Source organism: Gadus morhua, chromosome 6, assembly GCF_902167405.1.
Source record: "Gadus morhua chromosome 6, gadMor3.0, whole genome shotgun sequence".
NCBI lineage: Eukaryota > Metazoa > Chordata > Actinopteri > Gadiformes > Gadidae > Gadus > Gadus morhua.
The window spans coordinates 3,481,844-3,553,932 of NC_044053.1; the positions used below are offsets into that span (position 1 = coordinate 3,481,844).

Here is a 72,089-nt window from a genome sequence, read left to right on the forward strand (position 1 = left end):
ACAGTGATTCAGAAGTTCGAATTCCATCACCTGAAAGGTATGTAATCTCTGTTATCGATTACTTATTGATTTGGTGTCAAATTGACGATCTATTTACCTTATTAGATATTATCTATCTATCGATCACCCTACTCACTCTACTCATTCCACACACTCACTACCGGTACTCTTATATTTATATTTATGATATTATTTGCATCAATTATCATTATCAATATTTTGTACATAGTTTATTTGATACTATCTCTATCCTTTCTTCTCTTTATTCCCTTTTGCATTGTTGAGAGGACTTAGCAAACCAAGCATTGCTGTGCAAGTGATGAATAAACTTGGATTTGATTTATTATCCTGCAATGAATTTAGTAAATGCACACACTCAAACTGGTGCAAACTGGATTGTTAGTTGACTTCCACAGTAGCCTACAGGTCTTGTTTACCCCAACATATTGTTACTTGTCTGTTTGGAGTCATTCTTTTCTTTCATCTTCTTGGGTTCCACAGTGATGATGATGCTGATTATGAGCCACCTTCATCGACTGCTCCTGCTCCAGCGTCAGCCCCCCCACCTCTGTTTATATATATATATATATATATATATATCAGTGGCGGCTGGTCGTTTTTAAAGTGAGGGAGGAAGGACTGCGCGCTTGGTTGCCATTGGCCTGCTTGCACTGTTGGTGTATGGTGGCATACGAATGTGAGACTCAAGTTGATTCAGGGTGTTTTGTTGAACTACAAAATAGAAGGGAGGGAGTTATGTGAACAAAATGTATACAAAGCCACCAGTGGCATCACTGTAATTTGAGAAGGAAAGGATGCAAAGCATATTAGTCAAATCAGGCCTACTATTGATTTGTAAAAGTCAATAAAAAAATATGGGCCTATCATTGGGCCTATTTTTGCCCTCACTGACTGAAGTTATTTAGCTATGTTTATTTTCAGTTACAATTGCTTGTAGTGCTACCAGTAAGTCATGCGTACCTAGCAAACCATGTAGCACTCACAACACTGACGTTGCCATTACTTCTGGTGACCTTGATTTTGGGAAGTGGTCTACCTCTTTCTTTGGTCGCTAACTTAGCACTGTAACTGAATGAATGGAATGCTTTTTGTAATAAGACGTTAATGTCCTCCGTTTCCAATGTTTCCATTGTGCATTTAGGATCTCGCTATCGCAGATTTCACTTGCTCTGCGTCTCTCAGACTGAGCACCGCGGCAACGCAGACCGGGTTTGTTATCAACAGCGTTGCCAGATTGGGCAGATTTCCCGCCCAATGATAATTCTTCCAGCCTAACATGGTTAAAAGTAGCCCAATTGGGTGGGAAATCGGACCAATCTGGCAACACTGCTCAACATCCAGGGATCCTGCTTATTGGTTCATAGCGCAGACGGATAGATTTTTGCGCGAATCAGACCCCTTAAGGTCCCACCCACTCAGAGGAGGATTTTCCTCCTCTCTCCCATTGAAACCCATGTTATCCACCGGCCGCCAGTACTTTCGGGAAAATGAATGGGAGTCAAGGGACGCGGAGGGAGGACGTTCCTCCCTGAAGTAATTGTCAAAAGGCGATAGGGGGTGCTAATGTCCCTTTACCCAGGGAAACGAACATTATATATTCAAAGGCAATAAAGTAGTCATATTTAAGGGCATTCATTCATTACAATAGTCTGGGCAATCTACATTTTTTATTCTCAACAATGTTAGGGAGGATCTTCCTCCCTCTCCTCAATGGAGAAGCCTCCACTGATATATATATATATATATATACAGGGCTGGACTGGGGAAATTTTTCAGGCCGGGCATTTTTAACCAAGAGCAGGCCACCACCAGGTATTGACGGGGAAAAATGTAAGCGCGCTGTGTGACAGTGTGGGTTTTTTCCCCAACTGCTTTTGACATGCGTACCCCTTAAGCCTTTTTGTCACACCATGAGTACCCCTTCACTCATGCAATGACTATGCTGCACACATTCGTTAATTTATCCACATATCCCCTGCAGTTTGCTTGCGCACCTATATGTATATGTACCATATACCCCTTGTTGGGAATCACTGCCTTAAACGATCAATGTGCACTAGGAGACACAAACATTTTAACACTATGAGAAGCATTATGAAAAGTTCTCCCAAAATACTGTTAGGCTTATCAAAAGTATGATCTATTGACCGTAGGTCACATTACTTTTTAGACATGTCATTTCTTTCAACCTTGTTACTTAAATTTAAGTAAAGGAATTATATTAAAAAATATTAATTAATTCATTTTAGTTAATATAATTATAATAAATGTAATACTGTAGGCTAAACTATGAATAATATATCATTACTTGTGTGATACAATGCATTATTAAAGCAAGAAATGACTGGATGACTGTACCAATGACTGGATGCAAAGGCTGACCTAAAATTGCAATACACAAAAAGGCCACAAGATGTTTATCTCACTACAAGCTACAAGTAACAGCAAGGATTTCTCTTATTACCAATTTGTGTTGCTAATCAACTGTCAATACAAAATAAAATGTTAGGTGTGTGAAATTATGCCAGGACTTGGAAAGAATAGGATTTTCATCCATTTAATTTTGAATATAAATTAAAAAGTGATGACACACATAACAATTTAAGTTAAACACTTATATTTACAATGAGTCAATAATTACTTAACTGTACAAAATAAAATACATTGCTTAACTTAACAAATCACTTAACTGTACAAAATAAATAGAAAAAATAAAGTAAATAAATACACAATTATACTGTGTATTAAGAATATGAATATCAATAAAACAAACATTAAAACGAAAAGGAATGGGTAACTTACATGCAGCATGCAAACCAATGAGAGCTTTCAAATGGACCAGAACACACACACACACACACACACACACACACACACACACACACACACACACACACACACACACACACACACACACACACACACACACACACTCCAACAAGTGGGAGAGATGCTGATGCTATCCCATCTGCCTCTTCTCAGCAGCAACACCCAGCACTCCTTAAGCATGGGAACCTTAAAAAAGATGAAAAGACAAGAAAGATAGAAATGTGAGAAAAATAACACAGGTGATCATAGTAGTGCATTTCAACTCTACAAAAACGTTCTAAGACTGTGACACAGTAAATGCGTATTCAGATCTAATGTTTTAATTCTAAATGACAGTGATTCTAATATAAGGTCTCATGTGCACTAAAGGTAGATACTGCTTTACATTTTCTCTGCAATGTACTTTGTGCAAGGACAGAGTTTAACTTAATCTGATCCACTATGAGTGTTTCAAGTCAGCGTATTATTTTACCTCATCACAAAAGCAGGTGCCCAGAAGTGAGGAGTGAGAAAATACATTAGTTCTGTTCTATAGAAAGGGACCGTCCACCCCATCGCTCAGTAAGACTGTGCAAAACAGCATATTTCGTAAGGCCGACGCACGACAGTCACACAAACAAAATAAAGAATAAAGAAGCAACCCCGCAGTGGCACAACAGTCACACAAATACAACGAATAAAGAATAAATAAACAACCTGGCTGCGGCAGCGTTGTAGCTAGCCATGCACACCATTTAACCTAGCCTAGCCTACATTGCTAGGCTAGGTTACATGACTGGCAGTGAGCAGCACCAAAATAATATCCGACGGTCCGACATTAATCCATATCTGAGTGACAAGGTTAGACAGCATTTAACTTCGACAGACGATCAATATTTCTTTCTCACACATAGATGTCTGATTTATAAACATTTTGCTGTTCATTAATTAATAGCTGAAGTTAACCTTGACTTACCGTCATGGCCGCCTCGTCCACCTGCTGTCGAGCATCTTCTCCTCCACTACCTGTTGATGCTGCTGCTGCAGATGTGGAGGCTCCATGTCCACGAGCAGCAAACATATCAGCTATTTTTAGGCATTTCGTAGCATCTGCCTGAAGGGCTGCTTTTTTCTGGTCCCTGGCTCTTTCAGCGCCACCCTTTCTTTTCTTCCCACTAGGGTCCATATTGCCCGTTTTCGATCTGCCTGCTAGCAGTGGCTAACCAACCAAGTCACCAACGGAGGCTGAGATGGAGGGGTAGGCGTAATTGGCCTGCCCCTCACCTCATTGGCCCAGGCTTCAATCAATCATGATAAAGGGCAGATCTGCCAGTTTAACTTGCATTAACTTGAATTGACGTTAATGTGGCCTGCATTGAAGTTAACGTGGCCTGCTACGTTAGACGCGAGTTTGGCATGAATAAAAAAATAAATAAAAGGCTTCAGGCCACCGGGCATATGCCCGCCATGCCCTATGCCCAGTCCAGCAGTGTATATATATATATATATATATATATATATATATATATACATATATATATATTAGAGCTGTCAAGCGATTAAAATATTTAATCGTGATTAATCGCATTAATGTCATAGTTAACTCTAATTAATCGTGATTAATCGCAAATTCTTTTTCTATGCTAAATATCCCTTGATTTTTTTGTCCCATAATTCTTCTCATTTTAATTCTCTTATCAACATGGTGAAGTGCATCGGCTTACCTTGTGCAAATGATTTTTTATTGATAACAACATTGGCATATACACTGATCAAAACAGGACGATACAACAAAAAGAGCCTTTAAACGAGTGCAATTAAACGACTGCTTTGAACAAATGTCATTTGAACATAGCAGTCAGGCTACTGCTTCTTTGTTTTGAGCCAAAAAAAAAAAAAAAAAAAAATTATATATTTTTTTTTTTATAAAATAATTGCGTTAATCGCGCGATAAAAAATTTAACGCCGTTAAATTTGGTTTGCGTTAACGCCGTTAAAAACGCGTTTAACTGACAGCTCTAATATATATATATATATATATATATATATATATATATATATATCTTTATCCCTAGTGATTGTAGTTTTTAGCTGTGTTTTTACCTTTGTTTTTACAGTTTGGTTTTATTATATGTTGTTCACAAATATATCTGCTCCAGTTGGAGTCAAACTTCATTTCGAATGTATGGTTTTCTTTGACTGTGAAAATGTATAGAGGTCTGGGTGAATTTTCAAAACAAGTCAAAACTGTTGATTTTGGATGGAATGAATACCTATAGTGATATGTCAGTGAAATAAAATTAGTTTTACAGTCTGGTACCTTTAGAAAGGTCAAATGGCACTGATGGTGCCCAAAAGTGCCCAAATGGCACCATTTAGTCCGTCTGGACCTACCTGTACTAAAACCTCTCTAAAATCACTTTATTCACTTTATTAGAATTTATCCTGGAACAGGGTACTCATCAGATGTTGTTATATGTTTCCCTAAAGGTTCTGGGCTACTATCCCATAGTTTCAAGGTGGTATTCACTCTAAATAATGTGTTTTCTCTAGGCGAAAATTGAAAATTGACATTTCTTGTTCTAGCTGAATTTACTCTGACACAGTAACATCTATATTGATTCTGACACTTCTGTAGCCACCTCACAGGTCTTACCTTCTTTTTTAAACCAACTTTATTCATATAGCCCTTGTAGTTGTGGAGGCATACTCTATTCATTATGGGCATGTCATTTCGGGCAGGAGGCCTGTGAAATAGGCCTAGGGCTTAACAGGTTAAATTAAAGAGCCTGTAATGATCCTTCATTTTGAACATAGACCATTCCCAACCTATCTGTATGGATAGTTTTCTTCTAAAAACAAAACATCCCTCGGAATCATCTTGGCTGTTAAGATAAGCCGTCCGTGTTGCCAGATTGGGCACATTTTCAGCCTGATTTGGCTACTTTGAATCACGTTAGGCTGGAAAAACGGGACATATGCCCAATCTGGCAACACAAACTAGGCATAGACCTACTCGCGCTCACACATGTGCTCGCTGTTGCCTCGTGGTTGCTATGACTACAGCCAGAGCTACAGCACAAAACAGCCCATCACAACTGTCCGACGTACAGCCAATCACAATGTACGCCCATTCAAGCGTACAGCCAATGATATTGTGTAACGTAATCAGCAGACGACGGACCCCGAGCCGATCTGGAAGCCGAGCCGATATGGTACTTACACCGGACTCGTTTAATTCCCCCTAGACTGACACTCGCTCAATCGCTCGTTCACTCATTCGTCGACTGATTTCGCTGACGTCACTCACACACACACACACACACACACACACACACACACACACACACACACACACACACACACACACACACACACACACACACACACACACACACACACACACACACACACACACACACACGCCACTCTTGTGACATCGGGAAGAGGCGTCCGACAGCAACCTGCTTTTAAGTTGTCATCCTCATGTGTGTAGCCTATCATGTCCCTCGGTGCGGAATAGTGTTGGCTCTGCGCGCTCGTTGCGCTCTTGTTATGCCACCACAGAGGCATATCAACGGTTTTGTCTCCAGCTACTTAACGTGCATCCGTTGTCACAATACGGATAAAGTCCGAGTGATCGATGACGATACAAACGGTAAGTTTTAAGCTTGGGGATGTTTCGGCGCGTGAACGACTTCATGCCTGTCTACGCTTCAAACTCATGCATGTTGCAGGAAATGGGCAACTGCGCCCCCAAGGGTCACACCTTTCGGTGGCTTCTCTCTCCATCCAAAGCTACAGTCAGTGTTTAATGACGTCGATTTACCTTTGAGCATTTCCTATTATAGGCTACTGTGTAAAATGCTGTTTAGAATTAACGTTTGTATCAAGAAAGAAAGAACCAGCGAGGGACGCTCTTACTCCCAATCTCCTTGCTTGACCGCGATCTAGCATCTAGGATCGATTGCTCTTCCTTGGGTCCCCGGATGTTAACACTGAATTTTCTGACATTGAATTTTCCAGCTGAATTTGCCATGTTGAATTTTTTAACGTTGAATATTTAAATTTGGAATTTTTTAACATAGAAAAATAAAGCTAAATATGATTTATTGAGTTAAATTCAGAGGCAAAAAATCCATATACTTCATTTCAATGCATAAATATTCAGTGCTTAGAATTCAATGGCTTTTTATTTTCAAAATCCGATGGCACAGATTTACTTCTGTCTACTGGCGGCCGGTGAAAAACATGGGTTTCAATTGGATAGAGTAGGAAAGTCCTCCTCTGAGTGGGTGTGACCTTAAGGCGTCTGATTCAGCAAAAATCTATTCGCACTGCGCTATGAACCAATAAGCAGGATCCCTGGCTGGTGAGAAGTGTTGCCAGATTGGGCAGATTTCCCACCAAATGGGTTACTTTTAACCACGTTAGGCTGGAAAAATTATCATTTGGCGGGAAATCTGCCCAATCTGGCAACCCTGTCGATAACAAACCCGCTCTGCCTGCCCTGCATTGCCGCTCTGCCTAATGCCGCGTTTCCACTGCAGGGTGCAGTACGGTACGGTTCGCAAAGGTGAGGTACGGATTGCGTTTCCACCGCCAAAAGTGGGCTTGACAAGGACTGAGCCGTACTCGTTTTGCACTCGTTTTCAGTACTCCTCCGTTGGGGTACTGAAAACGAGACGAGACGCCTGAAAGGGTACCGGAAAATTCGAGCTACACACCCCCTCCGTTGACAGAACCGTCACTTCCGGGCGACGTGGGGATAAAAACAAACAAACAGTAGGCTCGAGGTATTATTCTTTACAATGAACATGTCGTGTAAAACGCTTGCTTGGGCGAACAAGGAGGTGGAGACGTTCCTCCGCATTCTTGGGGAGGAAGACGTTGTTTACGCTATTGACGTAGCTGCATGGGCGATCGACATCCGGCCTACCATAAAGGGTACTGTCGGCGGTGGAAACGCGACCTCGGAACTGAGCTGGGCTATACCGCCCCCTCCCTCCCGGACTGAGGCGAACCGAACCGTACCACACCCTGCAGTGGAAAAGCGGCACAAGAGACGCAAAGCAGGTGAAATCATCTGAAGGATAACGAGATTCTAACATTTGCGAATAAAGTGTACAATGGAAACATTGGAAACAAGAGGACATTGTTCATGTTTAATTACCCAGAGCATTCCATTCATTGAGTTACAGTGCTAAGTTAGCGACCAAATAAAAAGGTAGACCACTTCGCAAAATCGAGATCAACAAAAGTAATCAGTGTCAGTGTTGTGGGTGCTAAATGGTTTTCTGGGTAGTCATGGCTTACTGGTAGCATTACTAGCAATCGACTTTGATGGCCCTGTTTGCTAAGAATAATGGCAAATCTCCAACGTGGACTGTTCATGGTTTCAAAATCTTGATAGGGCAACCCAACACCACGACAAGTTTCAAGGTCACGTTGGTGGTGCTATGCGACTTTCCTTGCTATGCACCATGCCTATATCAGGTTGTTTGAAATAATGTTCTCGTTCTTTTACTAGTTTGTTAATCTGACCCTTCTGTTTGATATTGTGGAAAGGGTGAATGATTCAGAGCATGATGCATTTTAAATGGCATCAATTTTGGTCTTTAGTCTTTCCTTAAAACAATTGGAACTGAAAATAAATATAGCTAAATTACAACCAATAACTTCAGAAATTGAGGGCTAAAATAGGCCCAGATTTATTTATTTACTTTTACAAATTAAGAGTAGGCCTGATTTGACTAATGGGCTTTGCATCCTTTCCTTCTGCCCTTGTAGTCCATTTCAAAGACATGCTGCCCACCAGCTTTCAAATTACAGTGATGCCACGGGTGGCTTTGTATACATTTTATTCAGATAACTATCCCTCCCTACTATTTTGTAGTTCACCAAAACACCCTGAAACAACTTGAGTCTCGCATTCTTATGCCACCATACACCAACAGTGCAAGCAGGCCAATGAAAACAAAGCGCGCAGTCCTTCCTCCCTCACTTTAAAAACAACCAGCCGCCCGCGACTGATATATATAGACCCTAAACCTAACCCTAACCCTGAAAATGATTGAGCTATTACTGTAGCAACCACTCAAGCCAATAGTGGTTGATTATGGGAAAACATGCATAGTACTGGAAGATAACTTTCTCTTATAGCGAACGGATCCGTCGGGATTCTTCCTATCTGTAGTGGAGACATTGTAGATGGTTTTTGTAGTAGTGCAGCTGTAGTTTATACTGCACATCACCCTTTCCAGGGTGTCTGAACCGACCATATTGAGCATTGGCCCCTCTCGGCTGATGGCCAATGGAAACATGGCCACATGAAGCAACCATCAACTGGCCAAGACCATCCATGAAGAATTCTAAAGAGGAAAAAACAAAACAGCAATTATTGGATGTTAAGCAGAATAATAAAGTAGCAGGAGCGCTTCCTGTGTACATCCAAAACGTCTTGTACTCTCGGGGAGCATATGTCGGAAAACTAAAAATAATAAACAGAAAAAATTAGGTGATGATAATGAATCCAGGTCCAGGCAGCACATATTTCGATGATATTGTTGATAAAAATTGGATATCTGCCCCATTATGGATCTACAAGTCCCCGCACCAGTGACAACATGACAACTGAATGATTTCTCATTGTTATAGTGGTTTTCTTACGGTGGACAAGCCGACACTTTTTATGGCATATTCAAAAAGGGCATATCTATTGAGACCGGCTGCCCGTCTCACAATAGCTGCCAACACTAAGCACTGCTGTCCAATTCATCTGATACCTCAAAAGCAGAAATATGTCACTTATGCAAAATATTTTGCCTGCTGAATGGAGACAACACCTATATTTAATTTATGCAAAAATTGAAGGAGATTCAGCCTTGCATGTTATGCCGTGTAGCCTTAGTGCTTGTGAAACAGCTCCCAAGATGAGGTAACTTCACATCCAGGAGCGGTATAGCTCCCTCTATAAAGACTGAAGACCTACTTTGGATAGCCATGTATCTACCAGTGAAGCAAAAAGAAAACTCCCCATACTCATTCATTGTGGATGCATGTACACAAACCCAAAGGGCTACATGTCATAGATGTGGCTGGGAACATACCTGAATGTGCCACTCTCTTCAGCTTGGGGTCAAATCTCACTCGATTCACAGCGTCGGTACGAGCCAGGAAGAAGTTGACCACCCCATTGACTATGGAGCATTGTGGGTAATTTGGTAGTGATTGGAACTTTATGTTGGACTTCCTTTCCATACAGCCTCCAGTATCACCATCGCCTTCCTCATAGGCGATGGAGAAGTAGAACTGGTTTCCAGAAACCGAACCCCCAACCTAAGAAGGATAACGAGAAATTACATCTTCAAACTCATGCTTTATTCATTATGTGAAAATAGTCATTGAGTAATATGATTCTCACCACATCCAACTCTGGTGTTGCCTCCATCACCTTCACCAGATCCTCTATCTTTGTTTTCTCAGTGAATAGAAAGTCGTCATCCACCCAAAGAAAGTACTTGGTGGTGACTTGAGAGACAGCCAGGGTTCTGCCGGCAAACCATCCCTGTGGAAGGGAAAGATTTGAAATCAACTTCAATACTTGACTACTCTTATATGATGTCTGAGCACAAGACTGACATTATGTTGTGTGTGTGTGTGTGTGTGTGTGTGTGTGTGTGTGTGTGTGTGTGTGTGTGTGTGTGTGTGTGTGTGCACATGGTTCCAATATATAATAATAATAATAATAATTCATTGAATTTATTTAGCGCTTTTCTAGACACTCAAAGACGCCTACAGTGAAGGGGGGGGGGGGACCTCACTAGCCACCACCAGTATGTAGCACCCATTTGGGTGATGCACGGCAGCCAATCGGCGCCAGAACGCTCACCACACACCAGCTTGAGGTGGAGAGTGAGGGATGAGGTGGAGAGAGAGGGAATAGAACATTTAACACTACTATGGACCACATGTAAACCCTATGGACCACATGTAAACCCTATCGACCACATTTAAACCCTATCGACCACATTTAAACATGTAAACCCTATCGACCACATTTAAACACTATCGACCACATTTAAACCCTATCGACCACATTTAAACACTATCGACCATATTCAAACACTATCGACCACATTTAAACACTATCGACCACAATTCGAAAAAAACAAAAAAAAAAAACCTGCCTACCTGTCCACCAGGCATGATGTATTGCAGAACATTTTCTTCTGTGATCTTTTCTGGAGTAAAGCTGTCATCGGCTACAATGAGCACCACGTCTTTGTAGAATTGCCTGAGGCTTCTTATGAGGACCTTCAACTCTTTGTAGCGCATAAAGGTTTTGGTGGTGACTGTCACTTGGTCGCTAATGTCTTTGAAAGAGTGGAAGGGGGGGGACAGAGAGAGGAAGAAGGTAAGGGTTCATGATTCTACTCAACTGTAAAAATTGAAGATTTATAAGGAAAGACTTTTGTTGTTATACTTGTTCCCATGTCGAAAAGAACCGGTACGGTTGGTTGCCGAATGGCGATGGGGAACACAGCTTCATGAAGCTCAAACGAGAAGTGAACTGATTGAAAAATAAGTGAAAACAAATTTAAAACATCCACCCTAAATAAGATTTGGCACACTTTACACAATCCACTGTAATATTGGAATGCTTTGAGTGCAAAATGAGAACATCACATTAACAATATATGTTTTAAACCTGAGCCTCTGTTCAGTACGTATCTTTCAATGTTATCATTTAACCCATACATCCATTAAAAAGGTCTTAGAGTACCCAGGTCTCCGGTGTGTATGTGGTACACAGGAATGGTGTAGGTGACCTTCGCAAGAAGTTTGTTGAGTTCCTCTAAGCTGAGCTTCTCCAAGACCAGAAATTGCTTTCCGCCACCTATTGGTTATTCACAAATCATATTACATACAAGTCAATCCCAGTGACAAGTGGTTTAGTTACACATTGAAGTGATGGAGTTCATGGATCACCTTCGACACTTTGTGCTTCACTCTGGTTCCCTAGACTGAGGACACCTTTGGTGACCTGTAGTGAAACCTGTTAAACACAAGGAGAAGTGTGTTGAGAGTGATTGAGTGAGTGAGCGAGTACTTAGCCGTGCTGAAATGATAAAGGACTGTTTGAATATTTGTACTTTTTAGCTCACAACCTGTCTGTTGTTGTCCGTTTTCCTAGCATGCCTTGGTTCAATCAGACTGGCAAAATATTATTATCACTCTCTCATTGATTTGAACCATAATGCCACTCATAGCCTAAACATGCCAAGTATGTTGATGGAACAAAAAATGAATGAGCTAGCAACGCGTTTCTGGTATATGTGGCGATAATTCAATTTAGAAAATCCCACAATCTCAAAGAAGGCATGAGCTCAAATTTGACAACGACAAAGAGTTAACAACGTGTCTAAAAAGCGTCTTTGCTGCACAGTTTAGACGTAAGGGCTGATTGTGTTCCCACGACACGCAATGCAAGGACCACGTAGAAAGATGCTTCGGTTCTACGTCGGGTTTGTGTAAGTGGACCAATCACAGCCCTTGCTGCTGCGTCGCCTCGACGGAAGGATAACATTTTTGGGAGGCGCACGTCCGGCCCTTGCGGTGGACGCAAGGAGGGTCCGCAAGGACGTAAGGGGTCCTTAACCCCCTTGCGTTGCGTGAACGTGGGACCACAATCAGCCTTTAAGTTCCGTTAACGGCTGGAGTAGCTGAGCCGCCGGTTTCCCTTCATCAGGACATCTAAATGCCTTGGAAATGGCCCAGTAGTACGGTCTCATTTAAGTATCGGTGAGCAAAATGTTCCAGCTCCCGCACTTCAGGAGGGATTTGTACGCTATCGCCTGAATATTCTCTCAATGGCCAACAGGCCCACCGTGTCATCTACTGGTTAAGCATCGATAGGACACTCCACTCCACTGTCCTCCACTCATTGAAACTGAATTGGTTGTTTGCAGTCACCCATGTTGCGCAAACATCAGAAGGAACGCAGGAAGGGAAATGCAGACAATCAAGCAGCAGTACTCTTTTTATTCAGGCTTTGTGGAGTCGAAGGAAGTAAGAGTGAGAAAAGCAGAAATACAGTATATTGGAAAAGAGTTGCATTGTTCGAAAGAAAAAATAACTTCATCAGAGAATATAAAAAGGTGAGATGTATAGAACGAAGTGACATGTAGCTGGGAAAATGTAGCTGGGCTTGGCAGAAATGGAATATAATATCAAATAAAAATTATGCTTTAGTTATTGTATATTTATTTGTTGTTCTTGTAGAAGAAAACTGTTGTTTAACCCCGGGCAGGACATAATCTGCAAACACCTATTGGAGGTGCACCAGTGCTTCCAAGAAAACCCAAAAGTCCCCAAAAGCTCCGCTTGGAAAACCCTGATAAAGAGAGACCCATAACCATGTCATTAAAGGGATTGAAAAGACATTTAAACTCTTGCTTGATGAGAAACAAATGATTATGTTAGTAAGGGGGACCTGTGTTGATGCTTGTTAGACATGGGCCGTAACAAGGAACCAGGGAAATTTAACCTTTTGCTCCAAAACATCCAGAATTGTCCCTTGTATCCCGATTTTGACTTGACACCCAGAGTTTTACTACCAACCTTATAGCTGCTTCTTTGAACCCCGTGCAACGCTAAACCTGAAACAAAATATCTTTCGGGGTGAAACTATTTCCTGAGGAATACATTGAACATAAAATGAACACCGAAAGGATGCTAAGGAAAAAGAACATTGCACTTTATATGTATATCTGTGCAGTGCACTTGCACAGCAACTGAACTGAAGAGCAGTATCGCGGCGATTTGATTAAACCACTGAAGTGCAGCGTACTGTACCTGGAATAAGAGTGGGGACCAAGGGGCGTACTGTGAAACCCTGAATGGGATACTGCAGTGGAGAGTTGGATGGAGCAAAGAGGAGTGTGTTCAAAATGGAGCTTGTTCTGGACACAGGAGATAGAAAAAATATTAAAATCCACAAATCAATTAACCAATACGAAACACAAGCCACTTAACCAATGATGTAAATTGAACAATATTCTAACTGAATAATTAATGTACACTATGTAACATTTACTGTACCAAGTCATAAAATGACCATGATATGACATCAAACAATAAGGAAACATGCCGGGTCAAAATACTGGCTTCTCCGTCTATTTTGATGACACTCCCTTTTCAATTTGTGGTAGGCATGCGCAGTCGCAAACAAAAACAAATTCCTAACATTTTGTTGGCACTATTAGCCTGCTATTACCTATCCAGGGCAGTGTGTACGCGCTAACTTAAATGGACCACTACCCAATTTCAGAAGATGAGGTCCCAGATGAGGACAGAGTTCAGCAAAAACCCTGGCTGACCAAAATCTAGACATAGATGATGTCAACGATTAACTTGGGGTCGTAGCAAACAGGCCAAATACTAATTTTACAACTTGATTTGAATATTTAAGATATTATTCTATAAGAAATTGATTTGTTGATTAAATCGATCAAATGATACATCACTGTCTCTCCTCCCCGCTATCCCTTTGTTCCATCTTTTGTTCCTGGTACTGGTGGCCATGCATACCTAGCCTGGTGCTTCTTGTACTCCTCTGCCCGTCGTTTCTGAATGTCTTCTCGGTTGGCAGTGGGAATGCTCCCTGCCAGATCATATGACTTCGCAGGGCAAGTGCAGGAAGCCGCAAGCTTCACTTGACCAGTGGGCGGGGACCTACAGGTAATATTAATAAAAATACACTTCATTTATAGAATGCTTTTCCATGAATGCAACTGCCTTCAAGAATGAATAAACATTAAAGTTAAAACATAAGCATAACATTTGATAAAAAAGAATATCATCATGAATATCATTCCTTCCCAAAGGCTATAAGTTTGTATGCCTTGAGTTTCTCCTTGGGATTGTGGTATTTCTTTGCTCCAAAACTGTTGACAAGCACTGATGTATTTACACATCCATCCATTAGCTTAAGGTTTGCGGTGTCCGAGGTCAGCTTTGTAAATACATGAATATTGCACGGAGAGTGACCGAACATTCACAAGCGTGCACTTTCAAATCAACTTTGAGCCTTACCACTTTTTCATCGGGGCTTCAATCTTGACCTCAACCTCTACCATATAATATGAAGAGAGCCAGAGGTAGCCTATTCCACTGAAGATAACAAGAGACAGCAGCAGTATCAAACCTGCTCTTCCAAATGAGGGCATCTGGAGACACAGAGAAAGACATTCAGTGCGGTTACATGACACTCAAGAAAATCATGTTATTGGGTTAGTGCGCCTTTGATTGGATTATTAAAGCTGCTACCAGCATTGAAAAAGTACCCTTCACAACAGTTGGGCAATCAGCAAAGGTACTTCTCTGAAAACATCAATGGTGAGTGCAGTTGATTTTATTTTTTTTATGTGGTGGATACCACAAATATTACATTTAATGCTTTTAAGCTTACTGGTTTTGTTGGCCTTCCAAGCGGTGATTCTCTTGATATTTGTTTTAAATTCAGTAGCCGAATTAATTGAGGTATTGCATGGTCAGATTATGATTTGTCCAACTTCTGGTAAAGCCTTGCATCTGTTGTTTGCCTTTTTTGACTTTAATAAATAAAGGTGTATCTTTTGGCATTGTCTCTCTATGTAATGCGAATAGCAGTGGACATTGTGGGTTAGTTGTGTGTTTTTCAGTGAAAAAGCATGCATTTGACGCTGATTAAGGGATTGGTGCATGACTCATGTTGTCCGCTGTGGGTCGGATGCTCTGTTGGTTTGTGTGTTCATGCTCTGTGTAGCCCGGGTTCTCTCCGATGCTGTTGACACTGTCACAGTTCACTTCTATATGAGATCTATTAATTGCTGTTGCTTGTGAATCAACAGAGGCATTTACATAATGCTTGAACCTTCTGAACACCACACGTCTTGCCTTGCTAATATATATTAGTATTACCGCACAGTACATCCCTCAGCACCATCACTGAGTAACTCAGACCCACTGTAGCACCAGCAAGAAAAAATCTCTGGAGCCGCCACTGTGCCCTGCTAGAGATTTTGGGCCCTTCGAAAGAATATAGTATTCAAATATCAGTATTCTAAATTCTGGTCAACATGTTTGTCAGACACCAATAATTCCCCACTGTCTCTAAACACCTGTGAATTTGCCACAGAAAAGACACAGAAGACCTACATCAATGCCTACCCTGTTATTATTTTTCACCACTAGGTGTCAGTATTTAGAGACCTGTAGCTATTGGATAAGTATACGAAAGGGAGTGGGCCTTGCTTCTGCAAACCACAGTAAACAAGAATTCCCAGTACATCCACTTCATTTATTTATGCATATAGCTCTGTATGCTATATGTATGAATTTAATGTTGGATGAACAACTATTCATTTTTATTAAATAATGGGCACCAAAGGAAGGTCCGTGATTAAGTGTATACATTTCACTGGAAAAACTGGGTGATTAATTGTCGGCACTTTTTCTCCCTCTCACCTTTCTGTTGCCTCGCTTTTCGTTCCTGTTATCCCGACTTCTTCGACGACGACGTGTCTAATCTACTGACAGTCCACCTTCCGTTCTGCTTGCATGCGCACCGACTGGAGGATGAGCACGCTCGGAGCTGAAAACTGGATCCACACAACACCGAACCATACAATCAATCGCGAGAGGGGTCCATATAAATGTTATACAGATTATCTTGCCAAAAAATGTTTGTTTCTTGGAATTTAACTCGTCCTGAATAATCCTTTTTAACTTATTCGACAAAAGATTAGAGTTTCTAATTCACATCATGACATTAATTAAGGTAGAAGCATGAATAAATAAAGAAGTCAGATGAATTGGGTAAAGCAAGGACTCATATAGTGGCGGACAGGTCTCAGGAACAGCTCTGCTCCCCAATAAAACTAGAGTAGGCTAATAGGTTAGCCAGAAGATACCCAGACAGCAAGCCAACATTGAATAAATAGTGATTTTCAATCCGAATCATCATTATGGTTGATATTGAAATTTAAATGCAAAATAAATGTTGAATCACCATTACCGTATCGATGAAACCTGATGTTATTAATGTTGATGGCAACAACATTGGAACAACATTGATCTATTGTTATCTTTATGATTGAGTAAGCATTGATATTTACGACCGTTGTTGAAAGGCCATCGACAAATAGTTGACCGGGAAATATGATTGAAAATGCATCGATATATAGTTGACTGGGAAATATGATTGAAAATGCATCGATATATAGTTGACTTGGAAATGATTGAAAATGCATCGATAAATAGTTGACCGGGAAATATGATTGAAAATGCATCGATATATAGTTGACTGGGAAATATGATTGAAAATGCATCGATATATAGTTGACTGGGAAATATGATTGAAAATGCATTGATATTTGATAGTGATGGGTCGTTCGCGAACGAATCAGTTTGAATGAACGTATCTTTCACACGAAAAAACTGAACTGATTCTTCTCTCTCGTTCGTCTCGTTCATTCTCAGGCTCGATTCCTCCCAGACCTACTAGTCGCTGACTCTCTGATCATTCGCTGACTGTGAGTGGGGAAGAGGGAAGAGCAGTGTGCGAAATACGGGGAGTCCGGGGGGGGTCGACCCCCCCGATTTACCAATGAGACCCCCTGAAAGCCTCAAAAGCAAAATTTGAGGGGGGTCTCAAAGTTTGTCAAAAATATATTTATAGGCTATACATTTTTTGTCACTAATGGTCACTTAAATGTTTTTAAGCTCACCATGTCCAGAATTCAAAATGCAAAACAATTATTCACAAAAAATGTTGCCAAGCGGAGCCGGCCAGTCCTGTGTGCGTATGCAATTTAGCCATGTTCGCCAAACAGAAGAAAGACGTAATGTTGAAAAGTCAAACTAAAAACGGCTAGCAAGCAAAAGCTAAACCAGAGTGTATCACTCACACACTTTGGGTCTATTCTAACTTAAGGTAAGAGGGTATCTTTTAAATCTTTGCAGTGACTGAATTGTGAATATAGAACTGGGACTAAGGGTGCACTGTGCATAAGATGAGTGTGTGCGACAGTGTGCGTTCATGTCCTTTCCGGCGTCGTCATACTGCATGGTTATGAAGGCGTTGTGGTTGGTTGGGGTCTTACTGAAGCAGTCTAGCCTTGCAAGTTGGAGTAGGCCTAATTGCGGACGTACGTGCAAGAGCGTGAGAGAGAGAGCGCGAGAGAGAGAGAGCGTGAGAGAGAGAGCGTGAGAGAGAGAGAGCGCGAGAGAGAGAGCGCACCTGCCGTGGGCTTTTTGAATGTGTTCAATGATGTATCTGTATGATCGTATTTTGATGGATGGTTAAATAATGTCACACGAGCAGTCATACAGGCTTTCCTTGGCAAGTGCACTGATTGCGTGCCAGTCTCTGATTGGCTTTACCTGGCATTTATTCAGTTGTTGTTTGCTCATCTAAATGTGCCATATTGGTGCCAATTATTGTAGTGTGCCAACAACTTTACCTCTCCTTGTTATAAAACATTGTGCATCCAAACAACTTGGATGCACGATCAGTACTGACAGAGGAGGCTGCATTGGCCGAAGTGTTGCTTTACGAATAGGCTACTATAGCATATCGGATTATCAACAATTGTTGTGTGCGTGTGTGTGTTGTCATGTAGGCTATAGACTGATTGCTTTGATCCATGAAATATTGTAATGTTATAGGTCAACTGCATACTGAGACAATTTAGATCGGTATTGCACAACAATCAGGGGATTGAGACCCCCCTGAATATTGGCAGGTATTTCGCACACTGGGGTAGAGTTATAGTGAGCGACCATACGATAATACGATTCAATATCAGGGAAATGATAAATGCATGCTGTATTTGTACTTTCTGTGTCATGCCAGATTAATCAAATATTTGAATGTCTCGTCAATTTGTCTCGTTCTTTCATGGTTCGTTCTCCACCGTGACCCCAACCATCATTGCTAAATCAAGTCTATTATCTTGCTGATATGTTAAACATCCAATAATCAGCTACCAGGGTTTGGAATAACGCCGTTTAAAGTAACGTTGTTAGGTAACAACGTTATTTTTTCAGACTGCTAGTGAGGAGAGCGGGTGGGTTAACGTCCGAGATAAGAGATTATGATTGGCTAAGGCAGAGTCATGTTGCATCGTAGCCAAACAGAGCCAGTGTTTAAACTTTTTACACACATAAGCCAGGACACGCGCGCCACACACCAACAGCAAACATTCGAAGAAGCAGGAGAATGGCGAGTCCGGAGCAATGTGGTGAAAATTTGGCATTTCCAAGGTGACGATATAAGCACTACTTCCAATTCATTGAGGTTGAGGGCAAAAACGTGAACGTAAAGTGTACATTATGTCCAGGACCAAGAGCGAAGACTTTATCAACATCCGTTGTGAGCAAGCTCAACGGATCTCATATAGCTGTGATAGCTCATCATCAACTAGCAAAGAAGGACACGGAGCAAAGTCGTCCAAGCAGAAAAACTAGATTTTGACTGCCCTACAACAAAAGCCTATGACGCAGGCTGAAGTCAACCGAATGATAGCCAGGAATGTGGATAAAGATATGTTGCCATAATCGACGCTGGAGGATGATTCATTCCGAGCCATTATTGCTAAAATACCTAAGAAAGGAGCGCCTGTACGCCTTGCACAGAGACGTTTGCTAAATACCTAGATGCTGATTACGCCAAAATGAACACAGAGCTTAAAAAGAGTTTTGAAGAGTTGGACTTTTTGTCTACAACTGCAGATATTTGGACTGCTCACAACCGCAGCTACCTCTGCGTGACCGCCCACTGGATACATCCAAACAGCCTAGAGCGAAAGAAAGCAGCCGTCATACACATGACCACATTGCTACTGAATTGGACAATATCCACTCATCCTTTGCTATTTCTAACAAAATCACAGCTACTGTCAAAGACAATGGTTCGAATTTTGTGAAGGCCTTCAAGGTTTACCAGCCCCTTTAGGGTGATGACTCTGGGGAGGAGGATGATGATGTGACTTTTGTCGACCTTCATGATGCCTTACAAGACATGAATGTGGATGAGGATGTGGTAGAGGATGTTGTGACTTTGCCACCACCCCACAGATGTGCATCGCACACAGCAAACCTTATTCATGCTGTGATGTGGACAAGTGGTTACTCTCAAGGCCAGACATAAAATCTGTGTACAGAAGTGCTACCTCAAAATGCATAGCTTTGTGGAATAAGGCTAGCCGTTCAACAGTGGCTGCAGAGACCGTGGATGAAGTCCTTGAGAGGAAGCTCCTTGTCCCATGTACGACCAGATGGAACTCCTTTCATGATGCCGTTGCTCGTGTCCGTGAATCCCCAATCGCCGAGCTGAACACCATCTCCTACAATTGTGGGTTGAAGGCCATCACAGTTCGGGAGTACCAGTTCCTCAGAGAATACTGCACAGGGATGAGGCCACTAGGTGTGTGTGTGTGTGTGTGTGTGTGTGTGTGTGTGTGTGTGTGTGTGTGTGTGTGTGTGTGTGTGTGTGTGTGTGTGTGTGTGTGTGTGTGTGTGTGTGTGTGTGTGTGTGTGTCTCATTTCAGGCGATCAAAACCAGGTTTGCTGAGGTGCTGGAACGTGAGTCTGCAGTCTTGGCTGCGGTGACACTGCCCAGGTTTAAACTACGTTGGCTGCGGACACAGGAAAGGAAGGACAACGCCAAGGCAAGTCTGCTGGCGGAGTGCCGGAAAAGTGCCCAAGATGAACACCAGCTAACGGGTACCAACGCACCAACACGCAACCTCAGCACCAACTCAGCCATAGAGGATTAATTATTTTCCTTTGAGGATGAGGAGGGCACCTCTGCTTCCATGGAAAGCCAGGTCGCTGACTATTTAAAATCAGGAGCACAAGGGATTGACACTCTTAACGGATTCCCACTAATAAAGAAAATGTCACTCAAATGCAATGCAGCCACTCCATCCAGTGCCCCAGTTGAGGGACTCTTTAGCAGAGGTGGGGGTAAGTCACTCATGTGCAAGTCACAAGCAAGTCTCAAGTCATAACCTTCAAGTCTCAAGAATCAAGCAAGTCACAAGTCAAGTCATTGCTCAGGTCAAGCAAGTCACAAGTCAAGTCATACAAAAATCTGATCATCTAACCCAGTTTCCACATTTAAATATCGGTAGAGTGAGTGGTTCATAAGTTTAGTTTTATTTCAACATTAACAATAACAATGTCTTAACATTAACAATAACTCAAACTATTCAAAACATTCCAAAACCATTATGTGAATAGGCCCAAAACTAAAGGCAGCTCTGTCCATCACAAATGTCCAGGTAGTGGTTCAACTGAATTTGGGGACTGGAACTTGAACCCTCTTCATTTTTTTGCGGTAGGCCTATGCTGAGAACAGCCCAGTCTGACACTCTGGCTCTAACGGTGTAATTTTACTTGAAAATTACTTGAAATCCTTATCATAACCCACTTGCAGCCACTGAGTTAGAAGTAGCCTGCTGACATGAAAATTAAACAAGTCAATCATCTGTGGAACGAGCAGGGCTCGAAAAACTCCAGCCAATGATTTTCAGAACCACCGAGTGGCATTGGACAGTAAGTACGTCAATCAAATGGTCGTACTGCACTCCCCCTCCCCCGCTCCCCGCGAGTGACCCCTTCGTGCACGTGCACGTACTCAAAGCTCGTGACCCAGAGCAAGCTTCTGTTTGTTGTTATCCTGGGGTGGCTACTGGAGCTAGCTAACTAGCTAATGGCTCACTCTCGCGCATCTGTGTTCGCGCTCTTGCGTGTCCATGTACTTGGAATGGGTGGAGTCAGACTCAGCGTTGAAGGAGAGGGGGTAGGACCATTTGAGGTGTGTGTTTTTAAAATCTGCTGGCGTATCGCAAATCGCAAATCTCAAGTCTAAGTCAAGTCTCAAGTCATGAAGACCAAGTCAAAGTCAAGTCGAGTCTTTTATCAGTGTTAGTCAAGGAAGTCTCAAGTCCTCAAATGTGCGACTCGAGTCTGACTCAAGTCAAGTCATGTGACTCGAGTCCCCCATGTCTGCTCTTTAGCCTGGTGAAGCTGGTCTTCAGCCCAAAGAGGAACAGGCTTTCTGACAAGAGGTTTGAAATGCTGCTGCTTCTTAGATAAACTCAGTGGTTTGAAGGGTAGGACTAGGCTACCTGGGTTAGCTGGATACATGACAGATACATGAATAGATTAGTGTTTTGGAAGGAGTGTATGGATGGGTAGATTAATATCTAGAAGCTAAAGTTCAATCTTTAAAAGCACTCCATGTTTTTCAACTGTTTACTTTTTTAATGACGAAATTACTTGAAATACAGTAGCCTATGTCTTCCACACTATTTTTCTAAGGTTGTGAGAGTTTGATTTATTTAATTTGCTACAGTTACTGCATACACACTTTATATTGTTTAACGGTTTACTTTTGAGAATATACTTAACGAATGTCTACCAGACCAGTTGTCTCAGGTTGTGAGAGTTAGATTTATTTAATTTGCTACAGTTACTGCATTCACACTTTATATTGTTTAACTGTTTGATACTTAACGAATGTCTACCAGACCATTTGTCTGAGATTGGGAGTTTGATTCATTTATTTAATTAAGACTACAGAGTAGAACACACTTTTTGTTTGAATGTTTACGATCGTTGTCTCAGGTTGTGAGAGTTAGATTTAATTTGCTACAGTTACTGCAAACACACTATTATTTTTTTTAACTGTTTGTTACAAAGACACTAATATTTGAAGTGCAGGATAAACCTCTTGCTATCTGTTGATGTGCAATAAATATTGAAGGTTATGTACAAGTAGCCTACCTGTCTGTTCTACTCATTTCAACTGACTTGTGAAAACTGCTCAGAAAAATCGAAAAATCTTTATATCAACTATTTTTTTAGTAACTGAAATAGTTACTTTCCCAGGTAACTAGTCACTTTCATTATAGAGTAATTCAGTCACTTTTTGGAACAAGTAGTGAGAAACTATAACTAATTACTTTTTTAAAGTAACGTTCCCAACACTGTCAACTACACCCCCCCATCCCCTTGCGATTTGTTAAAGTTCTAATATTGATTAATGACCGACTTCCACGATCGTTTGAGAATGAGAACGAGGGAGGAGCTGAGTCTGAATGACTGAGAACCGTGCATTCCATGATTCGATTCACCGCTACCGGAAACTCGACTGAACGAACGAACGAACAAAGGATTTTGAACGACTCTTCTTGGCGAACTGACCGACAGGAACTGATTCAAGGAAAATAAACATTGAATCCATCACTGGAAATATGATTGAAAATCCACCGATTTTTGGTTGACCGGGAGATCATTGGGTGGTAGAGCAAACGTACTGCACCAGACACATCTCATTTCTGGACCCTTGACCCATACAATCACAAGCTTGCTTATGTATTGTTCGATATGAATGAATTGTACCAAATCAAATACTGTTACTCGTTAACATGGTGGTGACCCACACAGTACTACAGTCAATGAAATAGATTTTGTTAAATCAATGTCAAAATCTGCCAAAGTTAATATAACTTTGTGCTGATGGCTATCGTTGTTAGCTTTCAACATATTACAATAAGTTAGCAAAACCTCAGAGTCCAGTATATTTTTGTGATAGATAACTCGAAATCATACCAATAATTACCATTATACCAATTACTAAGTAGGCAGATACATGGATGTGTGACGTGAAATCTATGACAACAGCACCGCTATTTCTTCTGACCGCCAGTGTTACACCGAATTCTGCGACCCACCGAGAAGTGTGACCCCAGGGGGCGCTGTTGCATATTTTCTGCAATATGCACGGGTTTGAAGCCCAGCATGACAAAAACATACATAAAACATAAGACCTCCCCCCAACCAATTACCTTTTTATTAAAGGTGCTTAATAAATACATTTGATTGATTTGATTAGCACTTTACAGACCCATACAATGGATAGGGCGTTTAGTACAGTCCTTCACCGTTGCTTCTTTAACCATAAAAAGCTACAGTCATTGTTAAATTACGCTGATTTACCTTTGAGCATTTCCTATTAAAGGCTACTGTGTAAAATGCTGTTTAGAATTAATTTTAGTATCAAGAAAAGAAAGATACTGTGGGGGTGGGGGGAGATCTTATGTTTTATTTATGTTTTTGTTATGATGCACATGTGCATGTTGCAGAAAATGTACAACAGCGCCCCCTGGGGTCACACATTTCGGTGGGTCGCAGAATTCATTGTAACACCGGCACCAACGCTAGCACAGTGCAGCCTGCCGGCTACTCTGTCAAATGATAGGCAGTAAGGCTAGCACTTAGCACCTTTTGCTACCCGCAGTTGTGACCGAGGCGGGCCAGAATTAGGCTACACCGAAAACCTAAAAATAAATTAATAAGTGTGTAACTGTGAGTATCGAGAGACGATCGGGCAGAGACTGACGGCCCGATTCCACCGCACACGTTACGGCAGCGTTACGGCTGCGGCACGTCTTGGCCGCGGTCACCGCAGCAGATAGGTTCCACTCTAATCAATGAGACCATTTCCACCGGGCGCGGCTGCGGAACGTCTCAGCAGCGGCCTTAAAGGCCCATTCACACCCTACGGTAAACACGGATAAGGACCATTTCGTCCGGTCCCGGAGGTGTTTCGTCCGTCAATGGGTCCGTCCGCTGAGCTTACGAATCCGGAGTGCTCTGGGAGAAACGGAGCAATACCACCGGAAATCGAGGCGGCAGTATAGAGTCAAAAGTCAGACCATTCGCGAAAATAGAGAGTAGTATAATATTGGATATATATAGGTTTTATGCTTATATTATACTATATACCTGACCTTTTTATTGTATGGTTCCCCTGCTTTGCGAGGGGTTGTAACTGGTCATTTAACAACATTTTGAGGAGATAATCTGCGGGTTGGTGAGGGGTGTCACATGCCACCACCACCGCGGCCTACACTTTTTGCACTTTTTTGTGCCGATTTCGGATGACACAAAGCAAAATCATCTTAACAGATATCATGTTTGCGATTATCGCTGCTGTTAATTTGTGAAACGACAGTTACTGCCCTCTAGGGGATTTATTGGGTAACATCCATAACAACGCTGAAACCAGACGGAGGTTTGAAGGGTAGTTCCGGAGGCTTGGTGTGAATTACAACCACCTCACTTTGAAGCGCACCAAATCAGCCGGCCGAGACCTCCATGAAGATGTGGTCTCGGTTCGCTTCCAAACGAACCCTGGTGCGGTCAGAACCCAACCGGTATCACGCCAAGGCGTGAAATAGATACGTTGGTCCACATCGCAAGGCGTGTTCAGTGTCACACTTCGCCTGACCAAAGCGTGAGGAGTACACGCTTTCTTCTCCATTCTAAATGAATGGAGGAATAGCACCAACGAGACCTTCTCCTAGCATTTGGTGAAATTGTTACGTAGCAGGGGCGGACTGGCCATCGGGAGGTTCGGGAGATTTTCCCGAACGGCCGGACGATTTCAGGCCGAGCCGGCCGGCCGTAATTCTTTTAGATTTTTCTTATTATTATTATTATTTTATTTTTTATTATATGTTTGTCTTTTTTTTTGTTGTAAATGATGTAAAAAAAAATGAAAAAGTTCAGTAAGCCGTTATTTAGGGTGGCCTGCTGCCGGATATTTGCTTACAGCGCGAAACTGAGCTCTTGCCTGACGGTGAAACGGGGCCAATGTATTACTGTCAATTTAGAGGGGGAGCACCCCGACAGTGTATGGGGGCAAAGCGAGCGGCCAAAGCGAGCGGCCAAAGCGAGCGGCCAAAGCGAGCGGCCAAAGCGAGCGGCCAAAGCGAGCGGCCAAAGCGAGCGGCCAAAGCGAGCGGCCAAAGCGAGCGGCCAAAGCGAGCGAGCGGCCAGAACGTCCCCTCCCAACTTGGACTGCTCCGCGGTCTGTCATTTATGATTGGCTCAGCCTGACACACGGCCGGGTCACTTACTTCTCGTTGATCTCACTGAAGTTACACAGAATTACGAAAATGTCAAAAAGGAAAAAAGGTGGTGAAGAGGAAAAAGAAAAAGGAAAAAAATGTTCAAGACGCAGCCAAATGTGCTAAATTAACCGACCTTTTCCGTGGCAAAGCCAAGGTTGACGGCGACGCCCCTGTCAGCGAGACCATTGGTGAGGCGGGAACAGGACACAGCATGCTCGCAGCAGCGAGCATGTTTGGCATTATAATAATGACTTAAACTAATTATGGTAGTACCAGAGACGTCGGAGAACTATTCATAATATTGTAATGACCACGGAAGAGGCAGTGAATGAAGTATTGATTAGGGAGCGATTCTTTGCTATTGTTTTCTCTAATTATATAAATCCAGCTATATCAATTAAGGAAAGTCTGTCTGTGTGTGTGTCCTAATTTTTCTCCTAAACGGCTTGACCTATCACTCTGAAATGTCAAATGTCGCATAGCCCCTCAATATATACCTGGCCAGAGACTGACAGAGCCATTTTTCTAATTTGTCAATGCAAAAGTTGTCTAAAAAAAAAGCTTGATTAGTGATTTATGTGAAGCAGTAACCAGCAGACAATGTGTATGTGTATGACAATTTTTTTCCACTAAAATAATTGTATCTTGCACTATTTAGATCATTTTCAGCCTTGATTTACCTTTCTAGGCACATGCAATTTCTAATATTTTGTACATGGGCAAGATTGCTTATAAAATATTTCCCAGTGATCTTCACAATATTCTAAACACATGCACATCCCAACATTGACATGCAGTTGCAATATTTTAGGACAGATACACCATTAAACGTGTTTCTAATAAAATTTCTAGCGAGAAATATACCTTTCCTTGCATAATGTCCAGTAAGTGAATGTGTATGATCTTTATTTATCTTTATTATCTGAATTGGAAATGCAATATTTTAGGACAGATTCACCATTAAACGTGTTTCTCATGACATTTCTAGCGAGAAACATACTTTTACTTGCATAATCTTCAGTCAGTGATTGTGTCTGATCTTTAGTTTTATAGTTATTAGGAAGATTTTATCGGCTCACTCGCATGTTTCAACGATGTCAGGTTGCTAGGGACGCTGCTTTCGCTAAACTAGCAGCTCACGTGTTTCCTGCGTTTGTGTTATTAAACCGTTACTTGTTTATGTAACTTTTAATGATATCATCTTGTTAGAAACATGTATATCTGAGAGCCAACCCAGTCGCCAAAAGCATACGATGACAGTGTACGTTTTCGTGAACACTGGATTACGTCGCATTTCAACATAAAATAGTGTGTTATACACACACACACACACACACACACACACACACACACACACACACACACACACACACACACACACACACGGAATAGATTTTGATTTGGGCTGCTTCGAGGACATTTTGGGTGGATTTTGAACGGTATGTGGGCAGGAGGTTTTTTGCAGGACCTGGCAACCCTGCGCTGTTGCCCGATGCACTATCATTCAACTTGAACTGCGCGTAGATGAGACCGCCCAAAACTCCCCCCCCCCCAGCCTGTGGCTGCGCTGGATTTAGGAGTCCGAGGAAGGAAACCCAAACGCCGCCGTGTTTGGGTGGATGATAGAGTTTGGATCGGGTTAGATTAAATAATCTCGGATATAAATAACCATAATCGGGTTAAATAACTTCACATGGTGTGTCTGGTGTGTTTCCAGCATTCGTAGTGTTGATCAGCAGAGAAATAGTCCGCCAAGACGTTGAGGTTGCTTAGCAATCAGAGACTCTGTCCATGCAAGTGAACGGAGCGTTCACTCTTCGTCATAACTATCAAACCAAACATCCTTCACATTCACCGAGCGAACCTTATGAAAGTAAAATGCACATTTCTCGCTAGAAATGTTTCCATAAACGCATTTAATGGCGTAACTATGTTAATATTTCCACCCAGAATAAAGAAAGTTGCCGGCCGTGGCTGCCATGGACATGGCTGCGCTGGAGTCCGAGGTAGGAAACCCAAACGCCGCCGTGTTTGGGTGATAGAGTTTAGATCGGGTTAGATTAAATAATCTCGGATATAAATAACAATAATCGGCTTAAATAACTTCACATGGTGTGTCTGGTGTGTTTCCAGCATTCGTAGTGTTGATCAGCAGATATATAGTCCGCCAAGACGTTGAGGTTGCTTAGTAACCAGAGACTCTGTCCATGCAAGTGAACGGAGCGTTCCCTCTTCGTCATAACTATCAAACCAAACATCCTTCACATTCACCGAGCGAACATTATGAAAGTAAAATGCACATTTCTCGCTAAAAATGTTTCCATAAAAGCATTTGATGGCGTAACTATGTTACTATTTCCACACAGAATAAAGAAAGATGCCGGCCGTATGCTTCTGTCCAAGCTCACTACTCTCTGCCAGTGACGTCGGGTCAAGCTCAACGCTGATTGGCTATTGCGGCGCGTTACTCGCGTAAAAAGTTCAATTTTTTGAACTCCTCGTACGCGCGTATATGTACGCGCGTATATATACGCGCCTCATACGCACCTAAGTATGGCGAGTGGATAGTGCCAAACCTAAGGATTCCCTGGAAAAGGCGAAGGAGCAGCCTACCCTACGTCGCCGTGGGAACGTGTGAAATTTTGAATGGGATTGATTGGGACTGCAGACGAGAGACCAGCAGCGACGTCACGGCGACGGCATGGAAGATCCGCCCACCGGCGGCGGTGTCACGGCGACGTACAGAAGGAAATTCAGACAAAATGTACGTCTACTCTCGACGTGTGGATAAGTTCGTCGCCACTCAGACGCCTGCTACCCTACGTCGCCGTGGGAACGCCTGAACTTGGTATGTGCCCACAAAGCGCTTCAGTGTGATTTTATGACGTAGTTTACGATTAACTAGTGTTTTATACAACCAGCACATTTATATCACTTGGAACAGCAATGTATAATGTAGGACAGATAAACTGTTGTTTAAATGTAGGCCATTTTGATGGTGCCTGTTTTGATACGGTTATTCACTCTCAAAGTAGACCTATTATTGTTTTAGTTGAGATAATGAATTGCTCATTTGTTTGGGTAAAGCGCTTCCGTGTGATTTTATGACTTAGTTTAGGATTTACTAGTGTTTTATACAACCAGCACATTTATATCACTTGGAACAGCAATGTATAATGTTGTAGGACGGATAAAGTGTTGTTTAAATGTAGGCTATTTTGATGGTGCCTGTTTTGATACGGTTATTCACTCTCAAAGTAGACCTATTATTGTTTTAGTTGAGATAATGAATTGCTAATTTGTTTGGGTAATTTACTGTAATTAAAATGGGTAGGTCTACAGACTTGGCATTAAACACCACTGAAAGTGTTATCTTTTACTACAGTATATCTGTTAAGAGTCACATTTATACTTAATATTTATATTAATGTAATTAGATAAATGAATTTGATTTGAAGGTTTATTTTGGTTATTGGTTATTGGGTTTATTTAATCAGAGTCATACAGAAGAAATTGTGTAGATTATTCATTGATTGAGATAACAATGCTAAGAATATCTGATGTGGTGTAAAATAAAGGAGATGACAATGGCAGCCAACATAACCAGCGTTAAATCTCCTCTCTTGCCTGTTTTCATATTTCCTTGTACACACAGGAGACTATAGATCTACCAACACAACAATTTATTATCCGTACAATACCAAGAATAAACAGATTTTCACGAGTATATGATTACAATCATGAATACAATTTGAATTAAGCTCACATTCACAAACAAATATATTCTAAATGAATACTCTGAGCAAGCATGACAATACTGCAAGGCAAGCCATTACATCATGTCTTGTACTACACTAATGCTACTCAATACCTTTGCAAATACTTTGCAGGAGGGAGAAGCCCAGCACAGTGACCTGACTGCAATCGTGTGTTTGAGGCACTTTTCATCCAACTCTACGAGCAGTACTGTGGATCAAGGCGCGTATGTGGAGTCAGGCACCATTGTTTGAGCCATACCCCCACATCCGGCAAGTCATTATTATTAATATCATGGTGATGGAGAAAAGCACCACCCGGCTCCAAGTGATAAATACTGCGACAATCACAAGATGTTGAGTTTATAAACACTTTACCCAGCCAGTAATAACCTAGTATCTGTGCCATTTCCTGTGTAGCCATGTTGTCATCTGATATTATGCTTTGTTATACAAAAAAGGTAATACTTTTAGGCACTGCACAGGGAGAACTGTCGCGAGCCCATAGAGGCTCCATCTTCTGTTCTGAGGCCTGCTCCTGAGCTTCCTCTCCAGTCAACCAAACCAGCTCTTCAACCACTTGCCCACACCTCCACTTCTCCTGCCTGCCTCCCAGATTCTGGTTCCTGTGGTTCCGGTTCTAAACCTGCAGAAGCGTCTCTGATGTCCCTTACACCACCCAGCGCTACCACAAAAATGAAAGACAGGAGGCAAGGAGAAGACTGGCAAAATAGAGAGGAATTACTCTAGGGGCCAGAGTGTATAAGTGCATAATTAATTCTGAATGTTGAGCATATTCATGTGAGAAGTGTATTTTAGACAAGTACACCCCTACAGAAACTTACATAATTGTATTGTCTAGTCATTATTTTTGCCATTAATTGTTTAAGTCATTTTTTCTTGTTGTTTGATTTCATTGTGCAGTATACATTGTGCTCCACTTATTTTTACACAGGCATAGTATTGATTTGTGTAGTACCACAGGGTGGATTTGACCTTTCTGTCCTCTGAAACCTTAACACTTTGTAGTTCAGTACTGACATGAATGTTTATCAAAAAAGTGTCGTTATTAATGTGTCGTCTTTGTCCGTGTATATTTGCAGAAATGTAAGTAAAGAGAAACTCTTCAAAGCACTCTGACTTTCATTATTCAAGTGTGATACATTCACAGTGTTTCGGTGGCATATATGAACGACACGAGGGCTGAGAATATTAATGTAATTATTTTCTAGTTTCTATTATTTAAAAATGAAGAACTTGAACAGTTATTTGATGTCATTTATTTTTCACAAATACCAAACAATAATAAGACAATGCATTTATAAAACTGGAAATATAAAAAAGGCTTCTTTTTTTTTTGCAAATGCATAAATGAGCCAACCCCAAATTGGATGCATCAACCCAAACTGTCACATAAATAGTTTGCTCACTTATGGCACAAAATAGCAGAACTAGTCCGGTAAGTGAAGCTGTGCAACAAGTGACAAAGCTTGCCAGTAAAGGTCCATGCCGAAGACGTCACTGGTCATGTATGGATCAATCGTACCCCTTAAATGCTCCTCAATTGTCTGCTGCAGGTCTGAATGGACTGGTAAAACCTGAACCACAGCCACTGGGTCAGGTTCTGCAACAGGTCCTTCCCAGTCAATGCCCCAGTTTGTAGCATCAGCCTGTGGAAATATGGACCACATGTTGTAAGAATCGTAATATTGGATATGTTTGTTTTTTATGATCAGGTGTTTTACAATGAAATCAGTGTTACCAGATGAAGATCCTGTTGTGGCTCCAAAAGCAAGCCAGCCACCCATAGTTGTTGTGGGGACCTGTTTCCCTCTGTTGAAAGGGGATGCCTGTCCCACATCCTGATGAACTCCCTCAGATGCCAGTTCAGTCTTGGTAGGAAGATGTAGTGGAGACAGATGATGTGGCTATCTTCATCGGGATTCAACAATCCAACCTCTTCCAGGTACCTGAAGGTGTGGTAGTAGTTTGACACCACCATGACCCACACATCACGCCACAGCCTTTCAATCCTCTGATTGTGGACACTCTTCCCTGTGATGTGGCTACGTCTGTCTGATTTATATCAGTTGGACGGATGGGCAAGAAAGAGAAAAATACTTTTTGGGGTTTGTTTTGTCACGGTAAAGTTTCATCATTTGTTTGTCCCTGCATTATTGATTAAACAGCTTTATATAAATGTTTCAACGAAATCAACCAGTATGTAGTATACAAAGTATACAACCAGTATGAAATAAATTCCTACCAGGGCCCCGTTCTGGATGTTCAAGCATGAACCTGGCCACCTCAACATTTTCTCCTCCCTTGTCACTTCGTACGCGTTGTGGCAAACCATGTTCAGCGACAGCAGTCAGAAAACACTGGAGTACAGTGGAAGCCCTGTTGTTGGTATTGGCACTGAGAAACATAATCCGCCGGCTGTATCCATCAATACCTCCATGTATTACAATTTTCCACCTGTGAAGAGTTACGAAAACACTTATCTGATGTGGGAATATGGGTAATACAATGTTGGCACTACATTCTTGCAAAACCACAATAATAAATTAATAATAAATAAATTAATAAATAATATTTGTAAAATGCCTCATTAAAGGTCATACCGTATCAGTTTATGATTCCCATCAATGTGCCACAGGGAGAGAGGACCCGGAACGCTGTATGGAACCCTTGGAACCGTGTTTAACTGAAGCCCACGGAGAAAATTACCAACCGGATCAACAGCTTTCAGACCCTGACGAACCCTGTGCTGTGTGACTCTTGAGGAGGACAGATACTTGTTTACATAGCAGTTTACAAAGTGTACTTTATTATATAATTTGCAAATCAATAACAGTCAAGAGATGACCAATGCCTCTTCTATTGGTTGCAGGGGGAACTAACTCTCAATGTAGTGTAAATGAATCAAATGTATTACAACACACCTGCTGCTGCTGTAAGTAGGCTATAGCATTAATGCTATTCATTATGCTACATCCATGGCAGCAATGCATTTCACGAAACACTATTGCTTGATAAAAAAAATTTTTGGCCGATGACGATTATTCTGAGATAAACTAAAATCGGCCGGCATATTAATGGATCGGGCTCTACAAGGTAGTAGCCTATTGTGTTTACCTTCCAATCAATTGTCCTGTAATAGTCTCTTTTTCAATGAGGTTGCATCAATTATTTGATTTGTGAGCACATTTACATAAGCATGTCGGATGAATGTTGAATGAGTTCAACAATACGTGTCCTCACCTTATTCCCAGAGAATTCAGATGTCCAGTCACAGTCCTTATACCTGCATTTGGGCAATTTGAGATGAACTGGAATATAACTCTGCAGAGTTCTTCATCTGTAATGTTTGAATATGTCTGTCTCACAGACAGACCATATTCAGTCATCCTCCTTCGAATGGTCCGCTTGCTTACTCCAAGCTGTTTCGCAATGTCTCCAACTTTGAAGTGGCTCTCCAGGAGATAAAGCAGCTGCTCCCTTGACATGGCTTGCATACGTGCTCCATCGAGCTCATGAATGGCCATGGATAAAAGCTGACAGACCCGTTGCTCATCGGGCAAATCCCCTTCGGCTGCTTCAATTGTCAGCACATGGCTAATGTTTTCGAGAAATAGGAGAAGGTGATCGGTCCCAACTTCAGTCCTCAGGATTTCATCTATAGCATCTGCGATGTGGGCCAGGCTGAAAAAATATATCATGACATTAGCCAGCATTACTTTATTATTTTTATTCTTTCTACTGATTTGCAAGAGTTGAAAATGTCTGTGCATCCCATTCCATAGAAATGTAAAGGACGCCATGTTTCAATCCGGTGTCCTTTTAATAGGTCCATGTACCAATGCAACCGTGCGCCAATGAGCAGCTTTTCAATGGATATCTTTGGGACATTTCCCCGGTGTCCTTATAATAGGCTACGCCTATGATATGAACCCACCCTTACAATAATAGGCTAAATAGCCTATAATAGATAGATGCTAACTAGCTGCAGTAGCCTACCAAAGCCAGCAGTTGTAGCACCTCCAGTTCTAGGACACACTGAATTGAATAGGCCAACCAAGTGCAAACAAGACAGTAGATCATCCATCCATCCAGTTTTAAGATACGTCTTCCACCTACTAGGGTGACATCAGCAGCTGATGTCATATTTGCCAACCCTCCCGATTTTCCCGGGACACTCCCGATATTGCCGGGAGACTACCGTTTTCGTCCCGCGGCTAACAAACTCGGTCTGAAACTCACCCGGCCATTTTGTCGATGCCTTCCAATGCTTCCAAGTCTGTTCCAAGTAGGCTAGTCACACCGCCACGCAACGTAGGCAACAGCAAATTTAGTTGTTTATTTTAAAGGGCCTTTATTACTGCATAATAAAGGCCCGTCAAACACACTGTTTTAGAAGCATTCGCTTCATGTGCTCCGTGGAAGTAAGGGTATTCCCATTTGTGCAGTCGTTATTACGGGGTCATCCCTATGTTCCCCGCCGGGTCCTATGTTCCCCGGGTTCTATGTTAGGACCCTTTTTTAAAAAAAAAATAGGTCCTATGTTCGCCGTTTTTCCCAAGAAGGGTCCTATTTTTCCCTGTAGCCATACATACCGGGGAGCATAGGACCCTTTTCGGAAAAGCAGGGAACATAGGACCCTTTTCTGGGAAAAATGGGTCTTATTTTCCCCGCAATCTATCAATCTTTAAAAATATTTAAATTTTGACACGATATTCGCGTGATGACAGCCAATCGGCGTTCAACAGCGTGGCCACTGAGTGACATGTGTAACGTAACAGCCAATCAGCGTTCAACCGGCCAACTCAGTGCAGTAATAATAATAATAATAATAATAATAATACATTTAATTTAGAGGCGCCTTTCAAGACACCCAAGGTCACCTTACAGAGCATATAGTCATCATAAATCGTTTAAAAAACAAGACATTCTGGAAATAAATAAACATAAAAAATAAAAAATAAATAAAACAAAAACAAGACAAAACAAATCAGTTAGATATCCGGGGTGAACTGCAGCATGGAAGAGAAAGTGATTGTTGCCGTTTACGACTCCCGTAGCTCTTTATATGATACAGTGGAGGACTCAGCCTGTTTGAAGGGCAGGGGCGAAAAAATAAAAAGGGCACATTCTGGACAACAAGGGGCCCCACCAGCGGACACAGTGGCTTTTCTAACTTGATGGTATTTGGTTCCCCCAATGGAGCCTTAAAGACAGCGCTGCCTGGAAGGTCCTATCCCCTAACCTTAGCAAGCGCTGCCTTGAAGGTCCCATTCGGGGCACTTGTTACATCTCCATGTAGCACTTAAAAGAATAGTTGGGCTCATAATTTAAACGGGAGGTCTGGGGGATCTCAGAAAAAAAATAGCTTCAAAGACACTGTTTTCCCTTATTCTAGCGACTTTATAAACACCAAAATTAGTTGTTCACATCATTGTGCACTTTCCATTTTGGCCAAAGAAAGGAGGATGCCTTACTGATTTCATCTTTACTAACATTTAAATTTGACCGGAGAAAATTCAATGTGCCGCTACCATACAGTCTTTGACCGCTGAAAGCCAGCTACGGAAACATTTAAGGAAGTTTTCCTTCAGGTTGAGGTGATAGCTGACCATTATCGTCTCTCTTGCATGAAAAAACCTACACTTGAATGATCTTGAACGCTCAAAAAATGTATATACATTTTGAACGGATTATGCAAACTGAAAATATTGCGTTTTTCTAACTTGGCATCTAATTGCGCTTTTCCACTATGGGTACTGACTCTTATCCGCTTTTTGCTCCGTTATCCAGTGGAGATTTAAGTACCACTCGATGTAGCTGTTTGTCATGGCGACGCCACATGAAAGCAACGCCTCGCATTCCCCGTTCGTCAGCTACCAAAGAGAGGAACGTCTGCACCTCAATGGATAACCACAAAATGTTTTTTTTCGGTTTGCCATATTCTTGCTCCAGAGGGCACATCATCATCAGGGGCAACCTAGGGCACTCCTTAATTTTTGGTCACGTGTAAAGGGCAGCCAATAAGGCACTTTCTCTAATTTTCACCACCATAGAGGGCACTTTAGCACACTTTTTCAAACATGGGGGCACCATACTGGCAGAAGGGCACTAGAAGGGCATCGGACGGCAGAAGAGCACTATCAGGGCACAAGAAGGGCACTATTTTTATTTTTTATTTATTTATTTATTTATTTATTTATTTATTTATTTATTTATTTATTTATTTATTTATTTTAACTTAAATGTATTATTTGTTCTATCTATCTTGTAAAACAAATCTTGGCATTCAGTCTGTGGAAACAAAGGAAGAATTTCACTGCACAACTGAGAACGTCTCATTTATGCATATGACAATAAACACTTTGAATTGAATTGAATTGAATAAGGACCAGACGAGTAGAAGGGCACTATCAGGGCACTAGAAAGGCACTAGAAGGGCATTGGTAGGGCACTGGAAGGGCAATAGAAAGACCAGACGGCTGAAGGGTACTATTAGGGTACTAGAAAGGCACTAGAAGGGGACTAGAAGGACCAGACAGGCAGAAGGGCATTATCAGGGTTCTAGAAGGGAACTATCAGGGTTCTAGAAGGGCACTATCAGGGTTCTAGAAGGGCACTATCAGGTTACTAGAAGGGCACTATCAGGGTACTAGAAAGGCACCAGATGGGCAGAGGGGCACTTGAAGGACCAGAGGGGCAGAAGGGGACTAACAGGGCACTAGAAGGACACCAGATGGGCAGAAGGGCACTATCAGGATACTAAAGGGGGCACTAAAAGGGCACCAGACGGGCAGAAGGGGACTATAAGGGCACTCATTAAGGCGGATGTGGTGGAAAAACAGTTTTTGAGATAGGAAGGTCCTACCGCCCTGAAATTTGAATACCTTATTCTAGGGCCTAACTGGGACCCCCGCACCGAAACTTGGCCCGGTCGGACCCCGAGAGCAGGAAGGGGGGGCCCTTCCTTCCCGAAACTTGGCCCAGTCGGACCCCGAGTGCAGGAAGGGGGGGCCTGGACTTTCATAATCTTCGCTCGGTGAATGTAAAGGATGTTTGGTCGGATGTTATGACAAAGAATCATAATGTGAATGGGAATATTCTATAAATGTCTTTATATCACCTTTCGTCTCAACACTTCTGCTGCAGCCGCTTAAAGTCTCACTCCGAGAACCTTAAAATATGAATCAATCCATTAGAAGTATGAAAATATCTTCCCGGAGGCGTAACGGGGCAAACAAGGTGTCCTTTGACATCTACGTTTCGAGGCGATTGCAACAGTGCCACCTATGATCATATTTGAATACGTTTCGGGGTAGTAATTAGCTGTCGATTTTGGAGGCCTTTATCAATAATGACCATTTATAGATTTGCTTCCCGATGGAGATTTTTGACAAATTACATGTTATTTAGCATCTACACGTTGAGCTGACTCCAATGAGATCAAGCTCGCCCTCTTGCCACACCGAGATCATGTCCTAGAGACCTAGACCATAGGTGTACCATGTAAAATACATGTTACAATTTGCCCACAGAGTGTCATGCTTGGTGTCATTGGACTCAGCTCAATGTGTAGATGCTAAATAACATGTCATTTGTCACAAATTTATATCGGGAAGCAAATCAATAGCTGCTCCTTATTGATTAAGGCCTCCAATTTCGACAGCTAATTACTACCATTAAACATGTTCGAATATGCTCATGTGTGGCACCGTTGCAATCGCCTGGAAGCGTAGATGTTGAAGGACACCTTGTTCATCCTCTTACACCACCGGGAAGATATTTACATGCTTCTGATTGACTAATGAATTGATTCAGCTATTCCCCCAGAAGTCTGGGGTCAAAAGGTCAAAAGGAGACGGCACCACCCCGCTTATGAGACAAAAGTTAATGTGTATTTCTCTGATAACTTTTAGTCATTATTAAAGAGAGGCCTGATGCAAACAACGTTTTCACCGGAGAAAGAGGTTAAAGCTTAGAAATAAACACTAGGGGTTCACAGGTGGGACTGTCAAGCTAGCCCATATTTAGAAGAAATAGAACGCATAATATGCCTTCTATTTCTAGATCGACATAATCAACATAATCACTGTCTCATCCCCGTCAGACGCCATAGTGCTAGTGCTAGTATGCGTCTACCTCATGTGCAGTGGTGTATAAAGTACTCAAAAGCCATACTTAAGTAAAAGTACAGATACCTTACTGGAAAATTACTTAAGTAAAAGTAAAAGTCACCTTTTAGAATAGTACTTAAGTAAAAGTATTAAAGTATCTGATCTTTACTGTACTTAAGTATCAAAAGTACTTTTCTGATATTAAATGTACTTAAGTACTGAAAGTAAAAGTACAAGTAACCGCTGTTAATAAAAAAGCAAAGGGTCAGAATTTTGAGAATAAGTAAGGAATAATCACCGAGAGGCCGGGCAATAAACAGTTTGATATGCCCGGCTCGTGGACGGCTTACCGCCCGAGACGAAGTCGAGGGCGGTAACCTTCCGCGAGCCGGGCATATCAAACTGTTTATTGCCCTGCCTTGAGGTGATTATTCCGTTTATTCTACTTCGCGCCGGCCAACATAATAAAACAATTCAAATACTTTAATAATTAGCCTTTTTCTTATTCGTATTGCATGCTTATTAAATGTATGCTCTGCTTAAGTTCATCTCCCTCGAAAAGTAGTTCCCTTTAGAACTTCGGTGAATAACGTTAGCTCAACTGTAGGTAACGCGTTTCTATAGCAACCAAACAAGGCTGGATCTGATCTCACTAGTTTAACAACGTTGTTACATTCGTATCAAGTCAGCTTTAATGACGATCGATCAAACATGCACTCCTTGGTTTATTTTTACAACGGACCTCATGTTTGAAATGTATGTGATAGAAAACGATACAAGCGGCGTATTGATCTACTGTGCTCAGTCAGCAGCAAGTAGAGTGTGAAGTGTATAAGATAGTGTTGTAATACTGCGTGTACAAACCAGCCTGATACAAATAGTAGAATTTTGATAGCCCTTGCCCTCGTCCTAGCCATGCATTTGTGTGTTGACAGTCGTAGGAGTTTTGATCGACGTAGCAACAGTAACTAAGCAAGGGGGCTTTGCGAACGTGCGCTGGGACAGCTGATTCGCCAAACAGGCTCGCAGTCTGTGTTCTACCACAGTCCCCGACGTTATTCTCATATCTCTCATGATTCTTTTTTTTTTTTCTAAAGATGAGTTGATTTTGTAACGAGTAACGAAGGTTTCAAGCGAAATGTAGCGGAGTAAAAGTATCCGTTTTCTTCGCAAAATGTAGCGAAGTAAAAGTAAAAGTACAGAGAAATATAAGTAGTAAAGTAAAGTACAAATATCCAAAAAAACTACTTAAGTACAGTAACGAAGTATTTCTACTTCGCTACTATACAACACTGCTCATGTGACATCATCGCCGAATTGCGTAAAAAATAACCGTTACTAACCAAAAACGACAAAAACTGGACTTTAACACCATTTTGGAGACATTTCTAACTTTATATACATATTTTGAGTGCTTTATGTACCCATTAATTGAAACTTCCGGTTAACCTGCACCATGGGCTTTAAGATGTGTAGACACAGCTGGCCTGTGGCCAAGTTTTTGAAGTCTGGGGTCAAAAGGTCCAAAGGAGCCGGCACCACGCTGCTTATGAGACAACAAAAAGTGAATGTTCATTTCTCTCCTAAATTGTTGTCATTATTAAAGAGACGCCTGATTCTCAGATATGCATGTTGGATGGCTAGGGTATAGGTCTGGGAAGAACTTCAGGCCAAAATCTTGCAAGCGAGCCGCTGGGTGCAGGTGCAACGAGATGGAGCACTTGCTGAGTCATTTCCTGTAGGGCTGGAGCCACAGGTTGAAGCGTATGCGTCCTTTGAGACCCCCTTTGATGTATAATAGACCTCAAGGTTCAGCTTACTTAAATGTTGTCGACCCAGTCACCTATTGCATCACTTCCTTTAGGGCTTCGGCCTCCTAATTGATCATTGTAGTATAATTGAATGCCGTCTTTCATATATATGATACCTCCACCACTGGGACGTGGCAACAATTCTCCAAATCCATATGGGGAGGGGGGGGTGATGCTTGTGGACAGTAGGGTTGTACACTAGACATAAATAGGAAGCAAACTCAGGAGAAGGAATGACCTCTCACAAATATTTATTGAATAAATTGTTTCAAATAACCCTGCCTCGTTTAATCAATGAGCTTGGTGTTTTGCTTTAGAAAATAGGTTATAGAAGAAGACTAAACTGCAGAAAAAAACCCCATCCAAGCTGCCTTTTAAGGATACCTTGGAATATCTGTCTCTTTTTTAACCATCGGACCCTAGTTTACGACAAAAAACACACAATTGAGGGCAGCTCCTTTGCTGCGTGATTTTTAGAGCCATGTAAAGATTAGAGGGGGCGATCGATAGCAACCACCATAGCAACCATAACGGTCAAGTGACTGGATGCAGCCCCGTTGAAAAAAATAGAATACCACCCTACACACTGAGGAGAATAATGATATTTAAATTATTATGACCATGAAGTCTTTTTTTGCATGGGTTTACATTTTGTTCTGTGTAGCATGGAAAAATCGGAGAAACACTCCCATTCAGAATGCATTGGTTTACATTTCGTTCTTTGGAGCACGGTCATTTTTATTTATTTTCAGTTTTTGAGGAGGTGCTTCAAAGATGCAAATTTTTCTGCAATAATCCAAAATCCAATGGAAAAACCCGTTGGCTTTTTGTCAAGGGAACCCAGGGCGACGCTCACTTCCGGGTTGGCCAACATACGTCATCCCTCCACCACTCTATACTGTAATAACACATGTTCAAGTTGAATGATGATGAATGAATTTATTCTTTATTCTGCCTTAGTATTTATTTATTTATTTAGCAGCGAAATGCATTGTGTGTGTGTGTGTGTGTGTGTGTGTGTGTGTGTGTGTGTGTGTGTGTGTGTGTGTGTGTGTGTGTGTGTGTGTGTGTGTGTGTGTGTGTATAAAACGCTATTTTATGTTGAAATGCGACGTAATCCAGTGTTCACGAAAACGTACACCGTCAACGTATGCTTTTGGCAACTGGGTTGGCTCTCTCAGATATACGTGTTTCTAACAAGATGATATCATTAAAAGTTACATAAAGTAACGGTTTAATAACACAAACGCAGGAAACACGTGAGCTGATAGTTTAGCGAAAGCAGCGTCCCTAACAACCTGACGTCGTTGAAACATGCGAGCCGATAAAATCTTCCTAATAACTATAAAACTAAAGATCAGACACAATCACTGACTGAAGATTATGCAAGTAAAAAGTAGATTTCTCGCTAGAAATGTTATTGGAAACACGTTTAACGGTGAATCGGTCCTAAAATATTGCATTTCCCATTCAGATAATAAAGATTAATAAAGATCATACACATTCACTGACTGAAGATTATTCAAGGAAAAAGTATATTTCTCGCTAGAAATGTCATTAGAAACACGTTTAATGGTGAATCTGTCCTAAAATATTGCATTTCCCATTCAGTTAATGCTGGGTTTTGCGTATGCACGCGAAAAGGTCATTTGGCGTATGTACTGTACGCATTTTGAAAGTGTCAAACCGTGCGATCTGTACGCATATTGGTGAGACTGGGTTGACTGATGTCTTTTTGAATATTTATTTTCTTTTAAACTCTCTCTGAAAAACAGTAAACTTTAATAAACAGAAAAAACGCTGTGACAACGTTAGCGCCATAAACCTAATACAGAGTCCATCTTCTTCTGAAACCCATGAGTCCATGACTGGTTTTATATCTCTGATGGCGCGTTTTCCCATAATTCCCTGGGATAGATATTTAAACAAACTTAACACAAAGCAATGACACAATATCTATTTTTAACAGTACAACTTCAATCATTTTTAACCAAATAATAAAATCATGAATTCAACAAATAACAAAATCATGAATTAAACAATTAAGTTAAATACATATTTAAATCTCTGTAATGTCCAGACTGTCTCTGAGACAGTTACATCGGGGAACATAGGACCCTTTTTGGGAAAAGCGGGGAACATAGGACCCTTTTTTAAAAAAAAGGGTCCTATGTTCCCCAGTCTCATACAAAGAGGGGAACATAGGACCCGGGGAACATAGGACCCGGGGAAGACACGCTCCCGTTATTACGACTTGTCGCATTCAAGTGCTCTGGTCGTAAATAAAAAAACCTCAATGGACGATACAAAGTTTTTTCTCCATTTAGGATTTGTATCGTATCTACTGCAGAGCTCATTTTTGTTACAGCAGCAATTTCCAATTCACAATTAAAAATGTTGTGCTCGTAATCGGAGATAGGCTACTGTAAATACATCTATGCAGATGAGTAGGCCTGCAGGAAGGAAGCATCCCCCCCCTCCCCCCACATGACCGTTCACATCATAGACATCTTATAGGTTCACATTGACTGTTGCACTGCACGCAATTGACGGCAATGGCGGATTCACAAGATTCAGATCAGCGGTAAGTTTGTCCTATATATTATAAAATTGACTTTGAATGGTGAGTCAGCATTTACTACGACGGAGTATTAAAGAAAAAAATATTTTTGACACATCGACTAGTAAATTAACACGTCTGTTCAGGGCCCCCTGCTGAACAGACGCATTTTTCCGCACAACTTTTTCAGCTTTTCAACACTAATCACCACACTGGCTCTGCCCTAAAACAGCGAGGATCTCTTTATTGTTAAACCCGATTCTGAAATACAATTTTACCAAGTTATCCACACATCCATTGGATTCAGTGCAGGCCCTGTGGAGCGGGACCTGCACAGGGCCTCAACTATCCTCAACATTTCGAGTTTACTTTAAAATCGACCAATCGAGATTAAAGTCGACATAATATTTCAACTTTATTCTCGACATTTCGAGTTTAATCTCGAAATGTCGAGATTATGGTCGACATGACATTACAATTTTATTCTCGACATTTCGAGTTTAAAGTCGACGTGTCGACTTTAATCTCGTCACGGCAAAAATATTTATTTTCTTCATGTGTGGCCCTACTACTCCGTCGTAATTTACACTATTGCAATTCATATCATTATTAAAGTTTTTCATCTTATTCCGTAACTTTTTGGCTCAATAACTTCAGAAGTTTTAACCATTTTACATTTAGATGAATAGGCCTATGTTATGGCTAGGAAGGGCTGAAGTAAAAAAAAAAATTGAGTGTGACTTTTTAAAGAATGCACTGGTTAAATGTAAATATATATATATCAATATATATTATTGATATAAATATAAAGGTTAAATATGCCAATAAAGATGTCAGGCTACTAGCTGCTATCATGAGATCATGTATTTATTTAGAAAAGATATTACCAGTTAAAAAGCATACCCCATGATGCAAAAGTATTTTGCGTGCACATTAGGGCTGCCACCTGAAAGTCGATGATTCGATCAGTCGGGAACCCCCACAGTCTTTTTTTTTTTTTCTTTGTCAGTGGTGTGCATTAATAAAACCTATTAATATATAACTAAAAAATTAACTACAAATATTTAATGTGGGTCCCGCCGTTTTATTTTCTTCAAAACAGGGCGAGAACATTGATGGCGGAGCTGAGCCAGCTCCTGCAGCAGTATGGACCACCTCCTGCCCCCTCCCTGCCTCAGGCCACCCCACCTGCCTTCCCCTCCCTGCCTCAAGCCACCCCACCTGCCTTCCCCTCACTGCCTCAAGCCACCCCACCTGCCTTCCCCTCACTGCCTCAAGCCACCCCACCTGCCTTCCCCTCACTGCCTCAAGCCACCCCACCTGCCTTCCCCTCCCTGCCTCAAGCCACCCCACCTGCCTTCCCCTCCCTGCCTCAAGCCCACCTGCCTTCCCCTCCCTGCCTCAAGCCACCCCACCTGCCTTCCCCTCCCTGCCTCAAGCCTACCCACCTGCCTTCCCCTCCCTGCCTCAAGCCACCCCACCTGCCTTCCCCTCCCTGCCTCAAGCCTACCCACCTGCCTTCCCCTCCCTGCCTCAAGCCACCCCACCTGCCTTCCCCTCCCTGCCTCAAGCCTACCCACCTGCCTTCCCCTCCCTGCCTCAAGCCACCCCACCTGCCTTCCCCTCATTCCCCTCCCTTCATCAACTCAACCGCCCTGACACTGTTAGGGCGGGTCTTGGAAGGCTTTTTCAGCCCTACAAAAAAAAGAAAAAAGATTTTGCACAACCATGGGGGCATAGGTTTTTTTGTTGTGCCTCTACAGTCCAAATTCAAATTCCAACGGTAGAGGAGACCTCCAGCCTCCAGGCAGCTGGCCTTGGAACAAAACAAGTCATCTTCCCAGATGTGCGATGCACATCTGGGCAATTCATTGCAGTCTTAGAAGATGTTTTTCCACCCCTAAAACTAGCGGGAGGATTCAAGATCATGAGGAGCTGCCGCAGCAGGGATCTGATTGACATTCCTATGCCTGCAGGGGGCTATACAGTGAGCTTTCTGAAAAACAACAGCAGCCTAAATAAGGCAGTGGCCTATATAGTCCCCATGCAGCATAACATCACTTTAAAGGAGGTTGAAAATGTAAGAAATACCTTATAATCTCTCTTTTGTTTACATGTTAAATTTAGCTGTGATACACCATCATTTCTGTACATTACATTTAAGGAGGACGACGTGGGGCATCTCTACCCTCAGGAGATGTGCTGCAGGTGTAACTCTGCAGTTCCGTTGCATCTTTTGCAGAGCCACCTGCAGAACTGCACCAGCAGGTAAGCAAATGTCACTATTCCGTTACTTTTTCAGTTCCAGTACAGATTTTTTTTAGTGAGCATATGTGAGCCAAAGCTAAACTTTTCCTACGTATAGTTGATTAAATGACTATCAATCATCTTGGTTGGTGGTTCTTATTATTATGCACTCTGATAGTGTTGACTGCTGTGACCAAGAAAATCTAATGTTGTTAATACACAGCCAAGGCTCTGTAAACTTGTATGTAGACAAAGGGTATGTAAACAAAGGGGCCCACCATAGCTGGCAACATGCCTGTTAACATGCAAGTTTACAGAGCCAAGGTGTCGTAATAACAATGTTGTTTTGTTTAGCACACACACAGTAAGGACAGGTAGCGGCTCATGAGGAGATATTCACAGATTCTGACAAAGTGATCTTCACAAGAAACGTTCTCCACAATAGCTGACTCCACCCTTAAGAAGAATACAAAAATAAAATGTTTTGCTTGATAACATTTACACAGCCATGTATATTTATACAGTACATCTCTTTTAACACAACTTTTCATACATAACCTGTCATATTTATGTTAATCTACATCTTTGTTATGTTCTGTAGCATTGGAACAATGGGGACCGACTCCAGCAGGACGTGAGTAAAAATGTGATCTACATATTATTTTTTGCTCAAGATAGATTACAACGTCACAGAAAACATAAGAGAGGTCATTAGGGATGAGAATCGAGCGCCGGTTCCTATTCAGAACCGGTGCCCAGTGAACCAATTCTTTGGAATTGTCAGCAAACATTCATTTTTTTGATAAGATAAGATATTCCTTTATTAATCCCCCTTAGGAGAAATTCGCAGTGACCAGCAGTACAGTGGGAAAAGAGAGTGCTACAAGAGTATGCATACAATAAATGTACCAATTTGAAATAAAATATAATTAAACTATTAGAATAAAGATAACATACTATACTACATGTAACTCTCCGTTTTTTAGTGACTTGTCTATTAAAAAAAAAATATGACTTTGAGTATAAATGTAAATGTGCCAATGTGCAGAGGTTCCTGAGGTAATGCAAATGAAATAGCTAACAAGGTTTAACTAACAAGGTTATCAAGGCTACTCTTACACCTCACCTCCACAAAAAACAACAACAATATTTCTCTTTCCCCTTGTGTCTATCCGCCAACCATCTCAGTACCACACTAGAACATGTGTAGGTTTCACAGGACAGAAAGTCCAACAACAGGTCAAATCATTATTAATCTAAATTAACACATTAATTTGACAGCCCTAATTATTATAATACAGTGAAGAATCAAAGGACTGATTATGATTAATATCACATGAAATGTGTTCTTTTTAAAAACAAGATTTGAACTGTACTATGTTGTGTGCTTGTTCTCTTTTTTGTGTCATTAAGGACTATTCAGCAGCAGAGCACATGGTCCATGAGGATTTGCCTGTTGCAGAATCATCAGTTGCTTTTCAACTGCCGGCAAGGTAATAAACAAATTAGTCTTTCATGTTCTATTAGATGAAGGCTCATTGTATTATTAAACCAGAATCCATTTGACTTTGTTGTTGTTTTTCATGTGTTTTTCAGCTGAACCTGTTAAAACATGGCAGGTTCCAAAGGGCCTGACTGCTGCTGGCTTTGTCGCCTACTTAAAGTCAGTTTACCCCCAAATGGAGAGGAGAAACTTTCAGTTCTGCAAAGTTAACCGCCACAGGGTCCTGATCTCCCTTGAGGAGAAAACCCCTGAACAATTACGTTCCAGTGGAGTGTTGGGTCGTTCGGCTCTATATATTCGCCCTGAGGTTAAGTATTGTTCTTTATTGAATTTTTCTGTTGTTGTACAAAATAGATTAGATAGATAGAGAGTGAGTTCCAAGAGAAAATAATTAATGGTGTTTTCCCTTTCTCTGCACAAAAGCATACATGAGAAATTGTCATGCACTTAGTGATGTATTTGAAGTGCACAATACAAATAAATTATAACTATTGTTTTGTGTGTAATCTCACCCTTTATGCATCTGGAACATCAAATCAGACAAGTGATGAGGATGAAGGAATGCTGGTAAGTTTACTTAACTAAGCTGTTATTATCCGTGACATACAGTAAATGAAATAGTACAATAAACTGGCAAATAGTAAATTAGATACCACCTTATAGTAAGGATGACAAATTTATCCAGTAAATCAAAATTATTTTCTCTCCATAGCCAACATACATCATTTATGATTAGAAGGCATATGTATTTAATTCACTAAAACTTCTGAAGGGTTAACAGATTGGAAAGTATACTTAACTGTGTGCACCCCAGTTAACAAGGTCCAGCATTTTTTTAACTCTAGATATGTTTACAGGACTTGTCTGATGGAGAAGTAGACCTGACCCAGGATGAAGAGCAAACGGTAAAGCAAGCGAGATCTAAGAGTTATTCAAATTAAATCTAATGCATAGGAATGGTAGTTAAAGTGCTACAAGAAGAAAGCCATAGTAATTACAACCATACTGACCTTGAGCAACAGGAGGAGAAACATTGTCTGCTTTGTTTGATTTTCGGCAGTGATCGTAGCACAAATACAACACACAAATCAAAAAAAGAAAGAAAAATTGCAATGACAAATGAGAAAAATGACTGTCAATCTCTGGCCAGGTATATACTGAAGGGCCAATCAAGGTCTTTCCTTGATTTATAGATAGAGTGATATATCCACCCCCTTTTATTCTGTTTTCGGTTCCTACACCAATGTATAGAGAAAATTTGAATGTTTTGGGCATACAGCTCTGTTAAACATTAAGAGACCAGTCTGGATTTTTCTTAAATCTTCATCTCTACATTACTTAATGGAAATGCTCTTAATGATTATATTCTTAATGCGAATTTGGTAGACATGTTTTCGGTAGTTTATAGTATAAAACCAAAATGTTCATTCTACTCAAACATATGCCGATAAATAGCAAAACGAGACACTGAACATTTGAGTGGTCAGGGAGTGGTCAGTGGTCTCAATTTTTTCCAGAGCTGTATATTGAATGGTGATTAATCATTATGAATCATGATTAATCCACAGCTACCCTGTGATTAATCAGATTAATTAATTATTAATTGTTTGACAGCCGTAATATACAGCATATACAGTATATATACCTAAAAATACAACGCTGCATGTGTCTGTAGTTGGTTTGTTTGTTCAAATATATGTGACTGATTTTGCTGACCACACACTATTATTTTATGTTTATAGCATTCACCCATTGCAGTAACGAGGGTGGCTGCATCCCCTTCTCCACCCGGCTCCTCTCCACAACCCAGATCCCCTTCTCCACCCGGCTCCTCTCCACAACCCAGATCCCCTTCTCCACCCAGCTCCTCTCCACAACCCAGATCCCCTTCTCCACCCAGATCCCCTTCTCCACCCGGCTCCTCTCCACAACCCAGATCCCCTTCTCCACCCAGATCCCCTTCTCCACCCGGCTCCTCTCCACAACCCAGATCCCCTTCTCCACCCAGATCCCCTTCTCCACCGAGATCCCCTTCCCCACCCAGATCCCCTTCTCCACCCAGATCAGATTCCCTGCAAGGCATGAAAAATATCTTGCAGGCACTACGTGCAAATGTAGCCGAGCTGACCCCAACTGCAAACTGTTTTAACGTAGTTAGGTCAGACATTTTGCAGAGTGCAATTAGAACAGTACAGAGGAGGGCATTTAACCCGACATGTAAAATAGATGTGGTGTTCATGGACACACTAGACGGGTCCAGAGAAGGTTCCGTCGACACTGGGGGACCAACAAGGGAGTTCCTAACCCTTCTTATGAGGGCAATTCTGGCATCCAGATTCTTCGTTGGACCAGAAGACAGCAAGCACCTAAGCCTGGATTCCATTGGTATGTTGATGACAGGACATTGCAGACACACAAACGTATATAAAAAAAATGGCCCAAACATGTACAAGGTAATAAGATATCCTAGCAAAGTTATATTGGTTTTCAACCTCAGGTACCAGTACATTAAAAAACTTTGAAACTTTCCTACAATATTTAAAATGTTGTTTGTACTTTCAGGACTTAACCGGGGGACCTATGTCACCATTGGCAAGATGATCTCCATTTGTATTGTCCATGGAGGAGTGGGGCCCCATGTCTTTTCAGCGAGACTGCTCTGCCAGCTCACAGGGGAACCAGCTCCCCCTGTTGATGTGATGGAGATCGATGACGAGGAACTGAGGAGTCAGATCCTGAGGGCAAGTTACAAATGAATGAAAGAAATATTCCTCCTTTTGAAGACCATATAATAATTTGCTTGCACAGTTCAGATCATTAATGGATCCACCTTCAAAAATATGTCAAGTTATTTGAACATACTGGTTGTCTAATATATTTTAACACATTTGATGGAACTTAATGGTCATAGAGTTGTGTCATTATTTCTTAAGGACTCAATAACTATCTTTTCCTTACAGATCAAACAGGCATCATCCATACTGGAGGTCCATGCTGCTATAGCCAGTGCAGCCTCAAATCTGGCGCTATTGGGATCCCTGACGGTTATCAGAACGATGACAGACAGGGATGAGGTTGTGGAGTCTGCGCTAAAGTTCTATTTGGACAACCGACTACATGTCCCTCTCCAACAGTAAGTGTTTATCATTTTAGCCCAATATGTAGATTCATTTAATATGAAAAGTGTCTGCTTAATGCACTGCATAAACCAGGTCAAGCAGGTAGGCAGGGTGTTACGCCCCATTCTAGGGGCCTAGGACGCAACATGAAAAACCCCCACCTTCCCCAACTCCCAAGTAGCCACGAGCACACACGTTATTCAGTTTTAACCGAAAACAGGATTTTTTCACACAATATTATCAACGTAAGTAAGGTAGGCTTCAGAGTGGGGCCAGTCCAAAATAACAAACCAAACTTCCCTATCTGAAACAAAATGGACAATCAACAATCAACTCAGCTCCCTTTCTAATAATAACAAGAGAAAACAATACACACCGATATAGCAGCCCAACCCTACTATTTCACAGAGAAACTTCTAAACTGAAATACAGGACTTAGTAAACATGTGGCTTGTTGGAGGAGGATGGAAGTGTTGGCTGCCACGGTGGCCATCTTGACTCCTTTTATTCCTGTTGGGGTTTCCTGCCTCGGCCAATCACCGTCCCCGGCCGAAATGAGTGGCCCAATCCCCACCCAGGAATGGCACACTCCTATTTACATAGGAGATCGACAAGAAACACAAAGCCACACACACAAACGCAACAGAATGCAAAAACTACGGCCACAGTCTTAACAGTGTTATACAGGAGATCACTTACCAGATCGCTCCCCTACTGCTGACATTAATTTTTCCTTTGTTACTTTGAGTAAGGTAGGTTTTCATGGGATTTGTTAAAACAATGCCAAATGTAATTATTCCACGACCCTAATCTTTTAAAATAATGTTTTAAACCTAAAAAGGCACTGTTTTCCTATTCAAGTAGTAATGTCACTAATACAATCTTTTGGAATTTCTTTCAAAGATTGCGGCAAGGTTTGGAGTGCTTGGGGGTGCTGCAGGCGGCAGTAGGGAGCACTGCTTTTAGAAGGCTGTTTTCAGGTGGACCCCCTGCCCCACTGACAGCAGAGCAGGTGATGCATATGTTTGCAGTCAACTACTCGGTTCGAGGGAGCTCACGCAGGTCAGAGGAGGAGCGGGCAGTTGGCTACTGGAGGGACTGGCTCATCGATGTTGAAGGTATGCATACTTTGGTAACTTGAAATGAAAAATGGGAATTGATGAAATAGGGCATGGCAACCAACTGTGCCTGAGGACGTTTAAGTTTCATCAAACGTTGCGCCCACTGCAACGAACACCGGAGCCAATATGGTACGCGCTCTATCCACTACGCCCGATAGATTGCCTTCTTAACTGAGTTGTTCATAGGGAGCCTAGCGGTGTACAGACTTCTGTCTTTCTTTTATCCCGTCAGACATTTTGGTCCACAATAAAAAATGTAGGTCACAGAAATCCCAACATTTGCCTTGAGTAATTATATTGACTGAAGTCTTATCTTTTACATTGCAGCTGGAGATGCTGTTTTGGTGGTGGAGGACACGGAGAACAGAGTGACGCTGAACCAGCTCCTCATGTTCGTCACTGGGGCAGACAGAGTTCCTCCCCTGGGATTCCCAGGAGAGCCAACTATAAACTTTTTGCACACTGTCACGGTCTTCCCGGAAGCAAACACCTGTGCTATGATTCTAAAGTTGCCGCTACACAACACATTTGAATCCTTCTCTGATTCGATGATATCAGGAATCATCCAGTCCCCCTGTTTTGGTTATGCCTAATTTTTTGCTGCTATTTAAACTTTTTTTTTGCATGTTTTGCATCTTTAAATATGTTGTTATGCATGTTCTGCATCTTTAAATAAACAATGTTCCAGTTCCACGTTTTTATGCTTTGCCAGACCCTTATTGGATGACTACAATCAAAGCTTTTGTTTGGCCGTCTGCCAAAATAATACATGTTGGCTTACAACTAGTGACTACAATTAAGTCTTCTATCTGCCCGATAATGTTTTTCTTCTTTCTTGCCTTCTCAAATTCAACATTTGTATGGTTGATGCTTAAAATTTACTTTGAAACACAGATAAATGCGGTTGTTAATTCACAAATGTTTTCTGTTTCATCAAAGAAATTCCATTGTGATCATTTACATTGTTACATTGATTTATATATTAACTACAACTTTTGAAAAAGGGTAAGTGAATAATATAGCCTAGGGGGTATAGGCCTGGGGGGTATTCCACGAACGGACGTTTAACAAACAGAGTTAACGCTGAACTCTAGGTTGAGTGAGCCTGTGCCAACTAAACCAGAGCTGTCGGTTCCACGGCACCGGTTATGCATTAGTTCAATCAACACAGGGTTGGTTAACACAGGGTTGTGCGCGTCCACGCCAAACCTATAAAGAAGTGATTTATGGATCATGGAAACCCTGATCGAAATGGGGAAACGGGCCGCTTGAAAGTGAAAATGTCATGTTGTCCTGGGAACCGGATTTTCAGTTCTAAACAACCGAACGAGAGATGGCGTTGAGATGTGCGAGAGATGTGTCGTTTCTTTCAAAATGAAAATAAATCAATATCAAGAGGTGAAAATCACTACCAATCGAAACATGTCGAGGCGTTAATGTATTCACTGCACGCTACTGTGGAGAAGGCTATTTAAATATATTAAAGATTTGCGTGAGAATCCATCTCTCCAGCAAAAAGTCATCCGGATATAGCCGTGGTCTTATAAATCTCTCCCGGTGGATTGCACGAATAATTGGCGAGATCTGTTTTAAAACAGTTTGTCTTTTTAACACATAAAAACGAACGTTTTTTATAAAAATGTCATCAACTTATTCATCAACAAGTCATTAGATATATTAATACCAGAAAATAATGAAGAAAAAAATTATATATATATGGGAATCGAACCCCAGTCCCAACGGCGGCGGCGTGCATATCCTCTCCACACGGCGGCGGCGTAGCAGCTCCACACGTTCATTTCACACGTTGTTATCCTTCTCCAGGGAATCCTGGCTATGGCGAGTGGATAGTGCCAAACCTTAGGATTCCCTGGAAGAGGCGAAGGAGCAGCCTACCCTACGTCGCCGTGGGAACGTGTGAAATTTTGAATGGGATTGATTGGGACTGCAGACGAGAGACCAGCAGCGACGTCACGGCGACGGCATGGAAGATCCGCCCACCGGCGGCGGTGTCACGGCGACGTACATAAGGAAATTGTGACAAAATATACGTCTACTCTCGACGTGTGGATAAGTTCGTCGCCACTAAGACGCCTGCTACCCTACGTCGCCGTGAGAACGCCTGAACTAGAGAGAAGGCTATTTAAATATATTAAAGATTTGCGTGAGAATCGGTATCTCTCCAGCAAAAAGTCATCCGAATATAGCCGTGGTCTTACAAATCTCTCCCGGTGGATTGCACGAATAATTGGCGCTCCGGTATCAACAGGGCATGCCATTGTGAACACATGGACTCTGCGGTGAACGCAGCTTTAAATCCCCAAAACCGGGTTATGTTCCAAACTTAACCTGCACAAAACCTGGTCCGACCAGGTTTGATTCAGAGCATATGTTGCTATAGTAACTAACATACCGTGTTCATTTTGGAACGGAAACCCTAGGGTTACCGCAAACCCTGGGTTAATTTGCCCGGTTATGTGATAAAACCGGCTTTGTGGAATACCCCTCTGCATCAATCATCAAAACATTTTTGAGATCTGTTTTAAAACAGTTTGTCTTTTTGACACATAAAAACTAACGTTTTTTATAAAATGTAATCATCTTATTCATCAACAAGTCATTGGATATATTAATATCAGAAAATAATGAAGAAAAAATTATATATAGAGACTGGGAATCGATCCCCAGTCCCAACGGCGGCGGCGTGCATATCCTCTCCACACGGCGGCGGCGTAGCTTCTCCACACGTTCATTTCACACGTTGTTATCCTTCTCCAGGGAATCCTGGCACTATCCACTCGCCATACCTGGCACTATCCACTCGCCATACCTAACGCGAGTAAAATGTTGCTTATACGCATGTAACGCTCGTACGCGTCTCATACGCGCGTAAACCAATGGTTCCCTATGGAAAAATTGCCGATTTCATACGCGTGATACGCGGGTAACGCTTTTGGTGTGGCCGTACCTTTACAGTATAGAGGTGTGGAGGGATGACGTAGTGTGGCAACCCGTCCCCAACCCCTCGGGCTGGAAGACCCAGGGGAGAGGTTGTGGAGCGAGTGTACAGCCCATACCTAGCAGGCGGAGCCAGAGGACGTCCCTCCCGGCACACTAATCAGAGAAATAGGAAACACGGGGAACGAGGCAGCTCTTAACAAACATGCTCCCCTGTCCCCAAGCAGAGTTGGAGCTGGGAGCAACAGGAGTAAACCCGAACCACGGACGGAGAAGCCGACGGAAGGTGAGCCAAGCCGCTCTCGACGGGCCCCAAGGAGGACGCCGACGGGAACGACCCCCTGCTCCCCTAGAGAACAGAACGTTGTCCCCTCTTTTCCAAGGCTCCCGGAGTCAGTGTATTCTCTCTCGTTATCCCCACGTGGGCGTGTTTTGAGTCATCCCGAATAAATGCCCTCCGGGCTTTGAACCAGCCGTGAAGTGTGGTGATTCCTGATACCTCTGAGACATTTCTGGGCTCGGTTGCCACAGTATGTTGTGAGCGTCGCCCTGTGTTCCCTTGACAACAAATCCATTGGATTTTGGATTATTGCACCTTCAAAAATCTCACTGAACACGCCTTGCGATGTGGACCATTGTATCTATTTCACGCCTTTGTGTGATACCCAGCACCAGGATGAGGGTGAGGGAGAAGAAGTTTGACCGGTCAGACCGATCTATCTACACACGGAATATTTTATGTTTGTCAATTTTCTCACTTTTGGATAAATTGTCTGTTGGTCATATCTTTTGGATAAACATAGGCCTACCCTTATAGTCTTTGTTCCCCTAGCAAATGATATAACAAAGTGCACTTTCAGGGAGACTTTTGTTTAACACATTCAGCCAGTTGGAAAAGAGAACACACCAAATAGGCCTGTTTAGTAAGCAGGATTTGATGCCACATTCCTAGAATGATAAAATGCAATTCAATGTGGAAGTAACCCAAGTATTCAGAATACAATACTCTGATAGATCGATTAAATTTGTGGGCATGTATTCTGTAATCTGTAACTGCAAACATATTAAAAGTATCCTTCCCAACACTGATAATAGCGCATATTTACGACAATTCAAAGACATAAACCTTTAGGCTATAAATGTCTGCCTATTTAGCAGTCTTACGTATCAAACTGAGTGTGTTGTTTGGGAGTTCCAATAAAGTTATACACAAAAATGGGCAAAAGCTACAGTATTATTTTCAATATGATTAATATTTAAACTAAAACAATCAACACTTAAATAATATCATCAATAACATCATATCTCATTGAAATGACTTACCCTACACACGGAGTCAAGTGCATCAAGTAACCGAGTTGGTCCTATCGGGACACATAAAGGGGAGAGGCGACCTATAGGCTATCATATTACAACATTGAGGAAGTCTTTAATATCACAAAGTGCAACTCAATGTGCTTAACAAAAGATATGATGACCATTTTTAAAACATAAAATAAACAATACAATGTTGATTGTACTTACCTAACCTAATGTAAGGTTAGGTAAGTTTTTGGAGGGGTAAAAAGATCATAGTGTTATCGTAGTGTAGAAATTGTGTGTGTATTGTGTGTGCATGTGTGTGTATCTGAGTCTATGTGAATGTGTGCCTGATCGATGTCTGTCTATTCGTTTGTGTTAATCACACTGATAGTGTGTGTTCTTTGCACTGGGTATCCCAGGTTGACCAGAGAGACCGTACCAGTGCAGAGAGACCGTACAAGTAGCCTACAGGTAGACCGTACCAGTACAGAGAGGCCATACCAGTGCAGAGAGACCAGTACCATTAGCTCTTCATCATAAAGTTGGAGGACAAGATCCAGGTGTTTCAGTTCCTGGGGTGATTGGCTGATTGTGAAAGGCTACAGTATAGTGTTCACATTTTACTTCCTACTTTTAAATATTCTCTGCGATAACCCCTAACCTCAGTTCACATCGCTTTAAAGTCGATATATATCTGCACTTCTCTCTCTCATTTACATGACATGCAAAAAACAGATGGGACAAAATTAGCTGTAAGAACAATTTTTCTTAGTAGTTAAATATATATCAACTCTGTGCGTTCGACAGATGACCCATAAACAGCAATGTGTGTGCATTCGACAGATGAGACAGACAATGTTTGTGTTGTCAACAGATGAGCTATGAGCCACAAAGAGTCAAAGTCAGTGGATGTTCTCAGAAAGTCGTCAGGGTTTTGAAGTGAGGGAGGGATGTTGGTTAAGGGTAAAGTCATCTTACTGTGCTCAAGTACATAAACACTCAGTTCACCCAATACTTACTGAATTTCTGCACCCACCAGATGGTGACATTTTGTCATTCCTGTCACTATCATGCATTTTATAAGTTAATCATATACTTTTTATTTTTACAGCATTTGACCACAGCTTTCATTGTTGATTATCTTGTTAGGACGCTTTTGAAAAAAACGTGTTTTCCTCTTTGCTCCCATGATTTATGTTGCATCTAAACCTTTATCTGACAGTTTGTGAAAACTTCCCCCTACCTTTAAACCCCCCCCTCACTTCTTGCTCTCATCACTTTATAAGATTTAAGATTTACACCCTGCCTCAATAACATAAATGTACTGCACAATGAGTATCGTCAGAAATACCATTTATGGCTCAGGCGCCTCCACCTTATGCTTTGCCGAGGTTGTACTCACTACTGACTTTTCTTCCATCTTCCTTCCCAGAAAATAAATCTGGCAAGGGTAGATTCATAAAGGTCAAAAAGCCAGGAGCTGAAAACACTGAAGATGAAGACAAGCCTGGCCTACCGCAACAGGGTATAGGACCTTAGTTTAGGGAGTAGTTGGTACATAAACCTCCCAATAGAGTAGAACCCTGGCATTTGAATTCCGCATGGATAGTTAAATGATACCGTCCTTCCCACTGGTTTTAAAAAAATAAATAAAACCAAAACAAATAGTGTTGCGGTCTGCATCCCACCTGATAGTATGCATTAGGAACCGTTGGTCTTTAACAGAAATCCCCTTATTTGTGAATACCCCTGTCCTAGTAATCAAGTGTTCCTACATGTTTTCACCACCCCTTTTATTAGATTAGGCCAATAGAACCAGCACCCCTTTTATTAGATTAGGCCAATAGAACCAGCACCCCAGTATCCCCTTGTATCAGATTAGCCCAGTAGAACCAGCACCCCCTTTTATTAGATTAGCCCAGTAGAACCAACACCCCCTGTTGTAAATTCCCTATTAGTTCGTAATATCGTATCGTATAATATATAGCGTTATTTCTATTCAGGCACTTTGGGCAGCCCAGGTAGCGCCGTAGGGTCCTAGAGTTACGAGTTGCACGGGGCTGCGCCATATGGCAAGCCGAGTGTGCCACAATTCGACTTCAATTAAACGCGTTCTGAAACGCCAGCACGCGTGCCCAGAAGGCGTTTTGGTTTTCCAGAACGCGTTCCGGCGTTTCAGCGCGCGCGCCCAGAACGCGTTCCGGCATTTCCGCGCGCGCGCCAAGAACGCGTTCCTATGGCAAGCCGAGTGTGCCACAATTCGACTTCAATTAAACGCGTTCTGAAACGCCAGCACGCGTGCCCAGAACGCGTTTAATTGAAGTCGAATTGTGGCACACTCGGCTTGCCATATACGTTCCGGCATTTCTGCGCGCGCGCTCAGAACGCATATTAGCATATTAACAGCACGCGTGCTGTTAATATGCTAATGTGCTCCTCCCCTCAATTTTCTCAGCCAATAGATTTGAGCCGTTTTCACCCAATCATATGCTAGGGCAAACACACAGACAACATCAGTCGAGACCAGAGCTCTTCTTTCGCGAATCAGTTTCTCTCACTCCTAATCAGGAGATTGTCGGCAGGTGCTGGTTGGACCGGGACCGCAGTGTATAGAGCCTGCCCAGACAGGCTTCTCCCTCCTCCCGGCATTTGATTTCTGCTGTTTGTTTGTAACACATGGACTGATGTTCACTTAATAACAATATAGTAATAACATACTAACTAACTAATATAAATATATGATTAATATATTCCTCACCATGCCCTGACGTGTAGACACTGTGAAAAAGAAATAGGAAAAAGGTGACCAAAACGTTTCACTAAATTAAAGGCTATGAGTGAGTTGGTAGGTGAGTTACAAATGTATCAAGAGTAGAGGCCAGTTTAATGTGAAAAGGGATGGTTAAATGGTAAATGTTGTGAATATTTTGGGGGCAATTTTGGCTGCAATATTTTCTGCATTTATATAGGCTATACACCAACTATTTATGTAATGTGACAGGAGCAGGATGGAAGTCTTCCTAAAGGGCTTGGTCTGTTGGGTACCAATACCTACCAGTTGGTTACCAATAGTATCAGTTGTAGTAGTATCTATCTCCTCACCTCCCTATATTATATATATATATATATATATATAGTTTTTTCTATCTGTCTCATTCCAACTGATGAATTGAATTATACCTCGTCTTATAGGCTACTACCACGTACAGGCTAAAACCTGCAACTGCATGTTAATACTTCAGACGGACTTATTTACTTCTAATGGAATTTTAACTCTAACTTCTGAACTCTTTTATTGTTTTTATTGTACTCAGAAGACGAATAAGCTGACTCATGTAATGCTGTAATAAATAAATGTAATAAACGATACGCTATAAATAAAAGTATTTTTTAATTATGTTATCATAGTTGCCACGGCACTTACCATACACAATGTTCGGTCAAGTAGCTTATAGTGTATAGTCAAAGTGTATGTACTTGTAGTGTTCACCACCTCCACATTAACCACCTAATTTGAAACATCTTAACATCTTTCGACTTTAAGAACGACACAACAGAAAAGATTCGCGAAAGAAGAGCTCTGGTCTCGACTGATGTTGTCTGTGTGTTTGCCCTGGCATATGATTAGGTGAAAACGGCTCAAATCTATTGGCTGAGAAAATTGAGGGGAGGAGCGCATTAGCATATTAACAGCACGCGTGCTGTTAATATGCTAATATGCGTTCTGAGCGCGCGCGCAGAAATGCCGGAACGGGTTCTTGGCGCGCGCGCTGAAATGCCAGAACGCGTTCTGGGCGCGCGCGCTGAAACGCTGGGCGTGCGCGCTGAAACGCCGGAACGCGTTCTGGGCGCGCGCGCTGAAACGCCGGAACGCGTTCTGGAAAACCAAAACGCCTTCTGGGCACGCGTGCTGGCGTTTCAGAACGCGTTTAATTGAAGTCGAATTGTGGCACACTCGGCTTGCCATAGCGCCAGGGCTCGTTGCGCGCGACTGTTTAACACGTCATGACAGAGAATGCGTTCGTGAAGAGTGAGTAGTATTGAACCACGTGTATCTACGTAATATAAATGTTATATACATTCCGTAACTCGGTTCCTTATAGTAGCCGTGATTTGTGTGGTTCTGTTACTGTGTTAATTGATTTACTCACGAATTGGGTAGCTAGTGTATTAGCCTGCACCTCGTGTAGCACGTGTGCGTCAGGCTGCCGCACCATGTCGGCCGTTATATTGCACTATTGCATTATTGTGTTAACGTGTGCATGTGGCAGCTATTTATGCCAGTTATGTTTATATAGCATTTATGAGATGTTGTTAGTACTAGAGCCCGGTGTTTTAGTAGGTAAATCTAGCAATAACTATTTGTCTATTTCTTATTCTGTCTTACAGAAAAACCATTCCTACATCATTCATACATCTGTTCATCCATTCCGTCATTTATTTGGTTACTTATTGAAGCCATCATTGATGTCATTCGACTGCAAGAGATATAAACATCCTGAACTGTTCCCTGTGTATGCGTCTACTCTCTGACCGGAGTTACCGTCCTGGATAAAGTGATCCCAGCAAACGCACACATACATTCTACAATACCCCCTTTCATTAGATTAGACCAGTAGAATAGTACCCTTCTGCTGTCTCTTAAGCATTGTCACCATGACCAGTTAACATCATTATGGAAATTAGTTGTATCAAGACCTTTCCTACATTTTCCTATTATAAGGACTTCTTTGTCACCATTTACGAACTGCAGCTTTTATGAATATACATTTTACCAGCTTGTAATTTGTGTCCTGATTTATCACCACAGTAGTCACCTTCGTTCTTTGTTGGCTCTGGCTAGGACGCAAAACAGACATGACTCATCTTACATGTTGTTAATCCCCAGCTGTCTCCAATACAAATTTCACATCTCAGCCATTACTATGGTCTTCTGAAGGATGTCTCTTTTGGTCCGGAGAACTAGGATCTTCCAGGAATGAATGGGCGCCATTTTGGAATCCGGTGTCCATTCTATAATATGTCCATGCTGCATACGTGTATAGACTGATGCAGGCAAAACATCAGTCCTTGTAATGCTGGATCTTAGTGCAGCATTCGATACTGTCAATCACAAAATACTGGACACATGGTTGGTTTATCAGGTGCTGTTATAAGTTGGATAACTTCCTTTCTACAAGATAGAAGCTTTTTTGTGGCCATTGGCAACTGTGCCTCAATATAGACCGCCATGACCTGTGGTGTCCCCCAAGGCTCCATCCTGGGGCCACTGTTGTTCAACCTCTACATGCTCCCACTTGGAACAATCATAAGGAATAACTGGATATCCTACCATAGTTATGCTGATAACCCAGATCTACTTAGCACTGTCCCCAAATGACTATGGTCCCCTTGAATCCCTACGTCATTGTATTGAACAAATTAACAAATGGAGGTCTCTGAATTTCCTTGAGCTAAACAAAGATAAAACTGAGGTGATCATGTTTGGTAAAAAAGAGGAAAGTCATAAAATCGCAGACTTTCTTGATCCAAAGGGTTCAAGGCAAAAGTTGTGAGAAATCTTGGTATCTTAATTTACAGTGATCTAAATTGTATTAGCCATATAAATACTATTACTAAATCAGCCTTTTACCACCTAAAGTATATTGCTAAACTGAGGAACTTCATGTCAAAGATGATCTGGAGATACTCATTCATTCCTTTATCTGCTTGACTACTGCAATGGCCTTTTTACAGGCCTCCCTAAAAAATCCATAAGGAAACGTCAATTGATACAAAATGCAGCAGCTAGTATTCTCACAAAAACAATAAGAACCAACCATATTACCCCAGTACTAAAATTCCTACACTGGCTCCCAGTTTATTACAGAATCATTTTCAAAGTGCTGCTGCATGTTTACAAATCTTTAAATGGGATAATACCTGACTATATATCTGACTTGCTTCAGTGATACATACCATCAAGACCACTGTGATCACAGGAACAACATTTGGTGATAAAACCAGTCAGATCAAAAAAGGGGAACCGGCTTTTAGCTTTTATGCTGTGTGTCTCATCTCATCTCTCATCTCATTTTCGTCCGCTTATCCGGGGTCGGGTCGCGGGGGGAGCAGCTCAAGCAGGGGGCCCCAGACTTCCCTTTCCCGGGCCACATTGACCAGCTCTGACGGAGGGATCCCGAGGCGTTCCCAGGCCAGTGTTGAGATATAATCTCTCCACCTAGTCCTGGGTCTTCCCCGAGGTCTCCTCCCCACTGGACGTGCCTGAAACAAGGAAGGCGCCCAGTGGGCATCCTTACCAGATGCCCGAACCACCTCAGCTGACTCCTAAGTAAAGGAGCAGCGGCTCTAATCCGAGTTCCTCACGGATGGCTGAGCTTCTCACCCTACCCCTAAGGGAGACGCCAGCCACCCTTCTGAGAAAACTCATCTTGGCCGCTTGTACCCGCGATTTCGTCCTTTCGGTCATCACCCTGCCCTCATGACCATAGGTGAGGATAGGAACGAAGATCGACCGGTAGATCGAGAGCTTTGCCTTGCGGCTCAGCTCTCTTTTCGTTACAACGGTGCGGTAAAGCGAACGCAATACCGCCCCCGCTGCTCTGATTCTCCGGCCAATCTCACGCTCCATAGTACCCTCACTCGCGAACAAGACCCCGAGGTACTTGAACTCCTTCACTTGGGCTAAGGACTCATTTCCTACCCGGAGTAAGCAATCCATCGGTTTCCTGCTAAGAGTCATGGCCTCAGATTTAGCGGTGCTGATCCTCATCCCAGCCGCTTCACACTCGGCCGCCAGCCGATCCAGTGAGTGCTGAAGGTCACAGGCCGATGATCCCATGAGGACCACATCATCTGCAAAAAGCAGTGACGAGATCCTCAGACCACCGAACTGCAACCCCTCCCCACCACGACTACGCCTCGATATCCTGTCCATGTATATCACAAACAGGATTGGTGACAAGACGCAGCCCTGGCGGAGACCAGCACCCACTGAGAACGAAACTGACTGGCTGCCGAGGACGCGAACACAGCTCTCGCTTCGGGAGTACAGGGATTGGATGGCCCTGAGGATAGACCCCCTTACCCCATACTCCCGCAGCACCTCCCACAGTTTCTCCCGGGGGACCCGGTCATACGCCTTCTCCAGATCCACAAAACACATGTAGACCGGATGGGCATACTCCCAGGCCCCCTCCAGGATCCTTGCGAGAGTGAAGAGCTGGTCCGTAGTTCCACGTCCGGGGCGAAAACCGCATTGTTCCTCTTCAATCTGAGGTTCGACGATCGGCTGAACCCTCCTTTCCAGCACCTTGGAGTAGACTTTACCAGGGAGGCTGAGAAGTGTGATACCCCGGTAATTGGCACACACTCTCTGGTCCCCCTTTTTGAACAGGGGAACCACCACCCCGGTTTGCCACTCCTTTGGCACTGTACCCGACTCCCACGCGATGTTGAATAGGCGTGTCAACCATGACAGCCCCTCAACACCCAGAGCCTTCAGCATTTCGGGCTAGATCTCATCAATCCCTGGGGCTTTGCCACTGCGGAGATGTTTGACTACCTCAGTGACCTCCACCAGGGAAATTGACGACGAAACACCATCAACCTCGAGCTCTGCCTCCAACATAGAGGGCGTGTTATTCGGATTCAGGAGTTCCTCAAAGTGTTCCTTCCAACGTCCGACGACCTCCTCAGTTGAGGTCAACAGAGTCCCATCCTTACTGTACACAGCTTGGATGGTTCCCCGTTTCCCCCTCCTGAGGTGCCGGATAGTCTTCCAGAAACACTTTGGTGCCGACCGAAAGTCCTTCTCCATGGCCTCTCCGAACTTCTCCCACACCCGCTGCTTAGCCTCCGACACGGCAGCAGCTGCAGCCCTTCGGGCCTGTCGGTACCCTGCAACCGAGTCAGGAGTCCTCCAGGATATCATATCCCGGAAGGCCTCCTTCTTCAATCGGACGGCTTCCCTGACCACCGGTGTCCACCACGGTGTCCGAGGGTTACCGCCCCTTGAGGAGCCTAAGACCCTGAGGCCACAGCTAGCCACCGCAGCTTCAGCAATGGAGGCTTTGAACACCGCCCTCTCCGGCTCAATGCCCCAAAACCTCCACAGGAATGCCGGAAAAACTCTGCCGGAGGTGTGAGTTGAAGATACCTAGGACGGGGGCCTCCTCCAGACGTTCCCAGTTCACACGCACTACTCGTTTGGGCTTACCAGGTCTATCCGGAAATTTCCCCCATTCCCTGATCCAACTCACAACCAGATGGTGGTCGGTTGACAGTTCCGCCCCTCTCTTTACCCGAGTGCCCAAAACATGCGGCCTCAGATCAGATGACACAATAACAAAATCGATCATTGATCTTCGGCCTAGGGTACTCTGGTACCAGGTACACTTATGAGCACCCTTATGTTCGAAGATGGTGTTTGTTATAATAATACATTTAATTTAGAGGCGCCTTTCAAGACACCCAAGGTCACCTTACAGAGCATATAGTCATCATACATTTTTTAAAAAGCAAGACATTGTGGAAAAAATAAATAAATAAATAAACATAAGCAATAAGAAATAAATAAAAAAAATAAAAACAATCAAAACAGTGATCAGTTAGACGTTGTGTGCGAGTTTGAACAAGTGAGTTTTGAGTTGTGACTTGAAGGTTGAAATGGTGTCTGACTGTTTTATGTGTGGGGGGAGGGAGTTCCAGAGCCTGGGTGCTGAACAGCTGAATGACCGGGCACCCATTGAAGTGAGTCGTGATGTGGGGATACATAGTAGTCCAGCAGAGGTTGAGCGGAGGGAGCGGGAGGGAGTGTATTCTTGGAGGAGGTCGCAGAGATAACTGGGGGCTAGGTTGTGGAGAGCTTTGTAGATGAGGAGTAGGGTTTTGTATTGGATGCGGTAGTGTACTGGGAGCCAGTGAAGTTGAATGAGGACAGGGGTGATGTGGTCAGATGATTTGGTGCGGGTGATGATCCGGGCGGCTGAGTTCTGAATGATCTGCAGTCTGTTGATAAGTTTGGTGGGGAGTCCGGTGAGGAGGGCGTTGCAGTAGTCTATGCGTGATGTGACAAATGAGTGAACTAGGATTTCAGCGCTGGATTGGGTCAGTGATGGGCGGAGTCTGGCGATGTTGCGGAGGTGGAAGAATGCAGTCCGGGTGATGTTGTGAATATGGGGTGCGAATGAGAGGGTGTTGTCCAGGATGACGCCGAGGCTCTTGACTTTGGAGGAGAAGGGTACTGGGAATCCATCGATAATTATGAGTGGAGCTGGGGTGTGTTGTGATTTAGTGAGGGTGGATTTGGATCCGATGAGCAGGGCCTCGGTCTTGTTTCCATTGAGTTTCAGGAAGTTCCTGCTCAACCAGCTCCGGATCTCTTCCAGGCACGTGATGAGGGAGGTGGGGGGGATGGCAGCGGTGGGTTTGGTGGAGATGTAGACCTGTGTGTCGTCAGCGTAGCAATGAAAATGGACCCCATGGTGACGGAGGAGTGTGCCCAGCGGGAGGAGGTAAGTGGTGAAGAGGAGTGGACCCAAGACTGACCCCTGGGGGACGCCCAGTGAGACACCTGAACACCCAGACTTGTGGTTGCTTAGTTGAACAAATTGTTGACGGCCGGTGAGGTAGGATGTAAACCAGGAGAGTGCAGCACCAGTGATCCCAATACCAGCTAGGCGGTCCAGGAGCAGAGGGTGGGAGATGGTGTCGAATGCTGCGCTGAGATCGAGGAGGATGAGAATGGTGAGTAATCCAGAGTCGGCTGCAAGGAGGAGGTCGTTGGTGATTTTGACTAGGGCTGTTTCAGTGCTGTGTTTTGGACGGAAGCCAGATTGGAACGGTTCGTGGAGATTGTTAGTGTCGAGGTGGGACTGTAGTTGTGCGGCAACCACCCTTTCAAGTGTTTTGGAGATGAAAGGGAGATTGGAGATGGGCCGGTAATGGTTAAGGTCAGTTGGGTCAGCACCAGGCTTTTTTAGGATGGGAGTGATGGCAGCCAGCTTGAGAGTGGGGGGTACAGTACCAGTAGTGAGGGAGGAGTTAATTATGTTGGTGATCATGGGGGAGATGGACGGAAGACATGCTTTGACAAGGGAGGTGGGAAGAGGATCGAGCTGACAGGTGGTGGTTTTGGCTTTGCGGATGAGTTCTGAAACGGTCTGTTCTGTTACTAGGGTGAAGTCAGAGAGGGAGCTGATGAGAGGTTGGCCAGAGGTGATCATCCAGGGTGGGTCATCAGAGGGGGTGCGAGATGAGGCCAGTTGTTGGTGAATGGTGTTGATTTTAGAGCTGAAGAAGTCAAGGAACGCAGTGCATTGGGTGGTGGAAATGTCTGGAGGGAGAGATTTAGGAGGCTGAAGTAAGTGGCTGACTGTTGAGAAGAGGACTCTGCTGTTGCCTGTACCAGTGTTGATGAGGTTGGAGTAGTATGAGGTTTTGGCAGTGGTGAGGGCATTCTTGTAGTGATGGAGGTGGTCCGAATACATTTGGCGGTGTACAGTGAGTTGAGTCTTACTGTAGAGTCGCTCCAGTCGACGACCAGTGGCTTTGAGCTGGCGCAGATGAGGAGTGAACCAGGGAGCAGTGTGGGTGAATGAGACTGAGCGGGTTTTCAGGGGGGCCAGGGTGGTGAGGGAGGAGGAGAGGCAGTTATTGTAGTGAGTCACCAGGTCAGTCAGGGAGGAAGCTGGGGGAGGGTTGGGGTAGGAGCTGATCAGGGTGGAGAGGTCTGTGGTGTTGATAAGTTTGATGTTTCTGAAGGAGATGGCCCGTTGTTCCTTGGTTTTGTGTAGTTGGGTATGGATGTCAAAAAGTACAGCTTTGTGGTCGGAGATGGGGAAATCAATGACATCAAGGTTAGTGGGAGTGATGTCAGTGCAGCAGATTAAATCCAGAATGTGACCTTTGTTATGGGTTGGGAGGTTGACATGTTGTGTGATGCCAAGACAGTCCAGAAGTGATGTGAAGTCATTAGCAAAAGTACAGGATGGGTTGTCAATGTGGATGTTGAAATCACCAAGGAGGATAACAGTGGGGGACATTGCACATACAGATGTAAGTAGTGATGAGAGTTCATTGAGGAAAACGGCGGAGGGTTTTGGTGGTCTGTAAATGGTGACAATGATAGTGGGTTTGGGGCCTGAGAGTTTTACAGCTAGACATTCAAAGGAGGAATGAAGGGGGACTGTGAAAGTGGTGACTTTGATGTTATCACGATGGAGGAGAGCAAGGCCACCCCCCCTCCCATTAACCCGGGGTTTACTAATAAACGAAAAACCTGGTGGGACAGCTTCATTTAGATGGGAGAAGTCATTTGGTTGTTGCCAGGTCTCAGTGAGGCAGAGAATATCTAGGCTCTGGTCAACAATAAAGTCATTTATCAAAAGGGCCTTATTACTGAGGGATCTGGTGTTCAGCAGACAGAGTTTCAGACAGGTGAGTGGAGTGTAGCAGGTTGCTTTGAGCAGAGGGGACAGTACACTGTGATTGACGGGACTGACCGTACGGGCTGTGCGAGGAGGGGGGCGGGGCCCAGTGGACCAGAAGGAGCGGATGTTTTTGTTGCTGGTGTGAGTGTACTGAAAATTCCGTCCAGAGCCTCCGTGGATGTATTTTGGTCGTTTGAGAATGTCCTGGTGGGATGCAAGCTGAGGTGGTTGGGTCCTTGAGAAGATCCGTAGACGTAACATCTCCGTTACCGAGTAACGGAGCGGCAGAGATGCACTCGTTACGTGAGAGTCAAACATAGCGCAATCCAGAGGAACAGGTTAAAATCCACAGGTTGTGAAGTCGGAAGAAGCCAGCGGTAGATCCAGGCGATTATGGTGAAGCCACAGAGCCAGCACAGCGGAGGCAGAGGAGTGGAGCAAGCCGGTTATAGCTACGCTGGAGACGGGGAAGCCAGTTTGACGGCGCCGGGGGTTAACAGCAGTCTAGCCGGCCAGCAGGTGTCATCCACCAACAAATGCACGACTCCACGCACAAAACACAAAACAAAACACGCAGACGTTTAACGTTCAGAAATAAATAAATAAATCAAGAAAACTGACGCAGTTACTTAACTTAACTTTGTAGTCCGACCCGAGGTCCAGAAGGGTTTCAGACAGAAGGTGTTGAAAGTAAGCAAAAGAAAACTGATAAAAAGTTAAAAGACTAGAAAGAAAAAGAAAATCGCGAAAAAATAATGTTCAGAATGACGTTCCGGTGAGCAGCAGCAGCAACAGCGTTCAAAAGGCAACAGCGTCCACCAACTGTACGACCTCACGTATAAAACACGTAAAAATAAAGAAAACTAGCGCACTGACAATAGCGAAAAGTGACTATATATAACTAGTAAACTTAGCTAAACTACTAAAGACCAAAAAAAACGACAAAATGTTCAATGCAATCGTGAGAAATATTGGAAATACTGAATAAAAACAAGCCATGCAGAGCGGCGTTAGACTCGCCAGCGTCCCCGTTACTAGGCAACGTTATGGATAATCCATGACTAGCACAGAAGTCCAATAACAAACGACCGCTCGGGTTTAGATCAGGGAGGCCGTTCCTCCCCACCACGCCTCTCCAGGTGTCTCCATCGTTGCCCACGTGGGCGTTGAAGTCACCCAGCAGAACTACGGAGTCCCCTACTGGAGCCCCATACAGGACTCCATTCAGGGTCTCCAAGAAGGCAGAGTACTCTGAGCTGCTGTTTGGTGCATACGCACAAACAACAGTCAGAGTTTTCCCCCCTACAACCCTTAGGCGCAGGGAGGCGACCCTCTCGTCTACCGGGGTAAACTCCAACACCGCGGCGCTCAGCCGGGGATTTATGAGTATCCCCACACCCGCCTGGCAACTCCGGAGAAGAATAGAGTCCAACCCTTATCCAGGAGTACGGTACCAGAGCTGAGACTGTGCGTGGAGGTAAGCCCCACCAGATCTAACTGATAGCGCTCCACCTCCCTCACAAGCTCCGGTTCCTTTCCCCACAGCGAGGTGACGTTCCACGTCCCCAGAGCCAGCTTCTGCCGCCCGGGTCTGGTACGTCGAGACCCCTGACCTTCGCTGCCACCCATGTGGCTGCGCACCCGACCCCAACGGGTCTTCCCACAGGTGGTGGGCCCATGAGATGAAGAGAGGGGGGGTGCCACGTAGTTTGTTCGGGCTGTGCCCGACCGGGCTCCGTGGCAAACCCGGCCAGCAGGCGCTCGCCATCGAGCCCTCCGTCTGGGCCTGGCTCCAGACGGGGGCCCCGGGCTTCCTCCGGGCCGGGTCACATCTCCTCTTTTTTCGATATTCATTGAGGATTTTTGAACCATTCTTAGTCTGGCCCCTCACCTGAGACCACTCTGCCATGAGAGACCCTACCAGGAGCACAAGGCTCCAGACAACACAGCCCTCAGGTTCACAGGGACACGCAAACCTCTCCACCACGATAAGGTGACGGTTCCAGGAGAGGCTGTGTGTCTATGGAATTCATTTCCTGAACACATAAAAAGTGCCCCAACTTTTCCCAGTTTTTAATTGCCTTTTGCTATCTGCCGACTTACAGTCTGTTGTACCCTTTCAGCAGTTTTTTTATACTATGATTACATAATGCTTTTTTATGCTTAAACTTTAGAAATTGTTATCATCATATCTTTTGTTAAGCACATTGAGTTGCACTTGTGATAACCTCTTATGAGATATTGAATACTCAAAAGATGTTTAGTTTAGTTTAGTTTAGTTTATTAGGATCTCCATTAGCCATTGTACTTGGCAAGAGCTACTCTTCCTGGGGTCCACATTTAAAGGTGCCATGGCATGAAAATCTCACTTTATGAGGTTTTCTAACATAAATATGAGTTCCCATAGCCTGCCTATGGTCCCCAAGTGGCTAAAACTTGCGTCCGGTGTAAAACGAGATCTTGGCCCGCCAATGAGGCACGAACGCAAGTGTTTCTTGTCGGTTTTTTGACGTCTCTTGTATATCGACAATGAGACTGTAGTGGGGGTTATCTCAGCCATGGTTGAGAAGGAATTGGGGGAAAGGAACTTTGGCTTTGACTCCCTGAAGTACATGAACTGCGACATGCCGCCGGTTGCCGCGAGGCACCATCGCCCGGCAGCGGGCAGCCGGCAGCAGGCAGCTCGCGGTTCAGTCTACTACAGATTTATGTGAAAGTGGAAGAACCAGAGACGTCGCAGAACCCGATGAAGTCGTTTGTGATTCATAATATCGTCTGGAGGTGCACACAGCTTTCGGCCGTGATAATATGTATTATATGATATCGATGCATTATATGATATTATTTAGATACAGAGCTCCAGGACTGTATCGCAAGTGTTGTACACTTCCTTGTTATTTGGATAACCGTTCTGCTGTTGGTGTTATGGCGCATAACACGTCAGACTCTCCTCTCTGGTATACAACGAGACTCGTAGTGGGGGTTATCTCAGCCATGGTTGAGAATGAATTGGGGGAAAGGAACTTTGGCTTTGACTTCCTCAAGAACATGAACCACGACATGGAGGAGAAAGGGATTGTTGGCGGCGAATGTCTCCCACTTGAGCCCCGCTTCCCGCTGCTGAGGGACCACTGCCTCGGCGCTGCAGGAGACGGTGGTGCCTAAGCGCTGCCCGGCAACAATCCCTTTCTCCTCCTTGTCGCGGTTCAGTCTACTTCACATTGATGTGGACGTGGAAGAACCAGGAACGTCGGAGAACCCAACGCAGTCGTTTGAGATTCATAATATCGGCTCACACAGCTTTTTGCCGTGATAATATAAATTATATGATATAGATATCTATGTAGGCTATATGATATTATTTATTTAGATATAGAGCTCCAGGACTCCCGTGTGTTCTAGAATATTTACAGAACACGGCTAAAGGCTGTGTGCGCCTCGCCATTGCGATACATCCACTGTAAACAGAGCGCATGGTACCGTGGGAGCAAGCTGCTCAGGGCCACACCCCCACCCTCCTCCTTGACCCCCCTCGCTCCTCCTCATTTGTAGCTTTTGCATAGCTACAGACACCAAATCAGCGCATTTGGGGGAAGCTCAATGTGCGACTGGCTCGGAGTGGCTGTAACTCTGCACCACGGCTGAATTTCGTGAACGTCTTTGAATACTGTGTTAGTGGCCCACTAATACCTATATTAAAGCATCTATAAAATAGCATGTCATGGCACCTTTAACAAGACAAACATACAATAAATCAACAATACATGAAAACAGGATAAAGAATAAAAGAGAACAGAAAAAAACAAAACAAAAACATACACAATTATTACATCATAGAGGGGGAAAAGAAATACATACATAGGTAAAATTGTGAAGTAGCAAGTATGATGTTTCAAGTCTAAATAAACTGACAAGTCCAAATAAACTAATGTGAATTATTAAAATGGATTTTGAGCTGTATTTCAAAGTGTATTCTAACCTTAATATCTATGATTGTGTGAGGTAAAGCGTTCCATATTGACCACGCTCTGTACATAACTGTGTTTTTGATCGCATTAGATTTAGGCATGGGCACTGTAAAACGTTCCATTACAACCTGCCTGGTAGAGTAGTTATGTCTATTACTGGTGTAATTAATTAATTTGTACAATTGTTGCTAACACAAATGCTCCTAAAAATGTATGTGAGACTAGCAAGCAATCTTTGTTCTAACATGAGCCAAGATAGGCATTTATGCATACGTAAAATATTAGTCCTATTTCTACACTGAAGTGCATGTCGATGTAGACTTCCTTATTGTTGCAATATGATAGCCTAGGTCGCCACTTCCCTGTCTGTGTCTCAATCGGACCAAGTCGGTTACTTGATGCACTTGACTCTGTGTGTAGGGTAAGTCATTTCAATGAGATATGATGTTATTGATGCTATTACTTAATTGTCGATTGATTTCGTTGAATATAAATCATATTGAAAATAATATTGTAGCTTTTGCCCTTCTTTGAGTATCACTTTATGGAAACAGCAAATTCGTTAGACTTCGTTAGACTGTTAAATATAGGCGGACAGTTATTGCCGAAAGGTTTATATCTTTGAATTGTCCTAAATATGCTCTTTTGATAAAAATAAAAACATAGATAATGCAGACTTCATTGTAGTGTTATATATCTTGTAATGGGAAACTCAAACTACCTATTGTTGGGTGTTCCCTTTTTGATAAGGAACTATATGTCCCCCCTTCATGACGTCCTCACTAGTGCTGTCAAGCGATTAAAATATTTAATTGTATTAATGTCATAGTTAACTCACGATTAATCGCGAGTAATCGCGATTAATCTCAAATATTTTTTCTATGCTAAATATCCCTTGATTTCTTCGTCCCATTAATTGTTCTCATTTTAATGCTCTTATCAACATGGAGAAATGCATCGGCTTGCCTTGTGCAAATGTTTTTTTCTTGATAACAACATTGGCATATGCTGCTCAAAACAGGACGATACAAAATAAAAAGCCTATAGTGCAATTAAACGATGAATATACAAACATACTGCCTTGAACATAGCAGTCAGGCTACTGCTTCTTTGTTTTGAGCCAAAAAAAATAAATAAAAAAAATGAAGAATATTTTCAAAATAATAAATTGCGTTAATCGAGCAATGAAAAAATTAACACCGTTAAAATTGGTTTGCGTTAACGTTGTTAATGACGCGTTTAACTGACAGCACTAGTCCTCACGAGTTCCATCAATGATTGACAATGACTACCTTATGGCTAACCTATTAGCCTTCTATAGTTTTATTGGGGAGCAGAGCTGTTCTCAACATTCCTGAGACCTGTCCGCCACTGTATGAGTCCTTGCTTTACCCAATGCATTGGACTTCTTTATCTATTCATGCTTCTAGCTTAATTAATGTCATGATGGGAATTTGAAACTTTAATCTTCGTCAAATAACTAAGTTAAAAAGGATTAGTTTAGGACGAGATAAGTTCCAAGAAACAAACTTGTGTTTTCTTGTTTGTGTTTTTTCGCATTTTTTGGCAAGATAATCTGTATAACATTTATATGGACCCCTCTCTCGATTGATTGTATGGTTCAGTGTCGGATCCAGTTTTCAGCTCAGAGCGTGCTCATCCTCCAGTCGGTGTGCATACAAACAGAACGGATGGTGAACTGTCGGTAGAGAAAAAGTGCAGACAATTATTCACCCAGTTTATCGAGAGAAATGTTAACATTTATTCACGGATCTTCTTTTGGTGCCCAGACTTTAAAGTTCGATGCCTCTTTTATTTAAAACATGTCTTTCATTAACATATGGTGTGTTTTAAGATCGAATCAATAAGATTTCCATCTCACTCGCTTGAACGCCTGGCCGAGGGTGGCTTGACGAGGCTGGCTGCTAGCGCCAGCTTCAGGGGCTGTGCAGCTCGTACCTGCGGGCTTGCTACCAAATATTTTGCGTTGAGATGCTATTTAAGGGTTGATGAACGGTGATAGGAAAATTCCTTACCACAGAGATTGCAGATATCGGTGTTTGTTTAAATTTGAATTTACCAAAGGGCACTATAGAAGTTACTTAAAGGTCCCATGGCATGAAAAAAAGGCACCACCGCCGCGTAGCCCCACCGCCCGGCTGCGGGCAGCCGGCAGCAGGCAGCGCGCGGTTCAGTCTACTTCAGATTGATGTGGAAGTGGAAGAACCAGAGACGTCTCCGACAAAGTCGTTTGTGATTCATAATATCGTCTGGAGGCGCACACATCTTGGCCGTGATAATAGGTATTATATGATGTAGATATCTATGTATTATGTGATATTATTTAGATATAGAGCTCCAGGACTGTAACGCAAGTG

General features: G+C 42.8%; 3 protein-coding genes and 1 long non-coding RNA gene across 4 annotated transcripts; 2 read left to right on the top strand and 2 right to left on the bottom strand.

Moving 5' to 3' along the window:
- Positions 1-8,746: 8,746 nt before the first annotated feature.
- On the bottom strand, positions 8,747-54,375 carry LOC115545850 (beta-1,4 N-acetylgalactosaminyltransferase 2-like). The gene is made up of 13 exons (XM_030359316.1): positions 54,333-54,375; positions 16,339-16,472; positions 14,926-15,059; positions 14,422-14,565; positions 13,687-13,793; positions 13,453-13,490; positions 11,821-11,887; positions 11,615-11,728; positions 11,315-11,401; positions 11,023-11,204; positions 10,253-10,396; positions 9,939-10,167; positions 8,747-9,200 (listed from the first exon to the last, which is right to left on the bottom strand). Exons 3-13 carry the CDS (start codon positions 15,057-15,059, stop codon positions 9,016-9,018), a joined length of 1,431 nt encoding a protein of 476 aa, XP_030215176.1. The 5' UTR covers positions 16,339-16,472; positions 54,333-54,375; the 3' UTR covers positions 8,747-9,015.
- LOC115545853 (uncharacterized) lies at positions 28,551-30,688 on the top strand. Its single transcript, XR_003977146.1, has 2 exons — positions 28,551-28,647; positions 29,690-30,688. It is a non-coding gene; the product is annotated as an uncharacterized LOC115545853 (long non-coding RNA).
- LOC115545851 (uncharacterized) lies at positions 30,819-34,199 on the bottom strand. The gene is made up of 6 exons (XM_030359317.1): positions 33,818-34,199; positions 32,819-33,259; positions 32,179-32,334; positions 31,821-32,032; positions 31,317-31,630; positions 30,819-31,224 (listed from the first exon to the last, which is right to left on the bottom strand). Exons 1-6 carry the CDS (start codon positions 33,823-33,825, stop codon positions 31,006-31,008), a joined length of 1,350 nt encoding a protein of 449 aa, XP_030215177.1. The 5' UTR covers positions 33,826-34,199; the 3' UTR covers positions 30,819-31,005.
- On the top strand, positions 47,791-50,750 carry LOC115545852 (G2/M phase-specific E3 ubiquitin-protein ligase-like). Its single transcript, XM_030359318.1, has 5 exons — positions 47,791-48,196; positions 48,374-48,552; positions 48,772-48,944; positions 49,834-50,048; positions 50,379-50,750. Exons 1-5 carry the CDS (start codon positions 47,893-47,895, stop codon positions 50,642-50,644), a joined length of 1,137 nt encoding a protein of 378 aa, XP_030215178.1. The 5' UTR covers positions 47,791-47,892; the 3' UTR covers positions 50,645-50,750.
- Positions 54,376-72,089: the final 17,714 nt, after the last annotated feature.

Coding starts and splice junctions, on each gene's coding strand:
- LOC115545852 (XM_030359318.1), top strand. CDS start 47,893: ATGAAAAATATCTTGCAGGCACTACGTGCAAATGTAGCCGAGCTGACC. Junction 48,553..48,771: donor TGAGGAGTCAGATCCTGAGG/GCAAGTTACAAA, acceptor TTTTCCTTACAG/ATCAAACAGGCATCATCCAT. Junction 50,049..50,378: donor CTGGCTCATCGATGTTGAAG/GTATGCATACTT, acceptor TTTACATTGCAG/CTGGAGATGCTGTTTTGGTG.
- LOC115545851 (XM_030359317.1), bottom strand. Junction 32,033..32,178: donor GGGAATCATAAACTGATACG/GTATGACCTTTA, acceptor AACTCTTCACAG/GTGGAAAATTGTAATACATG. Junction 31,631..31,820: donor ACATCCAGAACGGGGCCCTG/GTAGGAATTTAT, acceptor GATATAAATCAG/ACAGACGTAGCCACATCACA.
- LOC115545850 (XM_030359316.1), bottom strand. CDS start 15,059: ATGCCCTCATTTGGAAGAGCAGGTTTGATACTGCTGCTGTCTCTTGTT. Junction 11,729..11,820: donor TGAAGCACAAAGTGTCGAAG/GTGATCCATGAA, acceptor AATAACCAATAG/GTGGCGGAAAGCAATTTCTG. Junction 11,205..11,314: donor TCTTTTCGACATGGGAACAA/GTATAACAACAA, acceptor ACTCTTTCAAAG/ACATTAGCGACCAAGTGACA.